The sequence below is a fragment of the Amblyraja radiata genome, chromosome 5, assembly GCF_010909765.2.
Source record: "Amblyraja radiata isolate CabotCenter1 chromosome 5, sAmbRad1.1.pri, whole genome shotgun sequence".
Lineage (NCBI taxonomy): Eukaryota > Metazoa > Chordata > Chondrichthyes > Rajiformes > Rajidae > Amblyraja > Amblyraja radiata.
In genome coordinates, this window is record NC_045960.1 from 46812572 (window position 1) to 46884660 (window position 72089).

Below are 72089 nucleotides of genomic sequence, written 5' to 3' on the forward strand. Positions count from 1 at the left end.
CGGATGACGCCCGCAAGCTGTTGTAGGGCAGGATCAGCGGCAGTGTGTTCGACCAGGGACTGCATCTGCCAAGAGGGAACAATGTGGTCCGTTTCCTTCGCCTCGTTCTCCTCCTCCCCCTGGGCGTTCGTCTCCCGGTTCCCCTATCTCTGTCCCTGCCCCCGTTCCTGTAGCTCCTGCGGTGGAAGGGGAAGGCGGGTTGCGCACCCGCTCTGGGCGTTTGGTCAAGCCGCCTGTCCGGTACGGAGTGGGCGAGTAGTCTGCTTCATAATGTTTTCCAACTGTTTCTGGTTTGCCTCTAGCGTATGAGCCGTGGTCGCTTTGTTTCCAAGAGAAAGGATGTAGATCAGTGCATGCTCCTTTAACATAGTGACCTCACCACTACTAACCACTCCCCATTGTCTCCTGTATAATTGTAGCTTCCCCGCCTCTAGCTCGCTCTCTAGTCCCAGTGATGACCACGGACAGCTAGAGCACAATGTGTGTAGTGACTAATAAAAGATACTTGGTAAGAGACTTTGTGTGTCGGAACAAGTCCTTTTACACAGACCATCTCGAGATGGCTAAAACAGGTCCTAATAAAGGCTGGAGTAGACATTAACATTTTAAAATCTCACTCCACCAGGGCTGCAGCTACATCGGTAGCTATGAAGTTGGATGTTCCTATGGACCAAATCCTCAAGACAGCAGGATGGTCAACGGAGAAAACTTTCCAACGATTTTATAACAAACCAGTAATTGAACCTGGAACATTTGCAGAAACAATTTTAAGTTCTGTAATATAATTTTACCCCATAAATAGGGGCTATAATTTGGTGTTAATAAATTTATCGTTGTTTTTCAATATCGTATTGATGTCTAATAATGTTAACACTATTCTCCCCATAATCAAGGCAGATGTGATGCATGGACTCGTTTCCACGGCATGGAATCACAGAGCTTTAAAATCTTCACGTAGTCACTCACGTGACTCCGAAGTAAAATAGTAAGATTAAACGAGAACTTACCAGTTCGAAGTTTGATCATTATTTTATGAGGAGTACGTTGAGGGAATACGTGACCTCCGCTCCCACCCTTGATCATATACTCAACTGGTATCTTCTTCTCTAATCTTACTATGTTTTGTCATTACAGTTATCTGTGATTTCACACCGCTGCTTTGAAGAATGACACGCATGCGTCCTGGCGGGGTTCTTCACGTATTCCCTCAACGTACTCCTCATAAAATAATGATCAAACTTCGAACTGGTAAGTTCTCGTTTAATCTTACTAGTTCCTCTGCCTGCTCTTTGTTATACAACAGATTCCAGCATCTGCAGTTTCTAATGCCTTCTTTTCCCTGCTTATGGAAAAGCAGGGAACATCCAGTTGTTTCATGAACATCCAGGTAACCGATATTGCACTTGCTTTTGATGACATCCTAGCATTTATAGAAACAATTACATTTTCAATTTAGATTTTAATATAGCATTGGGTGCATTATACTTGATGCACTGTGGACACCAATGTTCAGAACATTAAAAGCCAGTTATACATGAAATTAATCAGAATGAAAGCACATGGTAGTAGCTTATTTATGAAAATAAAAGCACAATTTAAAAAAAATCTTGTGAGTCCCATTTGCTTAGAAATTGGATCAGGGGAATCACAAAGAGTAATTACTAAATAGGCACCGCCTCACTTTAAGTAATTGCTAGAATATTTATCTTCCCACCTAGAAGTGATAAATCACAGGCTGATTTGGAGGTGAGGGGAAAATGAGGGGTAAGGAAAGGACTGGAGAAGGCAGAAAAACCACACTGGTCTCATCATCCCATATACCTACTCTATAAGTGGCCTCAACCCACTATTAGCTATGGGTTGTGGCATCTTACAACGAGGTGCACAGTGCATAAATGCTTGAATCTGACCTGGTACTGCTGGTGAAGTAAAGGGTCAGTGAATACAAATGAAAGTTCAGGAATCAGCGATTTCAAAAAATAATGTCCCAGCAGAGCATTTGCAGCTTAGTGTCTTGTTTTGCTGTGACTGAAAAGCAAAGGTCGAAGGTTGCAAATCTTTGGCCTGAATCCTATTGGAAAGGAGGTAATGAATGTTGTGCATGTTGCTGTTGACATCATGTGAGAGAGAGTGTGAAATGACAGCCACACCATGCTGAATCACTCCATGATGCTCCCGGTGCAATTCCTGATAGTCTGGACTTCAAGAGGAATTAGATATAAATACTTCAAACATTGCTAAGTGAATTTTTATGCAAGGTTTATGCATGAAAATCCACCAAAATATGTCCAACCTGCAGACAATAAATCTTAAAACATTAACCAATAAACTGTTCAGTTTAAAGTGTTGAAATTAAGTGAAATTTTATTTTTTAAATAAAGTGACATTGTTCACTTTAATTATTGATGGCACAATATAAGTTATTCTGAGTATAGGTTTCAAGTATAGCTTGTTGTTTCTTGTTGATTTTCAATAAGTTAGCTTTTCACTGTACCTAGGTGCACATGACAATAAACTAAACTGAACTGAACTGAAATGATTTATTTTGAATTAGTTAAGTTTTCTTCTCAGTCACAATGTGCTTTGTGTGTTTTTCCAACAGATTCCACAACTCCCTAGGGAAAGTTCCTTACTTGTGGTTGTTGGTTAGAGTAAAGGTACTGAATATTGAAACCAGCAATCCGTCAGACATTTCAGTTGTTTTTTCAGGCGCCCACTCAGAACAAAATATGTTCTTCATGTCTTTGTTAAACAATTTTAAAATATGCATCCATTTTTAATACAGTTCCACATTTTGTAGTAATCAACTGATAAACATTGCTTTGGCCATTTTGTGATAAGAAATTACTGTGTTTAATGAGAATGCTATCAATAAGTAAAAATAAAAGCATCCAGTTTTGGATGAATACTGGGAAAACATTTTGTTAACAAATAAACTTTTAAAATTTGAATAAGTAATAACTACCTAAGTTGATGAATAGAAGAGTTGCTTAAATATATTTACTTAAAGAAAGCTTATCAAAATTATCCTTTCTTATAAATACATACTGTAGTTACTGTTTGTCAAGCACATTTTCACTTGTTTGTTTTAAAAATGTTCTTATGCAATTAAAGTTAGAATAATTGAGTCTTTTTTTTCACTTTCTATTTTACTTGTTCAAGTACCATTCGTACCACCACAAAATACTCAACAATTGATGTGTATTTTAAACAGCTTATTTACAAATTTGTACTGGCAAACTCCATCAATAGTAATGATTTTTCCTTCCATTCTATCCTGGAGCTCATACTTACATTTCGGTCATTTATTCAGTTACTTGCTGAATCAATTCACATTTGATGAATCATTTGATCATAAAGATGCAATAGGTTCAGGTTTAATATTAATCTTACTTGATATATCAATCATACTTTTAAAATGGACAGAAATCAGAGTAGGACCACTGTTAAATGTTGTCATGTTGATTGACCCTTGTGCCCATGAACGTTCTCTCAATATCCTTTTAACTGATGACAGACAATGTAGGAACACCAGTAGGTCACCTAGCCCCTCAAGCTTATTCCATTATTCAATATAATCAAAACCTATTGAGATGTTTCGTTAGCACTATTTTAGGTCTCAAATTAAAACTGACAATTGAACTATCATCAATTCCCATTTGTGAAAAAGTTCCAAACTTTTTCTATTCCTTTTGACTTTGAAGTATCTAATTCCATTCTTAATGCCTAGATCTAAGGCTATGTCCGATATTTCCTCTGCAGAAATCTTGAGAAGCCCTTCAAATTCCCAGTAGTAAATATCACCTACACCTTCTCTTGGACCGCCCATATTAAAGCAATGGCCAAGAGAGCACACCAAGGCATCTACTTCCTTAGAAGGTTTAAGAAGATTGGCATGTCCCCAACAACTCTCACCAACTTCAACAGATGTGCCGTGGAAAGCATTTTATCGGGATACATCACAGCATGGTTTGAGAACAGCTCCATCCAAGATGTTGCAGAGAATTGTGGATGCAGCCCAGACCACCACACAAACCAACCTCACTTCCATTCATTCCATTTATACATCATGCTGCATTGGCAAGGCAAGCAGCATAATCAAGGATGAGTCGCACCTGGCCACTTCTCTTCTTCCCTCACCCATCGGGTGAAAGATTTTAAAGTGTGAAAACGCACATCTCCTGGTGCAGGTCAGTTTCTTCCCAGCTGTTATCAGGCAACAGATCCATCCTCCCACAACCAGAGAGCAGTGTGGAAATACTATCTACCTCATTGGAGACCCTCAGAATATCTTTGATCGGACTTTACTGGCTTTGTCTTGCACTAAACGTTATTCACATTATTCCCATCATAATTTATATGTACACAGTGGATGGCTCGATTGTAATCGTATTGTCTATCCGCTGACCGGTTAGTACGCGACAAAAGCTTTTCACTGTAACTCAGTACACATGACAATAAACTAAACTAAACTAATCTAGCCTGCGTTAAACTCACATGCCTTATATTACATCAGACAAGTGTGTACTAGGAATGTTAGCATCACTGATGGAAATGCAGGATTGTTGATTTAATACCTGTAACAAAGTACGTAATATGAGAAGGAGCACATCATTAGCAGTAACAGACACATGTACTAACACAATCTGTAACTTCATGGACCAACATATCCCACACTCTATTGTTCTAATCAACCTGGGGAACAAAAGCAGTTAAGTGTGGAATACAGAAGGACATGCCAGAGGTATGTAGCGGACAGGCGGGGTATAAGAAAATCACGAGATATATTAAGAATACAAGTTTGGCTGGGAAAATGTACCCTTGTACTCTTAAAAATCATCATGGCTGTCTTTGTGTACAACCACAAGAGGTGGGGATATATTAAATTAATACTTCACATTAGTTTTTTACTCAGGAAAAGTTGATGAAAGCTAAGGGAATGAGATAAGTCTTCTATCATATGCAAATTACCAAAGAGGAGGTATTGGTGGTTTTAAGGTGCGTTCAGGAGGATAAATCATTTGGGAAGGTGGGCCAAGGGATGGCAAATTGACTCTGACAAGTGTGAGGTGTTGCACTTTGATATATAAAAGCAGAGCAGGACTGATGCAGTAAATGGTAAAGGCCTAGAGAATGCTACATAACAGAGTGATTTGGGAGTACAGGTACATGGTGCCCTCAAAATCAAAATTAGAAATAATCAGATGGGAATGATTAGACTGATTCATGGACTGACATGGCACTTTGCTGTTGAACACATTGGAAATAATACTCAATTGGTAATGTTTAGTGTGGTTGTAAAGGTAAAAGTGGTGTGTCAGATGGACTGTGTGGTGAAGAAGGCATTTGCCACACTCGCTATCTTTGGGAATGGTATTAAGTACAAAAGCTGGGATATCATGCAAGTCGTTGATCTGACCACACTTGAGTATAATTGGGCGGCGCGACTCTTGTCAGCAGCGGCCTCTGCAGTCCGTCTGTCTTTTTATTGTTTTCTGTCTTGTTCTATGTAGTTTTTATTGTTTTTTTTGTCGGGGTATGTGTGTGGGGGTGGGGTGGGGTGGGGGAACTTTAAGGTCTTTCCCCTGCACGGGAGACCCGACCTTTTCTTTGTCGGGTCTCCGTTGTCGTTGGGGCTGCAACGTGGAGCGGCCTCCAACAGGAATGACCTGGGGCTCCAGTCGCGGAGCTGCGGATTTACTCACCATCACGGAGCTGGCCGAGTCCCGGAGAGGGTGGAGCTGTGGTGGAGCGCTGCTGTGACCCGACACCCGGAGATTCGGAGGCTCCTACCGCAGGTCTGTGGACAGTGATGCCGGGAACCCGCGGGTCCCTGGTGGGAGACCGCTTTTCGGGGCTTCCGCAACGGCGACTTCTCCCGCCCGAGTTGCGGGGTTGAAGATTACCTGGAGCGGGGCCTACATCACCGCCCCGCGCGGCTTGGAATGGCCGCGGGACTTTGTGAGCGCCCGCCGGGGCTCCAACACCAAGAGCCCGCCGGGGCTCCAACACCAAGACCCGGTGCGTGGCCTTGCATCACCCGGCGTGGCTTTAATGGCTGCGGGACATTTAACATCGCCCGCCGGGGGCTTTGACTCTGTCTTTGACTCTGACATGGGGGGGAGAGGGGAGTGCAGGGGAGAGATATGTTTAAGTTTTGCCTTCCATCACAGTGAGGAGGACTCACTGTGATGGATGTTTATGTGAATTGAATTGTGTTGGTGTGTGTCTTGGTTCTTTTTTTGTATGGCTGCAGAAACCAAATTTCGTTTGAACCTCATGTGAGGTTCAAATGACAATAAAAGGTATTGTATTGTATTGTATTGTATTGTATTGTATTGTATTGTATTGTATTGTATTGTATTGTATAGTGTGCAGTTCTGGTTAACCAGCTATGAGAAAGATGTCATTATGTTGCACAGGTTGCAGAAAGGATTCACCAGAGTGTTACCCAGGCTTGCAGGCTTGAGTTATCGGGAGAGGTTGGATAGACTGGGACATTTTATTTTGGAGCGTAGAAGGCTGAGTGATTACCTTATTGAGGTGTACAAGATCATAAGGGGCATGAAAGCTCACAATCTTTTTTCTGAGGGTGAAGGATTCTCAAACTGGAGATAATTATCTAAAATCATGTGCAGTATATCTCATGCCTCAGAATACAACTAGTTAATTTGCTTTCTTATAAATAAATCTCCATATCTATTTGGATAGAATTTTGCTTCATCTCATTGCATTCTGAAAACATTACAACAAAGTTCAGCAGATGCTCTGCAGAAGTAAAGAATTCCAAACAAATAATAATCTGGAAGCTTTCAACATTAATTGCTGCAGCTGGATTTTTTTTCCCTTTTGTCATTTTGCCATGTACACTTGGACCTGCTCAGATCACCAGATTTCTTGAATCCCCACCCATTATCCTCAGAAGGATTCCAAAGAACAAGTGGAAAACTCCCTTTATTGGCATTCCATAGGAGCAGCAGCATGAGATGATGCAAAATAACCTTTGACTGTAAGAGCTGTTACAGCAATAGACATCAATGAAATCTTCTTTTCTCTGTGTTAGGTATACTTCCCCACCATCTTCACATCATATTAACTATGGTGAATCATGGAATAAATCTGAAGAAGGGCCCCAGCCCAAAAATCCAGTCATTCCAAGGCCACGTTTCAAAGGTATTCAGGAAACAAAAAGCTCTTCTGAAGTACCGTTGTAGTTTTGCAGGTAAATACAACAGCCAGATATGTCAAAGGATTGAATACCTGGATCATTGTTTAGGTGTTGGATGTAGAGGGAAGAATATTGGTATAGACAAAAGCAGATAGAAATGTTGCTATTTTTTCCAATTTGCAAATGGGTCAATACTTATATACCAGCTAGTAATAACTTCATTATTTTTAAAAATCATATGTTGGTTACGTTCCTCTCTTCCTAATGGTCTGAAATGATGGTAGTGGTACTCCTTGAATACTTTCAGTCTTTACATTTTTTATCACTGGCTTGATGCAACTTAGTAGCTTATCAGTTCAAAGTCAAGTGTCATGGCATGTAGTTCAAAATAGGTATGCAAAGAAAGTTTATGTTACATAAAGCCAATTCTAATATTTCTGTATTTTAAACAAAATCCATTTTCTCAAACTGCTCTCATAGGTTTTGAAGATTCGGTTATTGGTCCACGTTTCCCACTGAAAACAAACATAACTACACCTTCTGCAGTTCTGTTTTTCCACTAAAAATTGTAGTTACCTACTTCAGTTCTTTGACTGTTTTTTCTGCCACTAGACAACATTATTGGCTATATTTGGCTATATTTAAGAGGGAGTTAGATGTGGCCCTTGTGGCTAAAGGGGTCAGGGGGTATAGAGAGAAGGCAGGTACAGGATACTGAGTTGGATGATCAGCCATGATCATATTGAATGGTGGTGCAGGCTCGAAGGGCCGAATGGCCTACTCCTGCACCTATTTTCTATGTTTCTATTAGATCTCCAAATTCTGAATTGGCCATTGTTCGTACTTGGAATACCTAGATTTGAGAAATGTCCACTCCAGTGTGTAGGAGTTGGAACAAAGATAGAAAGTGTTGGAGTCACCCAGCAAATCAAGTAGCATCTGTGGAAATAGATACAGTTACTGTTCTAGGTAAACAATCCTCCATCAGAACTAGGAAAGAGGGGAAGCGAGATAGTTTTATGTTGCTGAGAGGTTGGGAGAATGATGGATAGGTCAAGGGAAATATCCCAAGAGAGCAAAGTGGGTTTCCAGGAGCTAAAATGTAGCTGAAGATATGCAGTTGAATGGTTAATGAATAGAAAAAACTTCAGATGCTGTTAAAAATGAAGATGGACACAGAAAGCCAGAATAACTCAATGGGTCAGGCAGCATCTTGGGAGAAAAAGAATAGGTGACATTTTGAGTTGAGATCCTTCTTCAGACTGAGTCAGGGAAAAGGGAAACGAGAGATATAGAAGGTACATAGGACAAATGAATGAAAGATATGCAAAAAGCAACGATGATTAAGGAATGATAGAGCCCACAATGATCCAAGGGTGTAACTAGTATGACGATTAGGGTGGGGTTGGGACGGATGCAAGGTTTACTTGAAGTTACAGAAATCAATATTCATACCGTTGGGTTGTAAGCTGCCCAAGTAAAATATGAAGTGCTCTTCCTCCAATTTGCATTTGGTTAATTAGATTAATGAGGCCGATAGACCACAAGTGTATAAAAATGGGAATTAAAATTATGTTCAAAACTATTTTGTGGAACCAAAGAGACAAGGGTCCTTCTGCAGGGATCAAGAATGCATTTAACCCCCCACCTCCAGATTTCCCCTTCTGATCATGGGTTGTATTCCACCCACTCCTGAATGTTAGAACATTGTGCTCTTCCAGTTGCTGCTGTGTGCTCTCAAGGATCCCTAACCATAGCCTCCTGCAGCTGGTATGTTCCGTACCACACAATCTGCCATTTTGGCAATCCAGGCAGAGTACAGTAACGAAAGATTGTCTGCCATTAAGATTGGAAGATGCTTCAAAAATGTTTTTGGACAAACCCCCACCCTCCGTGCTACCCATTCCCCTCTTTATTTTGACATAACATTATTTCAGATTTATGACTATTGATCGAAACTGGATATGTGGCTGATGAATAGTTTACACAGATATTACAAGAAAGAAAGGGCACAAGATGATTATGTAACACAAATAATGACACTGTGATGCAAAAGGAGGTGATTGGAGAAATTAAAGTGGTGTAAAACAGGGGATGTGTGGATGCCAGATCTGCAGAGGGGGAGGAGTACATTATATACATCAACTTATGTACGGTAAATGTTTCAATTCAGGTAAATAATCAAAGAAATACAACTTAAAAAATTTCATTCACATTTTTGTTTTGTAGAAGGGTTTATAGTAACTGCAGATATTAGCAAATGCTCTTTAAATTGTTAATTAAACATACCATCACTAGGCCACAAATTAAACATATATATTTTTATTGTTGGATCAGTTTAGTAGTTCCTTGAAATGATTTAGTTATATTTATGGCATGATGGTAGATATCATCATAAGACATATTACTATTATCCACACATGTATATGTTCCAGAGAAAGAACCGATAAGAAGGAAATGTTTTAAAATTAAACTATCTTTGTGACAGATAGTATATTACAAATCCCCGGTTTCCAATATTTCACAAATTCTAAATGCACACCACACAAACCTTTTAAGATAAATGGTTACTCTTGACATAATGCTTCAGACAAATTTGGTTGTCTGAGATCCGGAACTTGATTTATGACATGGCTCTAATTCCTGAACTGTATCAAGAATGCTCACTGATCAAGCAATTACTTAAAACTGTATTGTTCCATAAATTTGATTACATCCTTTGAGAGATCGATTAAAACATCTCATCCCTCTGCTAAGTGAGGCATTTTAATGCAGCTACAAATTAAGTATCCACCGTAGGTCTGAGGTCTCACCCTGCAGCTTTTTGTCATCCCAAGTGATGTTATTTTTGTAATGCTGCCTTTAGCTTTTACGATTCAATGACATATCAAGACAAGAAATATTGCTGCCTCCTTAACCTATAAATCAAAATACTTAATGCAACCTTGACGTTAGGCAGAAAAATGATGATAGATTTCTAATGAGTGATGTGACAAAGTTCAATTTAACTCACAAGGTAAGCTGCAATCAGGGATAATGCACTCTCAATAAAATCCATGGGGACAATTCTTACACATTCAGGAAGGAAGGCAGTTGTATTTCCACACTGACGATAGACACAAAATGCTGGAATAACTCAGTGGGACAGGTAGCATCTCTGGATAGAAGGAATGGGTGACGTTTTGGGTTGAGTCTGAAGAAGGGTCTCATCCTGAAACGTTACCCATCCCATCTATCCAGAGATGCTGCGTCCTGCTGAGTTACTCCAGCATTTTGTGTCTATCGTCAGTATAAACCAGCATCTGCAGTTCCTTCCAACACTATTTGTGGAGATAAAACAGCTTCTCAATAACATTAATGTTTTCTCACTTTATTGCAAGTTCAAAAATTCATATTTCAACATGATATTGCTTGGAGTAATGTAATTATGCGTCATTGCAGTACAAAAATGCTTGCAAATTAAGAAAAAGGTAAGAATAGCCTAACCTCAAAATATTGCAAATTAGTTCAGCTACACAAGGAAATTTTAATTCCAGTACCCGATCAACCACAGTTTTGGCAGTGAATCCTGTCTATGACTCTATAACCTGGAGCCATGGAGTCAAACAACATGGAAGTAGTATCTTTAACCTGTTACGTTCATGCCGACTATCAAGTTGTCATTTACACTAATCCCTTTTGCCAGCGCTTGGACTGTAACCTTCCATGCTATGGCAATATAGTGCTCATCTAGATACTTACTAAACGTGTGAGTCTGTACATTGACCTTGAAACCCACATGGCCTCAGGATGAATGCACAAACCCTACAGAGACAGCACCAGAAGCTAGGATTGACCATGGGTTTTCTGGAATTGTGAGGCAACTGCTCTACCAGCTGACAGAGTGTGGGGTCTGGAATTGTGCACAGTACTCCTGTTGTGGCCTAATCATTGTTTGACATTTTATAAATTATATAGCTATAATATAACTTCCATGCTCTTATATTCTATGTCTCAGGTAACAAAGGCAGTCAGCCAGTATGTCTTCTTCATCAGTATGTTTACCTATATTACAATTTTCAAGGATCATTGGACTTGTCCACCAAGGTATTTCTGTTCCTTAATTTTCTGTAAGGTTCTACCATTCATTGTGTAAGCCCTATCCTTATTTGTCTTCCCAAACAGAATCACCTCACATTTATTAAAGTCAAAGTCAAATTTATTTGTCACATGCACCCAAAGGTGCAGTGAAATGAATTTGCCAGCAGCGATACACTTAGAAAAAGAACACACAATACACAATAGAATTTAACACAAACATCCACCACAACATTCTTCACTGTGGTGGAAAGCAATAAAGTTCAGCCAGTCCTCCTCCTTTGTTCATCCGTGATCGGGGCCTTGACCCCTCCGTAATCGCCGCTACAGACGGCCGATGTACAGGCCCTCTTGTCGGGATGATCTAAACTCAGACGTCGGGACGGTCGAACACACTCCGCGCCTTGGAGTGCCCGAATCGGCACTTTCCTACTGGAGACCGCGGCTTCAGGATGCTATAGGCCGTAGGCCGGCGGTCGGAGCTCTTCTCCGGCGATCCCCAGCAAGGAATCCGAGGCTCCGGATGGTAAGTTCACGCCATGCCCGTGGCTAGAAGCTCTGCAGACCACAGCCCCATGATGCCAATGTCACCAGGCCAGCGTTCGGAGCACTCCTCTCTGGCGACCCCCGGCAAGGGTTCGCCCGCCCTACGATGGAAAAAGTCCACGCTGCTCCCGCTGCTGATGCTTCAGGCCCGACTCCAGGAAAGGCCGCTCCAATTTTGGTCTTCACACTTAACAATGGTTCTGCTGCTTGCATTGGAAGAAATATAAAGAAACAAAGAAATAATACTAAAAGCTAGAGTGAAATCTAAGAGGTTATGTTGACCAATAGGAGTATCTGGAACTAGAAGAGATAGTTTTGGCATAAGTGGTCTCCCCATTTCAGATGGAGATGAGGAACAATGTCTTCTTTCAAAGGGTCAAGAATATTTTGAATTCATACCCTTGGAGAGCTGTGGAGTAGAAATCATTGGCTACATTGAAGATGGAGGCTGGCATAATTTTCAAATGCAAGTGTCACAAGGGATAAGGGAAGTGAGTATGAAAGTGGTATTGAGGACAAAATTGGATCAGTCACGCCAGCCAAACATGTAGCAATCTTATTTGTTCCCAATTCTCAACTCTTAAACTATAACACTACGTTTCAGCTCTTGGAAAACTTATCAGGTTTCAGGCTCCAACTTTTCAGGAAGTAGTTCCAGATTCCCCAGTTGAAGAGACTTTTCCTCAACTCCCCTCTCATCTATATAACTAAAAGTCTCATCTTGACCACTTCCTGTCTGCGCTGTATATGGATTTTAGAAAAAACGCTACCATATATCGCTATGATTTTTGGCCATCTTACTCACAGTTCTCCTCCGCTGAGGCAGCCCCAATCTGATCGATGAAAAATAAAATAGTTATGAGTGTTTAAATAATCTTGAGATCAGCTGATTGGTCCTCTCACCTGCCAATCACCACAATTAAGGTAACGCTCCTTCCGGGGGGGGGGGGGGGGGCCAGGACTATAAAACCCCGGATGCTTGAACGTGAGTCAGTCACTCCGGAAGATTGTGAGGGAGAGTCCACAACTGTGATTCTAAGCTATGAATCAACTGAACTGCGAGTCTTCAATGTACTTGCAATAATTGTTAGCCCTTAATGACAATGCAATGAGTTGTTTGATAATTTGGTGGCCTGCACTCTGCTTGAAATGCTATGAAATTGAATTTGGTGACCTGCACTCTGCTTGAAATGTATGAAATTGAATTTGGTGGCCTGTACTGCATAAAATGCAATGAAATTGAATTTGGTGGCCTGCACTCTGATTGAAATGCTACAAAATTGAATTTGGTGGCCTGCACTCTGCTTCAAATGCTACAAAATTGAATTTGGTGGCCTGCACTCTGCTTGAAATGCTATGAAACTGAATTTGGTGGCTTTCACTGCTTGAAATGCTACAAAACTGAATTTGGTGGCTTGTACTCTGCTTGAAATGCTACGAAGCTGAATTTGGTGGCCTGCACTCTGCTTGAAATGCTACAAAACTGAATTTGGTGGCCTGCACTCTGCTTGAAATGCTACAAAACTGAATTCGGTGGCCTGCACTCTGCTTGAAATGCTATCAAATTGAATTTGGTGGCCTGCACTCTGCTTGAAATGGAATTTAAAGGAATAGCCCTGAGTGACTGATCTGCCAGCCCACCAGCCCTGAGTGACTGAGCTGCCAGCCCACCAGCCCTGAGTGACAGCTGCCAGCCCACCAGGTCTGAGTGACTGAGCTGCCAGCCTACCAGTCCTGAGTGACTGAGCTGCCAGCCTACCAGGCCTGAGTGACTGAGCTGCCAGCCCACCAGGCCTGAGTGAATGAGCTGCCAGCCCAATAATCCATTCGGCCCACAATGTCCATACTATCCCTCTGGAAACCAGCCCCTTCAGCCCACAACAACCATACTACTGCTCCAGAAAGTCCACCCCCCCCCCCCCCCCCACTCCCCACTCACTGGCCACCAACATTGGATTGGTGGAGAGGTGGAATATTGCATTAGGGGACCAGCCCTGCCGTGTGAACATGGGACCCAATGGGTCCCACTTGGTCTAGTTCTTCTTGTAATTACCTTAAATCCATGTCCCTAGTTTCATGGCCTTTCTGTAGCAATGTTACAGAATTTTGAGATTTTAAAAATCAAGTCTGCAATGTATCCCATCAGATAAAGCATAACAAGAAGTTTAATTTGACACCAAATTCACTCTCATACCATTCTCTTCTTGACAATAAAGGCACCCAGCATAGGGGATAAACAGCCTTACAAAATGCAATGCGAGGTCATCACCAGTATCTAATAAAAAGCAAAATGAATCCCTGACTGCTCCTTTGGGAACCATTCAACTAATTTGTAGGACTTCTAACTTCCTTTTTTGGAAGAGGGAAATTACAAGCATTAATCACGATATAGGAGAGATGACAGGAATCAGTGGCAAACATAAGACGAAACATAAAACGGACAGAAATATACATACGTATTATTATATATCCATTCAACATATGCAGATGCTAATTCTGCTCACGTATCAGTAATTTATTTTAATTATTAGGGGCTACCTTGTGAAGTCAATAGAGGTCATTAAAATACTCCCAACCCTGAATAGCTGTCTGTTGAGTCATAAAATTGGCACTTATTATCAAGGTGCTTGCTTGTTCTCTTTCTAAAGGAATGTCTCCCTGGATACCAAAGGCGTTTTATGCTTTTATCTTTATCAGCATTATGCCTGTCATGAAAAGCATAAAACATTGGTCATTATCAAGTCCTCAGTTCAGCGCCCCTCCTTAGATAAAAATTGAAAAAAAGTTTGCAAAAGTTAGCATATCATACAGCTCATGAGAAGATATAAATAGATGTAATATTTCAGGTCAATGACATTTCAGCAGAACATTACTCTTTAATGGTAACTTAGCTTCTCTTTCCAAAGATGTTCGTCAAATACTGAGTATTTACTACTTTTATTTCAAATTTCTAGCATCTGCAGAATTTTGCCATTGTGTATCTCCTTCTATTGTTCTGAAATGTTCTAGTTCATCTCTGGTCAACTCTCATACTCTTTTTCTGTTATCTGTTCTTTTAGATTGCAGTAGATCTTAACGTGTCATCCTGTCTCCAAATGGCCTCCCTGGACTCTGGAACTCAAACACGATCACCTCACAGCAGGTGGAACATTTAGGTAAGACAGTCAAGAATCAAGAGTGTGTGTTTGATATATGCACTGGATATGAACCAGAACAATGAAAGATAGACACAAAAATACTGGAGTAGTTCAGCGGTACAGGCGTTGGAGAGAAGGAATGGATGACGTTTTGGGTCGAGACCCTTCTTCAGACTTGACCTGAAACGTCACCCATTCCTTCTCTCCAGAGATGCTATCTGACCTGCTGCATTTTCTATCTGTCTTCGGTGTAAACCAGCATCTGCAGTTCCACCCAGAACAATGAAAGTCTGACTTTCTGTAGCTAAACAGCACTTCAAATGCAACAACAGACAAATATAGAATAAATTAATTAGTTGCTCTCCAGTAAACCAAACCATGATAGTGCAAAAAGCAAAGTTATTAGAGCAGCTGTGGAGTGGCAAATAAGTTCTTGGGGAGCATGCTGAGCGATGGCATTAATCCTAATCATTTAATGAGATAAATTAACTCATCTCCATTACTTTACAACACAAGCAGCACTTAATGAATGTAACCTTCAATAATGGTATAGTCATATAACTGCCAATACTTGCTGGCTTAATGTGATGCATCAGTCAATCAGATAACAAAAGTATGTTGATTTAAATAATGGATAATCAGTTCTCAGATGGGATTGGAAATGTTGGCTGTTGGCAAACTTTGTGCAGCTCTCTCACTAGAATCATTTCTAATTTATCAGCTGATTTTACAAGCTTTATCCTCACAGCTCCAGGGAGACGGGTTCTTTTATGTCCAAGTCAGCCTACATTTTATAATTAGAATAATCCTCATCAACAAAACAACAAACAGAAAATGCACTGACCTATTTACTCCCGACACGCTGCCTATGAAGCTAATATAAATAGTTTTCAAAGTCATAATTTTAGTGAACAAAATAGCTGAGCTTCGCTGTACGTTGAATCTCGCGATGAGGGTAGGTTCCTCTTTTTATTATGATATAGAATTCAGTCATTTTGCAAAGAAGTTGATCTTTTGATGTAAATGCAAATTGTTAGAGATATCTCCAAGCTTTACAGATATTGATGCACCTGGCAGCTAATTCAGTTCTGACAATTAACAACAAATAACTAGGTTTAGTCAAACTATAGTGTGCAAAACACTGATTCACTGGAACTATGGTTACAAATAATTTTAATATCAATAAATCAAACTATACAAAATATTTAAAGGGTACATTTTCCTCTACATCTCAATCCCAATATTAAAAATAAATGGATTTTTAATTTTTAGATCTCTTTGCTGTATTTCCATTTTCCATCCAGCATTAACATTATTGCTTCAAATTATATACTAATATTTCATAAATAAAAAATTGATAACATAACAACACTCCTATTTATCTGTTATTATTAATAATGTCTGTAACCCTTTATAATATCTCATTGGTTTCCTGGGGTTTCAGCTGTCTGATAATTTATTTTGAAATATGACTTGTCTCATCACATAAACATCAAATATGTCTGAAGAAGGGTCTCGACCCGAAACATCACCCATTCCTTCTCTCCAGAGATGTTGCCTGTCCCGCTGAGTTAGTCCAGAATTTGTGTCTATGTTCAGTTTAAACCAGCATCAGCAGTTCCTTCCAACACAGGTATCAAATGGGATTGCGATGGGATTTTGAAATATTTTGCAAACTCCAATGCAACTGTAATGAAAGAGTGCTGCCGTAGATTATATGGATGCATTTTATATTGTATTTTTATATAGATATGGTCAAATTCTAATTCACTGCTGAACCAGTCCCTAACATGTTAACGTATAATACATCTGTTAACAAGGTCTGATGCAAAGACAACTGGTGTAACTAATTGTAGTTCCCTCCAATTCAATCACACAAGTGTGAAACAATCACTGAACCATTGTGTTAATGCCTCAAGCCCAATGTGCAGAATTAATGAATGCAGCCACAATTAAAACAAATATATTTTCTGCTCAAGCTTCAATTTTCTATGAATTACTTTTCATTCAGCAGAGATGTGCACAAGTGAATAACAGAAATAGAGCAACCAAGAAAATATATTTGCGGAAGCAATAAGCTCCCAGCTAGCAGTGTGTGCTACAACAATCCATTAATAGTCATAATACATGTTACGTTTGGTTTTCAAAGTACATGAGCTCCCTTATGCAGGACAAATCTGAAAAAAAGGAAATATCAAAAGGGCCAAAGATGCAAAATTAATTTGGAAATATTTAGGAACAAATAAATATTTAATTAGAATATAATTATATGTGATGGCAACTGAGTTTGAAATGAAAATACTTTTAAAATCTGCCATGCTGACAAAACGGCAGCCAAGCCTTGCTGGAAACAATAGATAATTGATGTTTACTTTTTGGGTCTTACCCAGTGTAACCAGTAAAGAATGGATCAACTGGGCTTACATTCAATGGAATTTAGAAGGATGAAAGGCAATCTTATAGAAACATATAACATTCTTAAAGGGATTGGACAGGCTAGATGGACAGGAAAAATATTCCCGATGTTGTGGAAGTCCAGAACCAGGGGACACAGTTTAAGAATAAGGGGTAGGCCATTTAGGACTGAGATGAGGAAATACTTTATCACCCAGAGAGTTGTGAATCTGTGGAATTCTCTGCCACAGAAGGCAGTGGAGGTCAATTCACTGGATGTATTCAAGAGAGAGTTAAATACAGCTCTTGGGGCTAACAAAATCAAGGGATATAGGGAGAAAGCAGGAACGGGGTACTGATTCGTGATGATCAGCCATGATCATATTGAATGGCGGTGCTGGCTCAAAGGGCCAAATGTCCTACTCCTGCATCTATTTTCTATGTTTCTATGTTTCTAGATAAGACTAGTCTAAGTGGGACCCAGTGGGTCCCATGTTCACAAGGGAGGGCTGGTCCCCCAATGCAATATTCCACCTCTCCACCAATTCCAATATTGGTGGCCAGTGGGGGGGGGGGGGGGCTTTCTGGAGCGCTAGTATGGGTGTTGTGGGCTGAAGGGACTGGTTTCCAGAGGGCTAGTATGGACATTGTGGGCCAAATGGATTGGGGTGGCAGCTCAGTCACTCGCCGGATGTGCTGGCAGCTCACACACGGCTGGTGGGCTGGCAGTTGACACGGCTAGTCCTTGAAATTCCTTTTCAAGCAGGGTGCAAGGCCACCAAATTCAAGTGCAGTTTCATACCACTTCAAGCAGGGTGCAAGGCCACCAAATGCAGGTGCAGTTTCCTACCACTTCAAGCAGGGTGCAAGGCCACAGAATTTGTGCAGTTTCTGACCACTTCAAGCAGGGTGCAAGGCCACCGAATTCAAGTGCAGTTTCATACCACTTCAAGCAGAGCGCAAGGCCAACAAATTCAAGTGCCGTTTCATACCACTTCAAACAGGGTGCAAGGCCACCACTCACGTGCAGTTTCCTACCACTTCAAGCAGGGTGCAAGGCCACCAAATTCAAGTGCAGTTTCATACCACTTCAAGCAGGGTGCAAGTCCACCAAACTCAAGTGCAGTTTCATACCACTTCAAGCAGCGTGCAAGGCCACAAAACTCACGTGCAGTTTCCTACCACTTCAAGCAGGGTGCAAGGCCACCAAATTCAAGTGCAGTTTCATGCCACTTCAAGCAGGGTGCAAGGCCACCAAATACGTGCAGTTTCATGCCATTTCAAGCAGGGTGGAAGGCCACCAAATTCAAGTGCAGTTTCATACCACTTCAAGCAGGGTGCAAGACAAATAAATTCAAGTGCAGTTTCATACCATTTCAAGCAGGGTGCAAGGTCACCAAATTCAAGTGCAGTTGCCGACCACTTCAAGCAGGGTGCAAGGCCACCAAATTCAAGTGCAGTTTCATACCACCAAGCAGGGTGCAAGTCCACCAAACTCAAATGTAGTTTCATGCCACTTCAAGCAGGGTGCAAGGCCACCAAATTCAAGTGCAGTTTCCGACCACTTCAAGCAGGGTGCAAGGCCACCAAATTCAAGTGCAGTTTCATACCACTTCAAGCTGGGTGCAAGTCCACCAAACTCAAGTGCAGTTTCATACCACTTCAAGCAGCGTGCAAGGCCATGAAACTCACGTGCAGTTTCCTACCACATCAAGCAGGGTGCAAGGCCACCAAACTCAAATGCAGTTCCATGCCACTTCAAGCAGGGTGCAAGGCCACCAAACTCAAATGTAGTTTCATGCCACTTCAAGCAGGGTGCAAGGCCACCAAATTCAAGTGCAGTTTCATGCCACTTCAAGCAGGGTGCAAGGCCACCTAATACAAGTGCAGTTTCATGCCATTTCAAGCAGGGTGCAAGGCCACCAAATTCAAGTACAGTTTCATACCACTTCAAGCAGGGTGCAAGACAACCAAATTCAAGTGCAGTTTCATACCATTTCAAGCAGGGTGCAAGGTCACCAAATTCAAGTGCAGTTTCCGATCACTTTAAGCAGGGTGCAAGGCCACCAAATTCAAATGCAGTTTCATACCATTTCTTGCAGGGTGCAAAGCCACCAAATTCAAATGCAGTTTCGTACCATTTCATACAGGGTGCAAGGCCAACACATTCAAATGCAGTTTCATACCATTTCAAGCAGGGTGAAACCACCATAAACCACCACAAGCACAACATAAACACCACATAAACCGTTCAGTAGACATTCAGTGACTGAGCCACACCCACACTTCTGGGTTTTATAATCCCTACCGCCCTCCCACCGGAAGGGGCGTGGTTTTCATGGCGTGATTGACAGGAGAGAGGTTCTCAACATTTTTTAAACACTAATAACACTTTTATTTTTCATAGATGGGAATAATCCTCTGCACCTGATGAGCGGAGGGGGACTGAGTAAGATGGCCAAAAATCACAGCCATAAGTGGTAGCGTTTTATCTAACATCAATATACAGTGCAAACAGGAAGTTGTCAAGTTCCGACTTTTAATGCTGAGCTTTATTTCAAACCAACTGCTACCAACAACCATTTGCTGCGCTTTATTTCAAACCAACCATCACCAACAAACATTTGCTGTGTTTATTTCAAACCAACAACCATTTGTTGTGCTTTATTTCAAACCAACCACAGCCAACCACCATTTGCTGTGCTTTATTTCAAACCAACCACCACCAACCATTTGCTGTGCTTTATTTCAAACCAACCACATTTTCATTATCTAACCACACTCAAGGTCAGTAAAACCACACTCACAGTTTAGTAGACATATGTTCAGTGTTATTCACAGCTCAGACTGAGAGACGTGACCTTCTCACTCCCCCATCTTCCAGAGACTGACTGAGGCACTCAACACTTCCGGGTTTTATAGTCCTTCAGGAAGGGGCGTGGCCTTCAGGAGAGAGAATCTCAACATTTTTAAAGCACTAATAACTCTTTTATCTTTTATTGATGGGAAAAATCCTCTTGTCCTGCACAGCAGAGGGGGACTGAGTAAGATGGCCAAAAATTACAGTCGTAAGTGACAGCGTTTTTTCTAAAACCAATATACAGAACAACAGGAAGTGGTCAAGATCAGACTTTTAGTAATATAGATATCTAGTCTCTTAAACTAAGTACAATTATTTTAGCTAGGGATTTTTGAGGTTCTACTTCAAATTAATCTAACAGGGAATACAGAGGGATTTATGTGGCATTGTCCATGCAACTCAATACAATTGAGACACAGATACAGAAATTTAAGAAGAAAACTGGCATTGACCTTTACTGCTATGGGGTTGGAGTTGAAAACTAGCGAGGCATTGTTACAATTGTGGAAGGTATTGGTAAGGCCACTCCTGCAGTACAGTGTACAGATTTGGTTCCCTTATTTAAGAAAAGATATACGAGCAGTGGAAATAGTTCTGAAGGATTAACTCAGCTAATTCATGGAATGAGAAAGTTGCCCTGTCAAAAACAGCTTTAGTTTAGTTAGTTAGTATCGAGCCATTTACAGTGTATAGATGATACATGATAAGGGAATAACGATTACTGCAAGGTAAGGACAGGAAAGTCCAATCAAGGATAGTCCGAGGGTCACCAATGAGGTAGATAGTAGTTCAGCACTGCTCTCTGGTTAATCTCTCCCATAGCCTAAGCATTTGTTGACCTTGGGAGATTAAATGGGTCACGAGTCATTGAGTCATACAGGCCCTTCAGCCCAACTCGTCAATGCTGACCAAGATGCCCCATCAACGCTCGTCCTATTTGCTCACATTTGGCTCATATCCCTCTGAAATTGTCCTACCTACGTAGCTGTCCAAATGTTTTTTTAATTGTTATTATTGTACCTACCTCAATTATATAATCTGGTAGCTCATTCAATATACCCACAGACGTACAGGATTGTGGGCTATTTGGCTTCAATAAGATTGCAAATTGTCCCTAGTGAGTAGAATCGTGCTAGCGTGCGGAGATCGCCAGTCGGCACGGACTCGGTGGGCTGAAGGACCTGTTTCCACGCTGTATCTCTAAACTAAACTGGCTCATATCATTTGGCTCATATCAGTAGAAGGTTTTCCTTCGCTCCATAGATGCTGCTGCACCCGCTGAGTTTCCCCAGCAATTTTGTGTACCTTTAGTTTAGTTTAGTTTAGTTTAGAGATACAGTGCAGAAACAGGCCCTTCGGTCCACCGAGTCTGCGCCGACCAGCGATCCCCACACATTAACACTGTCCTACACACACTAGGGACAATTTACATTTATACAAAGCCAATCAATCTACAAACCTGTATGTCTTTGGAGTGTGGAAGGAATCCGAAGATCTCGGAGAAAACCCATGCGGTCACGGGGAGAACATACAAACTCCGTACAGAAAGCACCCGTGGTCGTGATCGATCCTGGGTCTCTGGTGCTGAAAGCGCTGTTAAGTAACAACTCTACCACTGCGCCACCATGCCACCTCATCGGCCAAAGCTAAAACAGTTAGATCGATATTCAGGGGAGTTTATAAGAATAAGAAGTGATCTATAATCTTGTGATGTCCCTATGCTTGAGGAGTTTCAATTGAGTGACAGATAAAAGATAAGGTAGCAGTTATTTCAATAGTAGTTATTCCATAGGAAAGTTGTTACACTGTAATCGACCATTTTCTATTTTCTATAGCAAAGTAGATACATTGTAACCAACAATCTACTTTCCTATGAACAATTCTAAATTTTCAGCATCCTGCTGAAGAAGAAATGAATAATAATAATAATAATAATGGATGGGATTTATATAGCGCCTTTCTAATACTCAAGGCGCTTATATACACTTTAGTTTTAAATAACTGCCACCTTACCTTTCATCCATGTCAACTCAAATGAAACTCTCTCACACATAGAGACATCACAAGATATAGATCACTCTTTATTCTTCTAAACTCCCGTGAATATCGATCTAACCTTTTTAGCTGTTTGTGACTTGACAACTTTTTCATTCCATGAATTAGCCGATAAAGATCAGAAAACTGAAGGTAATCTGGAACTACCACAGAAGAGGAGCTGAGGTCTGGAGCAGACTATCTATAATCAAATTGAATAACAGGAGGCTAGATGGCATAATCCTCTCCTATTTTCTTGTGCTCTTGCATTCTTGATGGAGAGTTATTTTTCAAGAAAATAGCATCTGCCATAGGTGCATTGAGGATCACACAGTTAAATGGATTGACTGTAAACACAATAGACACCGGCGTAATACAAAAAAAAACCTTGAGTAAGTTACCACCATACAATTAACCCTGGTCAATTCGTCCTTTCCCACCCATACCACCCCCTCCCTGGTACATTCCCTTGCAACTGCAGGAAATGCTACACTTGTCACTTTATCTCCCCCCTCGACTCCATTCAAGGACCCAAACAGTCTTTCCAGGTGAGGCAGACGTTCACCCACACCTCCTCCAACCTCATCTATTGCATCCGCTGCTCGAGGTGTCAACTGCTCTACATCGGTGAGACCAAGCTCAGGCTTGGCGATTGCTTCGCTCAACACCTCCGCACAGTTCGCATTAACCAACCTAATCTCCCGGTGACTCAGCACCTCAACTCCCCCTCCCATTCTGAATCCGACCTTTCTGTCCTGGGCCTCCTCCATGGTCAGAGTGAGTCCTGCCACAAATTGGAGGAACAGCACCTCATATTTCGCAGCGGTATGAACATTGACTTCTCCAATTTCAGGTTGTCCTTGCTTTTTCCTTCCTTCCCCTCCCCTTCCCAGCTCTCCCACAGCTCACTGTCTCCACCTCTTCCTTTCTTCTTCCCGCCCCACCCCCCCACCCCCACATCAGTCTGAAGAAGGGTATCAACCCGAAATGTCACTTATTTCTTCGCTCCATCGATGCTGCCTCACCCGCTGAGTTACTCCATCATTTTTGTCTACCTTCGATTTTTCCAGCATCTGCAGTTCTTTCTTAACCATACACACTGTTTACAATGAAGAATAAGAAAGAATAATCCAAATCAATGGATTGAATGGAGTTTTGGTTAAAAAGCTACAGGATCCAAAATCTATGTCACCAGAGTAACTCACGTCAGCATTAATCTTCACTTGAAATTGGTGTTATTACTGAGTGAGCTGAGCTACATCCAGGCATTATATGCGCAAGGTAGACAAAAGTGCTGGAGAAGCTCAGCGGGTGCAGCATCTATGGAGCATGCCTGACATTTTCTCAGTGCCAAGTTTATACCCTAAATGGCAAGCACCAATTTCAGTCCTTGCTGGCATGAACAGATATCCATTACTCCACACAAACTTGAATGAATCAATTTCATTACAGCTCAAAGCACATTGCGTTACATTATCTTGCTATTTGAAGAGACAACTTGCTGACTCAGGCACTTTCTAAAGTCCGTTGTTGGTGTTTAAACTCAGAGGGAATCATTTTTGCAAAGTTTTACTGCTGAAACTCTCATTCAGTGGGTGCTGCAGTCTTCACGCTGCTGCCAACATTGCATTAGTTAGAAAGGCCACTCAGAGAACTGTGGGAAGGAACGATGTGCCCATCTGTGACTACCCTATTCCCAGAGAATGTGGAGAAAAACATTGTTCCTGGACCTATCTGATGAGTAATACAGTTGGAGGATAAGATTTTTTAACACACATATCTACAAATCTATAAAATCATAAGATTATAAGTGATAGGAGCCGAATTAGATCATTCAGCCCATCGTCTATTCCGCCATTCAATCATGGCTGATCTATCTCTCCTGCCTAACCCCATTCTCCTGCCTTCTCCCCATAACCTCTAACACCCGTACTAATGAAAAATCTATCTATCTCTGCCTTAAATATATCCACTGACTTGGCCTCCACAGCATTCTGTGGCAAAGAATTCCACAGATTCACCACCCTCTGACTAAAGATGTTGGCCGTGGTAATGCACCTGGACTTTAACTCTGTGGAAGTAATGGCATCATGACACACAACTGCCTGGCCACAGATTAATTTCAGAGTCACACAGCGCAGAAACAGGTCCTTCACCTCAACTTACCCATACCTACCAAAACGCTCCATCAACACGAGTCCCACCTGGCCACGTTTGGCCCATATCCTTTTAAACCTATCCTATTCATTTTCCTTGTCCAAATTCCTTTTAAATGTTGATATTTGAGGCAAGTGCAGCATGTTTCTTTACTTTCAACTATCATAGTGTATGTGTCAGAGATGTGAAACATGTAAGATTTCACCCTGCCTCGTCAAGGCCACAACATAATCAATGACATGTGTTCCATCTGGCAAGAGGTACAAAAAGTGTAAACACATGCCTCCAGATTCAGCGACAGTTTCTTCCCAGCTGTTAGCAGGCAACAGAACCATCCTTTCACCAACTAGATAATAACTTAGGGCAGAGGTTTTGGCATGGTTTTTTTATTTGTTTCGTAGCTTCAGCAAAATAATGACACTTAAAACTTGCACAGTTAGCAAATTTCATAGTGTTGTGTTGTACAATGCATGGGCTGGTAAACTGAAGATAATAACTGTTGCCGGAATAAATGTGGTAGAAGTTCTGGAGCCTAAGACCACAATGCAGACTCAGAATAGCAAAGGAGCAATAGAACGATGATGTGCCTACCCAACATCACCTACTTCATTTTCCAGTTGAGCAAAGGGGAGACATTTGCTGGAGAAGCAGTTTGAAAACAGTTGCTTTGCTTGTCAAAATTTAAAAATCTACCAGACCAAGTGGGACCCGTTGGGGTGGGGAGGGGGGGGGGGAGCCTTCGGTGTCACACACACACTAACCACCCCCACCACCCCCCCCCCCCCCACACACACACACACACTAACCCCCCCTTCCCCTTGATATTATCTTAATATTATTCATTCACTCATTTTACCCCATTCCCCACCCTATCCAGTCACGCATAGCCCCCAACTGCGCAGGCCTGGCTAGAGGGGGGGGGGGGGGGGGATAGGGAGGGAGATGGAGAGGGTGAGGAAGGGGGAGGGGGTAGAGATGAAGCAGGAGGGGGTAGTGATTGAGGGGTGGGGGGAGCAGAAAGGGAGGGGGTAGAGAGGGAGCAGAAGATAGAGAGGGATGGGTAGAGAGTGTGGGGTAGAGAGGGAGTGCGAGGGGAAGGGGTAAAGGGAGGAGGTGCAGTAGAGAGGGAGGGGGAGGGAGATGGGGTAGACGCAGCACCTACCCAGGTCGTAGACCAGCAACTTCCCCACAGGCGCCGGGCCTGAGCGAGACTGCAGGCGGGCGTGGACCCGAGCAAGGTAGCAGGTGATCGTCGATCCGAGGGAGGCTGCGTGCGGCTGTGGACTAGAGGGAGGCCGCGGGCGGGCGGTAGTCGAGCCGGGCTCGGCCCGCGGCAGCAGCCTCCCCATCAGGCTCGCGGAAGCTGAGCGGGCGGGACCACTTTCCATGCAGCGGTGAGCCAGCCGATCATGGCTTCCACCCAGATGACAGACGATCGGGCGGGGGAGACGGAGAGGAGGTCGTCCCCCATGACGGCCAGTGATCGCCAGGTGGGATCGGGATCACCAGCGAGGAAAAGGCATCACTATTCCCTGAGTCCCTGCGATCGACGGAGGAATCACAGGTCTCCACAGGTCTCCATAGACGGCCTCTCCCAGAGGGAATAATGTCTGCCCGGGCCACCCCATCACGCTGGCCAGCGTCCGCACGGCGATAATGACCGCCGCCGCCATGTTCTAGAACTTCAAGGAGCCCAGCGGAGCATGCAGCATGACCTGAGCAGCAGTTTAAAAATACTAAGTGACAACTTTAAAGATGTGAAAGTTAACAAGCCAAGAAGTACAGAAGACGGAACAGGGGTGATGTCACTCGCAGCGCAAGCAGAGGCAGGTAGCCAGATCCATGTGACGTCATCAGCGAGGCCATCTCGTTTATTTTTTAAGTTATTTGAGATTCGTGAACATTTTCATAAATAACTTGAGAAATAATGCATTTAATTTTCAGATAAGGCGATTTTTGACATAATAGAATAATCTCTATCAGAATATGTAAAAATGTCACCGGTAGCGTGACGTGTTTTCGAGGAGATATGAAACGCACATGAACATCACACAAATAAATACACATCCAAGATCAGAGTTTCATAAGTATAGAGATGGACATGCTTAAAAGAAGGAGGAAGGAGGAAGTGTTTAGGTATTAATGAGAAAGCTCACCAGCTTGGAATTTCATTTTATCTCTGTTGATTTCAGCCCTGCGCTTATTCAGTTACAATGCTGGAATCACTGGAACACTTGCAGCAAGACCAAACCTGATCTAAGCTGTGAGTGATGCAACATGGCGTCCAATATTGCCCAGGCTTTAACATCAATTCATATGATGTATGTTGCAATTCCATCATAGTTCAAGAGAGTCCAACTGGGAAAATGGTGCAATGATACAGTGAAATTCCTTCTTGGCACACGGTTATGAGATACTCAAACACTTTGCGTATTTTTCAGTGAAAATGTTACTATTCATAAACTGCTGAGTTGCAGAGATCGGCCTAGCCATGCATTGATGCTGATGTCCCCCAACACTGCTCTGCTACTCCATGCTGGTCACATGTGATTCCTATGCTCAGCCTCGTAGAACGGTGATCCACTCGAGGCCCAGGCTTCTACAGAGCTTCCAGCGGCCCATTCCACCAACCCTTCAATCCAGCCACATCAACCCATGAAAGCACGGTGCTTTGCCTAACATGGCCACCACTCAGCCTCCGTGCCTTGCGTCACTTCCCTTAGCCAACCTCGTAACCCTCTGAGGGTGCTTGAGGTAAGACCCCAGCCTGCTAACCAGCACCATTCTCTTCCTGTGTGCATTGCTTTTGCCATGTCTGACATCATGAAAACATTGCTGCCATGTTAAATACCTCTGACATCTTGAAAACATAAATGCTTGTAAATGGGAATCTACACCCATTTTGTATTATAAATATACATATTTTAATGCAGGTACTAGATATTAGGTATAACATCAGGAATAAATATTAAAATTAAATACAATTAAAAATCTTGATAGAAAAATGCTTCTTCTGAGTAGCTGCAAAATCCTCATATCCAATACAAACCAATTGATACTTTCCACATTGACCAATATATTCGACCAATAATCAGCTGACAGAGCCACGTACAAGATAAGTATAGAGATGGACATGCTTAAAAGAAGGAGGAAGTGTTTAGGTATTAACATCCTGCTTTGGAGATTCACCTACAGGTGTAAAAATATAGTGGAGAGCTTCAATGGTCTGGACAGTTGTTTAACAGATGACATCTGAAACCTCTTGAATACAACTGAATATAATATACATCGCAATATATTGTCCCGCTAGTGAATAACATACATCACGATATATTGACCATCGAGAGGTAGCTGGAGCATTATTCTGGACTGTTATTCTGCGTGGGAATCACTGATTGGTGCGGACTCAGTGGGCGAGAAAGAGCGAAGAGAAATATCTTATGGAACAAAAAACAAGCTTCCTTATAAACTGTGTGTAATGGGGCAGGACTGATGAAGCACGTGGTAGAAATAAGATCGGATGACTTTTTTTAATTGTATTTGTTTTTCTGATCCGGTTGTCACAGGCAAGGTGAGCAATTAATACCCATCTCTAAACTCCACTGAGAAAGTAGTGAGTCATCTATGCCTGAGTGATTTGCTAGATCTTTTGTGTGGGAGGAAACCAAAATTCTCGGCGAAACCTCACACGGTCACGGGGAGAACATACAAACTCCATAAAGACAGCACCTGTAGTCAGGATCGAACCTGGGTCTCTGGAGCTGTAAGCTCTGTAAGGCAGGAACTCTACCGTTGCACCACTGTGCCGCTCAATGGTTGGATTGAATGGATTTCCTCTGTGCGCTCCGGGTTCTGTAGTGGCCATTTGGCCTGTTCAAGTATCAAGTATCAAGTATCCTTTATGTCATTCAGACTTTTCAGTCTGAACGAAATTCCATGCCTTGCAGTCATAACATAGAATAAAATAACAACACACACAATAAACACAGTTTTAACATCTACCACAGTGAGTCCACCAGGCCCTCCTCACTGTGATGGAAGGCAAAAGTCTTAGAGTCCTTGTCTCTTCCCTCCTTGTTCTCCCTCTGCATTGAGGCGATCCAGGCTTCCGATGTTGTGACCCCGCCGGGTGATGGTAATTAAGTCCCGCGGCTGAATCTGAGCTCCGCGAACGGGCCGGTTCAAACTCCGCGGCCCCGGGCGGTCGAAGCTGCCGGGAGCTCTGGAAAAACAGGTCACCAACCTGGGATCTGTGAGCTCCCGATGATGTCGTCCACTGGGCCCGCGGCCGAGCCTGTGTCCGAAGTCGGGTCGCCGCCGCCGCCACAGCCCCGAAGTCGGCCAGCCTCGCATTGGTAAGTCCTGGCTGGCTCTGCCACCGGAGCCTCGAGGTCGGTCCCAGTTGGAGGCCGCCAGGTCCGCGATTAGGCCTCAGCGCAGACGGAGACGGGTGATTAGACAAGGAAAGGTCGCATCCCCCCCGAAGGAAGAGACTAAAACAAGTTTCTCCCACACCCCCCCCACACATACGCAACTAAAATAAACCGAAATAAACTGTAACAATGGGACAAAAAGAAAACAAAAAAAGAAAAGACCGTTATATTGTGGGTGGGATTTATGACGTGTTTTGGGGCGCGTTTGGAGCTTAGATGCTTGCGCAGAAGTTTTGTTTTTAGATTAGTTTGGAGAGACGATGGGGAAGGTCTTCTACCATGCGGGATCATGCGGGCCATGCGGGCCACATGCCAGACCATGCCAGTGTTATGCAGACACGAGTAGTTTTCTAATGTCTAAAGTAATAAGCTGGAGTTCGAAGAAGATTGTAGTAACAAGTTGGACTATCAACAATAAAGCATTTATTCATCAAAAGATTGTGTTTTGAAGCCATATCTGTAGCAATGTTACAACATTTTGAGATTTTAAAAATCAAGTCTGCAATTTATCCCATCAGATAAAGCATAAAAATAAGTTTAATTTGACACCTAATTCACTTTCATATCTCAAGTATTTAAAAAGTTATGGCCATTTTCATACTGGGAAATGAGCATCTTGTTCCCTATTGATTTTCTATGGACATAACAAAAAAGCTGTGATCGTGAACAGTCAAAAGCCCATAACTTTCTTAAAAATTAAGAGAACTGAATGAAATTTTCAGTTATCATAGATTGAAGCATTCTGAAACAAATATAAAATTATCTTACTTGGATGACCTGAAATTAAAGCATATAATTAGTTAGTTACCTAATTGTAGCTAATTTCAGACTTCAATTACTAGATCTAAACATCTATCCATTTCTTAATAAATGATTAACATTTTTAAATAGCCTAAATGTCCAAATAATATTCACAAATAATTCACAATAAAACATGATTTTTAAATCTAATTTACATTAATTTATAGACCAAATGGAAGGAATTTAGTGTTCAATTGCTGTAAATTAAAGTCCATTTAAATCAGCTTTCCAGTGGGATCCTGTGAACGCGCTGGTTTAGAACGTTCACATTGCGGTAGATTTGTGCCCTCAAATGCCGAGAAAAATATTGCGGGATATAATGGGCCCAAAATGAGCTACTCGCAATATTAAACTTTGTATAAAGGGATCTTTAGAAGCCCTTTTTAATGTAAAAATATACAGCATACTTTCTGCTATTTGCTTTATGAGACCCTGCGGTTGCTGGTGTTCGCGGGTTTAGAGGTTGATTTTTAAACTACTATAACTATTATACGTGGCCTTTAAAACTAATAATAGCTTTTGCGACGGGGTCTTCCAGCGATTTTTCGTTAATAATTAACAAGGCTGAACATCTTCGATTTGAACAGCCTAGCGAAAATCGCGTTTTAAACCCGCCCCCCTCTAAACGGCGCCAGAATCGCGCACACCCGCAGCGACAGATTTTCAGCGACGCTTCAGGTAGGCTTTGCAACATACCTAATATCTGAGAAGAAGCTCTGAAGGTCTCTGTGAGTGAGCTCGCATGCGTTTAGAAGACACCCCCTTCAACCATTCTCATCCAAATAGCGGCTAGGGTGCTAATTACCTGAAAGATATGACAATCTGCCACTACAGGTTCCTCTCACATCCCAACGACGTGCGGGTTCGGAGTTTAATTGGCCTCTGTAAATTGCCCATAATGTGTAGGAGTGGATGGAAAAGTTGGATAATTTAAAACTAGTGTGAAAGGATGAGCGTTGGTTAGTGTGGACTCGGTGGGCCAAAAGATCTGTTTCCATGCTGTATTGTTATAAAAATAAAGCATTCTTCCTATCTCCTGCACCCTCTGTCTGCATTGGGGAATGGGATATTTAGGGTTGATTATCCTTGTTGTGATTGTTGTGTGGCAGACTGAGTCAGGTGTAGAAACATATAAAATTCTTACGTGATTGGACAGGCTAGATGCTGGAAAAATGTACCCGATGTTTGGGGAGTCCAGAACCAGGGGTCACAGTTTAGGAATAAAGGGTATGCTATTTAAGACTGAGATGTGGAAAAACCTTTTCACCCAGAGAGTTGTGAATTGTGAATGTGGAATTCTCTGCCACAGAAGGCAGTGGAGGCCAATTCACTGGATGTATTCAAGAGAGAGTTAGATACAGCTCTTAGGGCTAACGGAATCAATGGATATGGGGAAAAAGCAGGAACTGGGTACTGATTTTGGATGGTCAGCCATAATCATATTGAATGGTTCGAAGGGCTGAATGGCCAACTTCTGCACCTATTTTCTAAAATAGGTCTGAAGAAGGGTCTTGACCCGAAATGTCACCCATTCCTTCTCTCCAAAGATGCTACCTGTCCCACTGAGTTACTCGAGCATCTACCTATTTTCTATGTTTCTATGTTTCTATGTAGGTCCCATTAGGAATTGCATAAATTCCATTTTTTGGGGTGTAGACCATCCAGCCTCTGTTTCTAATGTGTCCCTGGACAATTTCGCAATTTCTTTGTATGGAAATATACTAGATGTTAGCACCATACACGGTGAATATTTATTACACCAAAGGTAGAAATAATCCAATTTCCTGGCAATAAATTGACACATGGAAAAATCGTCTACTGGACCACACTTGAAAGGCTTGCATTACATTAAAAAATGTCTGTTACTATTTATTCAAATGTATGCATTGAGACACAAGAAACTGCAGAAGTTGGAATTGGGAAATAATATTTAGTTTTTTTAATTTTAGAGATACAGCGTGGAAACAGGCCCTTTGGTCCACCATGTACATACCACCAACCAATCACCTGTACACTAATTCTATGTTATCCCACTTTCACATCCTACATGCTAGGGGCAATTTTACAGAAGCCAATTAACCAACAAACCTGCACGTCTCTGGAATGTGAGAGAAAACTGGAGCAAGTCCTGATGCCAATCCAGTCGCAGTTGGAGGAACTCAAGGAATTGTTGTTGTGTTTAGTCGGGACCCTACATCAGGATGCAGGGTCTCAGTCCAAAATATCAACCGTCCCTTTCCCTCGACAGGTGCTACTTGACCCATTGAGTTCCTCCAGCAGCATGTTTGTTATTCAAATGATGCTATATAGTATGTGAACTTCTATTTACTATATGTAAACATATATATTGAACAGATGAATTGCTGTCACACTTTTCCAATTAAAACATTTATCAAACTTGCAGGGATGGTTGGAATTCCATTGTTTTGGAAAATATTGCCGTTAATGTGATTTTCCAATTTAATGCAATGAAAGTCAGAAGGTTCTACATTCCCTAGTTACTTGTAAGTTATGTGTTTGACTCACACCAGAACACGTGAACAATTGAGTAATACAAGAGTCAAGAGAGTTAAGAGTCATGTGTTTAATTATCATATGTACTGACAATGGAGCCATAAAGGTCATACTTTCTGCAGCAATGCAGGCCCACTAATGCAATAACACACAAATAATTGTACAATAATCAATAATGCAATAAATTATCAATCAGTAATACCAAGTAATATCAAGTAACCAGAGGAGAGTAAAACCAAAGTATGCAGTGCTACCAAAACATAGTCGACAGTAGATCATATCGGCGAGGTTGAGTTGTCGTTAGTGTTGTGCAGTGTTAAAGAGCCTGATGGTTGCCAGGTACCACCTGTTCTTGAACCTGGAGGTCACAGTTCTCAGGCTCCTTTACCTTCTTCCGATGGCAGTAACAAGATGAGAGCGTGGCCAGTGTGGCATGTGACTTCGATGATATTAACTGCTTTTTTGAGGCCGTGCCTGATGTAGATCCCTTTCATAACTTTCTGCTCCGACCAACTTTGAAGTGAAATTCAAATCTTGATGACAAAATCTTGCCGTGATTTCTGTTTTTATTAGGGAACAGTCAACAAAATGATTTTTCCTCAGTATGTAGTGAAATCAAATGAAGCATTAACTTTGCTTTATATTTGGTGATGAATTATCTTGAAGAACTAATCCTTTGGTTCACTAAACATTGCTACCAATGCAATAACATTTGACAGAATTGTGGATGACCATTGTTAAGATTGAACTTTGTGGCATATTGACAGCACATTTAAAAAGCTTTTCATATTCTGAAAAAGAACATTGCACTGAAATATTTCCTATCCCAGTGGATAATTAGTTTGCATCTATGATGGTCCCGTTCAGCATTGTTCTCTAATTTCTGGGGTATACAATAGATTTTTAAAGCTCATTATACAAGTCAATTGGTAATAAGTTTAACCTGAAAAATCCCTGAAAAATAACCAGCATGTTTGAAAAGGGTCTAATATCTGATCAGTATATTTTATTTAATTCACATGTTTAATCGATAATGTTTTATTATTAATGTTTAATGTTCTATGTGTCATTCCTAACTTGTATGTCATATTGTCACTTGTGGGTGGAGCATCAAGGCAAATTCCTTGTATGTGAATACTTGGCCAATAAACGTATTCATTTATTCATTTATTCATTCATTCATTCATTCATTCATTCATTCATTCATTCATTCATACAATAGCATTGGAAATCCATGTGATGTCAGACATTATCTACAGAGAAACAATGTCTTAGGTTGTGTTTCAAAGACCTGAGGAAAGCCTGTTTTTCCACATATGAAGGGCGATAATGTGCATTTTTACTCGGGGCAGTACGGTGGCGCAGCGGTAGAGTTGCTGCCTTACTGGGCCAGAGTCCTGGGTTCGATGGGTGCTTACAGCGCCAGAGTCCTGACTATGGGCGCTTGTCTGTACGGACCAGCGTGGGTTTTCCCCGTGAGCTACGGTTTCCTCCCCTACTCCAAATACGTACAGGTTTGTCGGTTAATTGGCTTGGTATAATTGTAAATTGTCCCTAATGTGTGTAGGATAGTGTTAATGTGCAGGGATCACTGGTCGGTGCAGACTCGATGGGCCAAAGTGCCTGTTTCCATGTTGTATCACTAAACAAGCCTACTCCTATTATGAAGCTTATTAACTACATTGAGAAACACACAGTGCACTGCAGTACAAAGCCGGCATATATCCTGTAAATTGACGTCTTTGGTAAAATAAATTTAGAGTCTTAGTCTTACAGCATGGAAAAAGGTACTTCAGCTTAACTCATACATGGTGACCAAGATGTCTATTCCAAGCCTGGATAAACAGAAAATGAAGGGAGATGAGTTATGTGCAGGTTGATAAGTAATCGCCTTGGCATCATATTCAGCACATACATTGTGGGCCGAAGGGTCTGTTCTTGTGCTGAGAACTTATATGTTGTATGTTCCATATTTTAACAGTACTATTATGAGTGGGCTAAAGACAGCTTTATTATCTGTTTCCTCATCTGGTCATGATATATTCAGCAGAGGGAGACCACCATGAAAATAAATTTAATTTTAAAATCCACACGGAGATTTGTACACAAATCTGAGGAATGAACTTTAATAAAAACTGTTTTAACTATTTTGTGGACTGGCAATCTTCCCCTCCGTTACCTCTGACACAAACGTTTCGGGATTCTGTGCGTAGAAGATACAATTGTGTTTTATATTAGCTAGATCTAAAAACCATATATGGAACATTAGCAATGATAAAATGTTTTATGTCACTGCTGGAAACAGTAAATAAGTTACTGTCCCTGTTTCCCTTGATGCCCTTTGTACTCTTTGTACAGTTGCAATAAAGGTGGCCACTTGCCCTGGAGTTATTCATATGACCAATTATATACTTGACTGAAGAAGGAGAATTCTGTTGGATGGGATTTCTTCTTTCAAATTGCTTGAACAAGTAGTCTTTAATTGCTGTTATTGGAACTATTCCTTTGCAAAAATATCACCAAAACTTGAACGATTGTCATTACTTAAAAGTAGCATTTACAGAGTTCAAAAATGTCCCAAGGGATCTTTGTTAGGTCATTTGCTGTAGAATTAGGTTTTTCCTCTTCAAAACTGCATTTCTTACAAAAATCACACATTCCCACCCATGAAGATCAGAGAGCATATTTGGAGCAATGTTCTTCCCCTGTTATGTAATTTTAACTTTGAACCAAAGTGAGAGTGAAAGATGGAATAACTTCTGAAAAAGCACTGGCAGAGCACATTTATCTAGACCACATGTTTTCTTCTTTTGAAAATATTAATAAACACTTGCGAAAGGGTGTTATACTTTAGTAAAAGACAAAGTGACTCAACAGGTCAACAGAAAAATCTCTGGAGAACAGGAATAGGTGACGTTTAGGGTCGGGTCCCTTTTTCAGATTGAAGGAAGATTGACCTGAAACATCACCATCCATGTGCTCTAGAGATGTTGCCTGATCCATTGAGTTGCTCCAGCACAAGGTGTTCTATGCAAGATTCCATCATCTGCAGTTCTTTCTGCCTGTGAATGATACTTTACTCAGGCTTTGAGATTATTAATGAAGAATTTAGACATTATGCAGCATGAATTCTGACCTGAAATATTAAAGGGCCTGTCCCACTTAAGCGATTTTCTTGGCGACTTGCCGGCACCTGTCATAGTCGCAGCGGAAATTTTTCAACAACCAAACAGGCGTCACCCCACGACATGTTGCCTGTATGGTCGTGAGTAGCCGCCCAAAGAGTCGTCCCTTTTTCTGGTCGCCACTGGATTTTTAACATTTTGAAAATTTTCGGCGACCTGCTGCGACTATGACAGGTGCCGGCAAGTTGCTGAAAAAATCGCGTAAGTGGGACAAGCCCTTTACTCTATTTGTCTCTTCCCAGATGCTGCCTAACTTACTAACATTCCCTAGCATTTTCTGTTTTTATTTCAGTACCTTGCACCTGCATAATCAAACGGAAAAGTAAGTATTTGAAGAACCAAAAGGACACAAAATGCTGGAGGAACTAGCAGGTCAGGCAGCATCTCTGGAGAACATGGATAGGTGATAGTTCGGGTCGAAATCCTTCTTCAGATATCAGATCAGACCTGGCGTCAATGAACTAAACATAGAAGATTTCAAAATACATATCTTAGTTCCTAATAATTGTATAGCAGAAGGCTTTGGCACCCTAACCAAATTCAGTAAATTTGTTCCAGATTGTCCCGCAGTCCTGACTCATTGCATAAACTTCAGACACAGTCCCTTATATTCTTGCATGATTGTTAAAGTAATATCAATACCATGCTGATGCAAAATCTGCAAAACGTTCATACCTTATAAAGCCTTGGGAGTAGTCTTAGATTAGTGCAACAAAAGTGATAGACTTCCAAAGATTTAATCGGAAGAGGATGACTTGGCTAACATTTGCAGTGAATTAAATGTTATGGTTTACATTAAATATTGTGTATGTGTCATGCATTCCAATTGATTACGCAAATAGTACCAAACCTTATCAGTTCCTCCTATCATCACATTGATGTTTTGTTCAACATTTTATCCAGGCACATTATATTCCTATTATCTTCCACCCCACAGTTTTTTTGAATACATCTGAATAATATATCCATAAGGTAGATAGTAAGTAAACTGAAGGGATTCATTTTCACCATTTCTACATTGAAACATATAAGATTGTTAACGGTTTGGACGCGCTAGAGGCAGGAAACATGGTCCCGATGTTGGGGGAGTCCAGAACCAGGGGCCACAGTTTAAAATTAAGGAGTAAGCCATTTAGAACGGAGACGAGGAAACACTTTTTCTCACAGAGAGTGGTGAGTCTCAGAGGGCGGTAGTGGCAGGTTCTCTGGATGCTTTCAAGAGAGAGCTAGATGGGAGTGGTTACAAAAATGGGATAACATTAGAACTAATGTGACCGGGTGATCAGTGGTCAGTGTAGGTTTAGGGTGCTATTGGGCCTGTTTCCATGCTGTCTTTTTCCATTCAATTCAATTCAAAATGATTGCTAACTTTACCTAACGTGCACAAAAATTGGCTGCACAAATTGAAAATAAAATACTGCTTCTTAGTGGAATTTCCAGTTATATACAGTATGTTCTAGTAAGACTAATCTCTTGAATGTCACAATTTAGTACATTATCAGTTCTACTTTTGGATTAGCACTTCCATGCAAGTTTAAATTATGGTAATTTAAACTTAAATGGAAGTGGCTCTGGTCTTGTAACCACATCCTTTGAACAGTTGGTCTTGTTTGAAGTGAGCACATAGTGGCTCATTGAAGTATAGATGGAGAATTGAAGGAGAAGGCTACAGTTTCCCAAAAGTGACCCTGAAGGTTTTGGAGATATAAATTGAGAGGAAAAGGTATATCCTGTATCCACATGCAATCAGGATGCCATATGGTCTCCTTTATAGAAAGCGTACCAGAGCATTTATTCTTTGCAGGTACCCAGAGTATTTCCGGATTGCATGCTGTGTAAGAAAACGTGAATGAAAGCTTCATCAGTGTGACCCACTTCTCAGCTTTAGCCGCAAGCAGCTGCAAATGGTGATAGTTCCTTTCAGCAGCCCTAGAAAACAACACATCCTGTTAACTTCCAGGCAGGTGGTCGACATTGCATTGGAGAAAGTGCTAACCACAATGCTACCTTGTTGCCACTTCTGGGACATGGTGTTGCAATCAGCCAACAACCAAGCTGTAGGTAGATGCTTCTAACAAAGACGTCAACTCCATTGCAAAAGTTGGCCAACTTCAACCATATTTGAGCCAAAATGATGGCTTTATACAAATCCTGCTCATGATGCCTCTGGGTACTTTTAGCATCACAATGCAAAACTGAAAATTGTTCCAGTGGAATTCAGTCAAATGAAGGGAAGAACGTTGGATAAGGCATCAGACAAAAAGGGTAGTCGAGGCCAGTTCATTGGCTATATTTAAGAGGGAGTTAGATGTGGCCCTTGTGGCTAAGGGGATCAGAGGGTATGGAGAGAAGGCAGGTACGGGATACTGAGTTGGATGATCAGCCATGATCATATTGAATGGCGGTGCAGGCTCGAAGGGCCGAATGGCCTACTCCTGCACCTAATTTCTATGTTTCTATGTCTAAAAAAGGCTGCTGCAGTACATATTGTGGCACTGAAATCTTGACTGACCACTTCTTCTTCGAGTCCGTTGCAATCTCAGATGTCGTTCTGCCAGTATCTGGCGCAGGTCACAGCTGGTCGGGTCGGTTCAGCCAGGTCCTGGGGGCTGCACTGGGGGGCGTCGTCACTCTCCAGTAGGTGGGACATTGTCTGTACTGCTCCACAGCTGCATGTGTCTTCTGCCTGGTAGTTCCATGCTTTCATAAGTGCTTTGCACCTCCCCTGCTCCACTCGTAATCTGTTGAGGGTCTTCCAGGTTGGCCATGGGAGGTCGTGCCCGCTGGCGAGACATTCAGTCAGAGTGATTCCTCTCTCCATCCAGTCATGGGCTCGTGTGTTGAGCTGGTTCCATTCATCTTTCCAGATGTTGGTCCTTGCTGTTTCTTTGGTTGTCTGGAGAGGTGGGACTGTCTGCAAGAAACTGGCTCTGGATTTCAGTCGGGGTGGAGGTGCTGTGTGTCCGTGCAGGGGGTGCCTGGTATCGATCTCCTGTGCTCTCCGCTCGTCTTGGGCGACGATGGATCGTCTGATATGGGGGGGGGGGGGCAATACCAGCTAGGGCGTAGAGGCACGGGACTGGCGTTGTCTTTATGCATCCCGTGATAATGCGGCAGGTGTCGTTGAGGGCTGTGTCAACCAGTTTGGTGTGGTGGGAGCGGCTCCAGCTTGAGCACGTGTATTCAGCTGTGGAGAAGCACAGGGCTAGGGCAGTTGCACGGATGGTTGGTGGATCAGCGCCCCACTTTGAGTTTACCAGTTTGCGCAGGATGTTGTTGCGAGTGTTGACCTTGGCTATGGTGTTCTGAAGGTGGGTTTTGAAAGAGAGTGTCCTGTCGAGTGTGACTTCGAGGTACACGGGGTGGAAGTGGTTGGAGAGTTTGTGGCCATCCCATGAGACGCTCAGTTGTTTTCCTGCATCTCGATTTTTAAGATGGAAGCTGCATAGTTGGGTTTTTGATGGGTTGGGTTTCAGGTGGTTGTTATTGTACTAGGTTGTCATCTCTTGGAGGGCGCTTTCCAGGACAGACTCGATCTTCTGGAAGTTCTCCTGTTGGGTGGTGATGCAGAGGTCATCAGCATAGATGAAGCGGCGGCATTGTGGGGGAAGTGGTTGGTCGTTGGTGTAGATGTTGAAGAGGAGGGGGGCCAGTATGCTGCCTTGTGGTAGGCCATTCTTTTGGGCTTTCCATTTGCTCTTCTTGTCGTTTAGTTGAACGAAGAAGCGCCTGTTGTTGAGAAGGCTTTTGATGACTTGACTGACCACTCTAACCCATAGAAATAAAGAACATTCCAAACAATTATGATTCATGATTTGGTAAGTGAGCTCGAGTCTGAGACCTGAATACAGTGGGCACAGATTTTGTTCTGAATGAGTTATTGTGGGACATTGGGAGTCAGACACTCACCTGATTGACAATGCTTCGTGTCGGGACTTTTCTTCAGAAGTAATTTAGGCAGGTAAATAACATTTTAAATACATTTGGGCAAGCACATGGATGGGGAAGGTTTAAGGAGATATGGGTCAGGCAAGAGCAAATGGGAATAGTTTGAATGAGGCATCTTGGTTCGCATGGACGAGTTGATCCAAAGGGCCTGTTTCCGTTCTGTTTGGCCCTTTGACTCCATGACTCCAGACTGAAGCCCTGAATAGAAAGAAAGGCCCTAACCATTTAAAACAACGCAGAGCAGATTGCTTGGGCAGATTATTACTTTCTTGGAGAAGGCTCACATGAGCATCAATAATATAATTTGCAGTTTCTGGCACAAGGTAGATATCAGCTTATGTGGCCCTTGCTGTGTGGACACTACTATCCATGTCAAAGTGGGTTGATGTTCTCTGTGATCATAGCTTCCAATGGCATCCATGGCAGAGTTTAAAGATCAGTAAAAATATTGGTGACTCATGATCATTCCTTTCAGTGACCGTCATTTTCCTTACCACCATAACCTTTATTACATTGCTTCTCAAGCAGCTCTATATACTTCTCAGTATATATGAAATGAATCTCCATTTCTCTGCAGTTCCTTGTCATGATTTCATTTCTGAGCACAATATATGCAACATAGCTGTACTAAGAATCTACTCAAATGAAGTAAAAGCAGAAAAATGCTAGAAATACCAAGCATGTCAGGCAGCATTTGAGGTACAGATTCCACTACCCTTGCCCCAGACTGTCAGATTTCCAATATCTGTAGTTTCTTTAATTTCATTTACAGAGGAGATTAGTTTAACTTGGTATCAAGTTCATCGCGGACATTATGGGCTGAAGGGGCTGTTCCTGGGCTGTAGATTTCTATGTTCTATGTTCTTTTCCCTTGCACTCTGTATCTTACCCTTTGCTCTGTCTATTGTACTTGAGCTTGACTTGATTGTATTAATGCATGGTGTATCTGATCTGTTTGGATAGCATGAAAAACTGTAGTTCGGTACCAGAGAGTGTAGAATGTTTTATTGTCATATGTCCTGAAATGGAGCAATGAAATTCTCAAATACTTACATGTGACAACTATAAACCTAAACCTAAACATTCCGAGGAAGGTACCAAATAGTCTTGCCAGATGACTCATTAGTATCTTAATCTTTCACATTGGTGCTTATCTTTTACATTTATAATGCTTACCAATGTCATGTGAGGGATAGTAATTGGGGACAGGCTTTCTTGTGGTTAATTTATGAGACTTTTCATAGTTGAAACCCATTGTGGTACTTCTGGATGATAAACACTTTGTTTGGAGACATAATTGGAAGCCTACTCATTCTGTCATACATTATATATTTAGTGCTTGTTGTTAGTTGAGTGCCATGTCTTGTCCACCAGAGACATGGTGCAGCCTCTACTCTATTTCACAGAAACAGCCCCTACTTCCATTCCACCCATTATCCTAGGTTTCTGGATATTTGCAGAAAGTATAGCTCCTGAAATATTATATTCGTATCACCGTATGACTTCATGACTAGATTGCACCATAGTTTTGACCAAACCATTTGGTTTAATATTTTTTTAATTTTCCTATCAATTATTTTCATTCCTGGATCATAGGCAAGCACAAATCTCCTTCCTTTTTAGCGCGTTAATCATAAGAGATACTGGACTCACCTTATGCCCTCACTCTACCCAAACAAATAGAATGAAACATCTTCTGATCCTCTCACTGATTTGAAAGCATTAATCATGGTTGAAAAAGCAACATCTTGAAAATATTAGACTTGGCTTAGCCGAAAAACCAGAGCATTTTTCGAAGACATGGACACCATTCATTGATTTATAACAAGGATAGTATGGTGCAACACGATTTTGGAGTTAAATCTAATTACGGGTTGGGTGATTGGTGGGGAAAGATGCGTATATCGCCACCTTTTGTTTTTCTTTCTGTTTTTGTCTTTTTATTTCTCTGTGCCTTCCTTATTTATTTTACTTACTCACTCTTTGGCTACACCACTTTGGTAGTCTAGGGGTTCTATCCTTACACATACCACTTTTCCTCTCTCTTGCTTTTTCTGTCTTCTTTTCTCTCATCTATAGCTAAAATCAAAATTGAAGCTGTACAATAACTGTATTATGTCATATGCTGCTGGTTATATTTTGGTACACTTGCTTCTAATAAATAAATAAAAATAATAAAAAGCAAATGAGCAGTCTGAAGAAGTTAGGCGGAGTGCACTAAAACTTCATTAGCTTGAGAAGGATGAGATGTAATCCCATAGAAACATAGTTAATAGACATGGAAAAATTAATATAGAGGTAATGTTGGCCCTGGCTGAGTAGTCAAGAACAAGGGGTCACAATAGGGATTAAAAAATAGGGGTTGGGTATTCATGACAGAGTTGAAACAAATGTCCTTCATCGGAGAGTATGAATGTAAGGGGACTGTGGATGCTCAGTCATCTTCTATTAGGAACAGAGAGATCAGCAGCTTTTTGCATTTTAAGGAAATCAAGGGATGTTAGTTTGTGCCGGAAAGTAATGCTGAGGAGAAAGATTTATTTTATTTATGTTCTTATGTAAATAAAGCTCTTAACATTTATACATATCATTTATATAATTTAAAAAAAAAGTCAAACAAGAAGACTGCAGATTTTGTACTAATTTAATGCTTTGCAATTATTTTTATTATACAGTGTTTCTTTGTGTTAAATATTTTTCCATTGTATAAGTCTGTTCTGAACTAAATCATTTCTTGAAAGTAACAATCCAATCATTTTACCTCAGAAAATAGATTCAAATGTAATTCTTCTGCAGTCCTTCTGTATAATTCTGATATTTGTTAAGTTTTCCTGGAATTTGAATAACTAACCAATCAAATTTAAATGAACTGCTAGTCACGAGTAAAGTTAAACTACAGTACGTCCTCATTTAAATCTGAATCTTTCCCCTTTGAAAGCTGGATTTGATCTGCAAAACTGCTTTGAAAATGAGACTCACATTGATGTGACAGCTTTTACAACTTCTCAGAGTTCTTTCCAGCTAATGAATTTCTCTTGATGTGTCGGTGACCTATTCGCACTGCAAAAAATATTGAATATTGTTTGTGCATTGCAAGACACCACCAACATAAATATGACATTGAGCATTAAATCTGTTCAAATGAAAGCAGCGAGGAAAGAATACCAGCTACTGTATATCATTCAAGATAACTCCCTTGTTCCTCTTCAAAACAGCAACATGAGATCTTTTACATCCACTGGACAGAACGGAGAGGATTTTAGGCTAATATTATCTGAAAGGTAGCATATCTGATAATGCAATGCTTTGCAGTTCCACCTTGAAATATTCTTACAATTTTCTACTTGCATCTCTAACGTTACAGAATAAACTACAATCCATTGCAACAAGATAGACTGCACATGGCGAGAGGCTTGCAGCAAGAGTATAAATTGTAGTTATTTTCTAAACGCAAAATAAACTCTTTAAAGCTTGTCTGCTGATGTTTATTTGATCCTCGGAGCATTGAACTCTAGAAGAAAGAAATGATGCTGAGTAACTGGCATTTTATGTGTCTCTTCGGTGTAAACCAGCATCTGCAGTTCCTTCCTACACAGGAGGAAATTAATGTTGGATTCTCCAATTTGGTCAATGCTTCAATCCCACTTTATAAGAGGGAGGAGGTGTGACCCATATAGATCTTTGGTCAGACACTCAGTTTTATTTTTTGCTCTATCTCTATACTTTGATTCTGCCCGGAGATGTATTGGAAGAGCAGCTACAATCTCTGAGATAAAGAGGTTTGTGCATTTGACTTGAGACATTTATTTGACTTCGGAGTCACGTGAGTGACTACGTGAAGAACCCGCCAGGACGCATGCGTGTCATATCGCTTCACGCATTGCGAAACGACAGGCGGGGTGGAGCGTTCCCCCGCAGCGGTAATTTTGAAACCGAGACCGACAGGTAAGTGAATTACTCTGCGGTCGTTTTTTGTTTCCCGTGCTGTTTTTTACAGGGGGAAACTGGACAAAAATAGAGTCCACAAGGGCTGCGTTTAAGCTGGCTGGGGAGGACCGCGGAGTTGCGGGCAGCCAGCAGCAGCTGAAGGCACCAGCATCACCGTGAATGGGATCAGCTGTGCCCGACATGGCACCCGCGCCAGCCAAATCAACACCACGGCCGGGCGGGAAGCCTAAACAGAACAGAGCCGTTGACTCTGACAAGTCGAAATGGCAGGCGGAGGGAGCGTTTCCCCACAGCGGCAAGTTTAAAACCGAGACCGACAGGTAAGGGAATTACTCTGCGGTCGTTTTTTGTTTCCCGTGCTGTTTTTCACAGGGGAAACTATGGACAAGAGTCCACAAGGGCTGCACTGGCTGGGAAGAACCGCGGAGTTGCGGGCAGCTAGCAGCGGCTGACGGCAACAGATCACCGTTAGTGGGATCATCTGTGCCCGACTTGGCACCAGCGCCGGCCAGATCAACACCACGGCCTAGCGGGAAGGCTATACGGAACTGAGCCGTTGGCTCTGACAAGTCGGACTGCAAGAAATGCCGCGGGGATCAGCGTTACTGGGGCCAAATGGTGCGGCTTATGGAGCAGATGCTCCAACATGACAGACTCCGGGAGATGGAGTCTAGTCACCATGGGTTATACAAAACACCCACAGCAGCACCTTATGTAGGGCTGCACAGTGCATCTCCCTCGACAGAGGGGAGTACTGGGGATCAATTCTGGGCTCACCCTGAAGAGGGGTTTGCTGAACAAACAACAAGTGTGCAGGGGGTGCAGGAAGGAGAAAGAAATGTCGCAAGAACAACAGGATGCACTGGCACTCTTCTGCAATACGCAGTATGAGATCAATAGTATCAGAAAGAATGCCATCCGACCTGCCTTAAATCCAAAGTTCGCAGGCCTGTGCAAACCTGGAGACACAAAGCCACCAATATTATTATTTGGGGGCAACCTGTCCAAACAGGTTAAGGAGCTCGATGAGGAGGCAAACATCCTGGGGCTCATAAAGGCGACAACAGGAAGGACCTCCTACACTCAAAGACAGCACCCTTACGCACCCACCAGCAGAGCAAGACAATCAGAAGCTGGTGAAAGTTCAAAGGTCGGACATACAGGACAGCGGTCTTTTTTAGGCCATGGCCCAGGCCGGCCTTCGTGGAAAATGCGCAAACCCCAAACCCAAACCCAGACACCGGCGCCTCAACCTCCTCGAAGACTACACAGGAAGAAGTAAACTTTCCACTGGTAACCATGGAGGTAGGTGGGTCTGGTCCCTTACAAATTATAGGAAGTGTGGATAATACACATATCGGTGGGAGATTACACTTCTTTTGGGAGGCATGGAGTGCATTAACAACAGATACTTATATCCTAAACAGTATCCAGGGATATACCATTGAATATGTGCACAAAAATAGTCCCCAGTTCAGCATGTACCGAACCGAACGTTCGTACTTTCACGAAAAGAAAAATTGGAAGCACATGCTGAACAGGTGAGACTCCACGCTAAGGGGGTTATTGAAAAAACCCAACACGATTCGCTGGAATTTGTGTCTAATATCTTTACCAAAAACAAAAAAGATGGTGGTTGTCGCATCATCATAGATTTGACCAAATTGAATACATTTGTGCAGTATATTCATTTCAACATGAAAACCTTTGTTACTGCCAAACAATTGATTTGTTGTTTGTGTTGGGGTTTTTTTTGTCTAGTTCAGTTAAACTTTTGGTTATTAGGTGGTGTTATGTGAAGAAATGGCAGTGAACAAAGCGAATGGTATGTTAGCTTTCATAGCAAAAGGATTTGAGTATAGGAGCAGGGAGGTTCTACTGCAGTTGTACAGGGTCTTGGTGAGACCACACCTGGAGTATTGCGTACAGTTTTGGTCTCCAAATCTGAGGAAGGATATTATTGCCATAGAGGGAGTGCAGAGAAGGTTCACCAGACTGATTCCTGGGATGTCAGGACTGTCTTATGAAGAAAGACTGGATAGACTTGGTTTATACTCTCTAGAATTTAGGAGATTGAGAGGGGATCTTATAGAAACTTACAACATTCTTAAGGGGTTGGACAGGCTAGATGCAGGAAGATTGCTCCCGATGTTGGGGAAGTCCAGGACAAGGGGTCACAGCTTAAGGATAAGGGGGAAATCCTTTAAAACCGAGATGAGAAGAACTTTTTTCACACAGAGAGTGGTGAATCTCTGGAACTCTCTGCCACAGAGGGTAATCGAGGCCAGTGCATTGGCTATATTTAAGAGGGAGTTAGATGTGGCCCTTGTGGCTAAGGGGATCAGAGGGTATGGAGAGAAAGCAGGTACGGGATACTGAGTTGGATGATCAGCCATGATCATATTGAATGGCGGTGCAGGCTCGAAGGGCCGAATGGCCTACTCCTGCACCTAATTTCTATGTTTCTATGTTTCTATGTTTCTATGTGTGGGGGGGGGGGGCTGAAACAGGGCTTTCTGTCTCTCCCTTCGGGCGAATGCGACTTTTTTGTCGTATCCCCCTTCTCTTCCCCCGCCTGAGCTGAGGCCCAATGGCGGAGCTGGCGGCCTCCAACCTGCGACCGACCTCGAGGCACCGGAAGTAGAGCCAGCCAGGACTTACCAACGCGAGGCTGGCCATCTTCGAGCTGCGGCAACGTTCGGGCAGCGGCACGACTCGGCGCTCTGGTGAGGGCGGACGGCGCGGGACTGAGACACTCCTGTGTGGGCGACCCGGCTACCGGCTGGAAGGTGCTCCCGTGTGGGCGGCCTGGGTCCCGGCTGGAAGGCGCTCTCGTGTGGGCGGCCCGGCTCTCGGCTGGAATGCGCTGCCGTGTGGGCGGCGTGGTGCGGAGTTGAGACGCTCTCGTGTGGGCGGCCCGGTACGGGCCTGAGAAGCTCTCGTGTGGGCGGCCCGGTGCGGGGCTGAGAAGCTCTCGTGTGGGCGGCCCGGTGCGGGGCGGAGACGGTGCTCCGGTGGCTGAGGCGGCTTTATGGCGGCGGCGACCTGAATCCAGTGGACGACATCGTCGGGAGCTCTCGGGTCACAGGCTGGTGCCTGTTTTCCAGAGCTCTCGTGGCAACAGCTGCGTGCGCTGGACTGGAGGGCGGCAGCTTTGACCACCCCCGGGCCGCGGAGCTTGAACCGCGGGACTGACTTACTATCGCCCGGTGGGGTATCGCCTCAGCGCAGAGGGAGAAGAGGAGGGAAGAGACAGTAACTATAAGACTTTTGCCTCCATCACAGTGAGGAGGTGCTTGGTGAACTCACTGTGGAGGATGTTAATTTGTGTTTATTGTGTGTTGTTATTATTACATGTATGGCTGCAGGCAACAACATTTCATTCAGACCGGAAGGTCTGAATGACAAATAAAGGATTCAATTCAATTCAATTCAATTTCCACAGGCTACTTCATGTCTAGCATCAACCTAAAAGATGCTTACTATTCAGTGCCTATACGGACTGATCACAGACGTTATTTAAAATTCAACTGGATGGGGCAGTGTTGGCAGTATAGAGCTCTACCCAATGGTTAACATCAGCCCCCAGGCTGTTTACCAAAATTTTGAAACCAGCGCTAGCGTTTCTTCGGAAACAAAAACATATGGTCATGGCCTACCTGGATGATATATTAATTGTGGGCAAAACTTTGGAATTAGCTAAACTAGCTGTATCAGCCACCAAACAATTGTTTGAGAAACTGGGGTTTATCATCCATCCAGTTAAATCTAAACTAACACCTTCCACCATAATGGATTATTTGGGGTTCACAATTGACTCAGTTCACATGTCGGTGACTTTACCAAAGGACAAGGCTACAGTCTTAACTGAGGCCTGCAACAACCTCATTGACATCAGTGAACCATCTATTAGATTGGTAGCAAGGGTAATTGGCAAAATAGTGGCTGCTTTTCCAGCCACACAATTTGGACCTTTGTATTACCAAAATTTAGAAAGGGCAAAAATACAAGCACTCAAAATTAATGCTGGTCATTTCGACAGACCAATGAAGCTACCAATCAAAGCAATTATGGAATTAAAATGGTGGAGGGATAACATTCGGCATTGTTCCAGCCCTAACATTGTCAGCAACCCCTCAGTGGTGCTACAAACTGATGCCAGTGCACTTGGTTGGGGTGCTACCAACTCCATCTCTAGCTGTGGAGATAGATGGAATGCACAGGAAGCATCATTACTTCAGACACTTGGCATAAACTACCTGGAAATGTTGGGTGCGTTCTATGGCTTAAAATCATACTGTTCTGGAATGCATCACCAGCATGTTAGACTACAGATTGACAATACGAATCAAATCGACATCATGTGACAATCTGGCTAATACAATTTGGCAATGGTGTATTCAGAAAAATATTTGGATATCAGCTACTTACCTACCAGGTAACCTCAATTCAGTGGCAGACACCAGGTCACGCAAATTCAATGAAAACATAGAATGGATGTTGGATCAAAAAGTATTTGCTGATATTGTAGCACGGTACAGAACACCAGATATCGATCTATTTGCATCTAGACTCAATCACCAGTTACCAAACTATGTTTCTTGGGAACCAGACCCTGGGGCATCAGCGATAGATGCCTTTTCGCTGCATTGGGGGAAATTGTTTTTCTATGCATTCCCTCCTTTCTGCCTCATCAGTCGGTATTACGCAAAATACAACAAGACTCGGCGTCTGGTATTTTGGTAGTGCCCGATTGGCCTACTCAACCATGGTTCCCTGTGATTCTCGACATGGTCTTAGAACCATGTATCACCATCCTGAAACGACCAGACTTGTTGGCTCATCCCGTAATGGGGGATAGCCATCCATGTCATAATATGACATACTTATTAATTTGTAGAGTCTAAAGAAACCTCTACTGGAACTGGGACTGGCGGACCAAACATTGAACATTATCTCAGCGGCCCACAGGCAGTCCACCAAAAAACAATATCTGGTATACATCAGGAAATGGGAGATATATTGTTTCAAAAACAACATCACTTACAGCACGATGAACATAACGTCTGTTCTGGAATTCCTGGCAGGCCTCCATTATGATGAGGGGCTCATTTATAGTGCCATTAACTGCGCCAGAAGTGCCCTTTCAGCATATCTGTGGCGAGGATCAGAGTATCATTCTGTTGGGACTCACCCCCTGGTAACCAAACTTATGAGGGGAATTTTTAATACCAATCCCCCAAGAACCAGGTACTCTCATATATGGGATGTGAGTATTGTCCTAACGTTGCTAAGGAACTGGTCTCCAGCAACAGCTCTGTCCCTGCAAAAACTGACGCATAAAACAGTAATGCTGATGGCTTTGGTCTCAGCACAAAGGGTACAGTCTTTACATAAGTTAAGGCTGGTCAATATGACTTCTTCAACAAGAAATATAATTTTTCATATTCACGAATTAGTCAAACAGAACAGACCGGGATCATCAGGCCTCAAAATAGAATTTAGGGCTTACCCTATAGATGATCGTCTCTGTATAATAAGACATTTATTGTTATACATAGAGAACACCAAAAATATCAGAGGCAATGAGATGGCACTACTAATCAGCCACAAACAACCCCACAAAAAGGTGTCGGTTCAAACTATATCCAGATGGCTGAAACAGGTTTTAACAACAGCTGGGGTGGATACTAACATATTCAAATCTCATTCCACCAGGGCTGCAGCTACATCGGCAGCTATGGAATTCGACGTACCGATGGACCAAATCCTGGAGACAGCAGGATGGTCTAGGGAAAAAACATTCCAACAATTATACTATAAACCAGTGGTTAAACCTGGAACTTTTGCAGAAACAATTTTAAGTTCTGTATTATGATTTCACCCCATGAAATAGGGGCTATAATTTGTTGTTAATACATTTATCATGGGTTTTCAATGTCGGATTCATGTTTAAATATGTTAACACAATTCCTCCCTTAGTCAATTAAGGCAGATGTGATGCATGGACTCGTTTCCACGGCATGAAATCACAGAGCTTTGAAATCTTCACGTAGTCACTCACGTGACTCCGAAGTAAAATAGTAAGATTAAACGAGAACTTACCAGTTCGAAGTTTGATCGTCATTTTATGAGGAGTAACGTTGAGGGATTACGTGCCCTCCACTCCCACCCTTGATCATAAAGTTCAACTGGTATCCTCTTCTCTAATCTTACTATGTTCAGTCATTACTGTTATCTGTGATTTCACACCACTGCTTTGAAGAATGACACGAATGCGTCCTGGCGGGTTCTTCACGTAATCCCTCAACGTTACTCCTCATAAAATGACGATCAAACTTCAAACTGGAAAGTTCTCGTTTAATCTTACTATTTTATCTTAGTTCTAATACTATCTGGACTGTCTATCCAGAAGCCATAACCACTAGTTCAAAAAAATACTAGGAACATTCACCAGGTCAGGCAGAATTTAAACTCTTGAAACAAGGTTTCAGTTATGAAGACCAGTAAGAATATCTTCCATTTCAAGTTCAAGTTCAAGTTCAAGTTCAAGTGAGTTTATTGTCATGTGTCCCTGTATAGGAAAATGAAATTCTTGCTTTGCTTAAGCACACAGAAAAATAGTAGGCATTTACTACAAAACAGATAAATGTGTCCATATACCATGATATAAATATATACACACATGAATAAATAAACTGGTAAAGTGCAAATAACAGAAAGTGGTTATTAATAATCAGAGTTTTGTCCGAGCCAGGTTTAATAGCCTGATGGCTGTGGGGAAGTAGCTATTCCTGAACCTGGTTGTTGCAGTCTTCAGGCTCCTGTACCTTCTACCTGAAGGTAGCAGGGAGATGAGTGTGTGGCAAGGATTGTGTGGGTCTTTGATGATACTGCCAGCCTTTTTGAGTCAGCGACTGCTATAAATCCCCTCGATGGAAGGAAGGTCAGAGCCGATGATGGACTGGGCAGTGTTTACTACGTTTTGTAATCTTTTCCTCTCCAGGGCGCTCAAATTGCCGAACCAAGCCACGATGCAACCAGTCAGCATGCTCTTGACTGTGCACCTGTAGAAGTTAGAGAGAGTCTTCCTTGACAATCCGACTCTCCGTAATCTTCTCAGGAAGTAGAGGCATTTCCTCTGTTTCCTTTCCATGTGCAGGCAGATGAGATTAGTTTATCTTGGCATCACGTTTGGCACATAAATAGTGGGCCATATAGCCTGTTCCTATGCTGTACTGTTCGATGTTCTATGTTCTCCTAAGATGCTGCCTGACCTGTTGAATGTTTGCAACAATTTCTGTTTTTATTTCAGATTTCCAGCGACTGCGGTTCCCTTGACTTTCACCTTGAATTCATATTACTCCAGTATCAAACTGATGTGCTTTTTATTAGGTTTTCCTGTAGTTTGAATAACTAAGCACACAAATTCCAAACTGAACCTCTAACCACATGCAAAGTTACACTGCAGGAGCTGCAGATGCTGGTCCCCACCCAAAACATCATCTATCCATTGTCTCCAGGTGGTTGCCTGACCCGCTGAGTTGCTCCAGCATTTTGTGTTTATCTTCATGCTTTTGATCTTTTATTTGAGAATAGATGTACAAAACGTAAATTGTAGGTCATGATGAACAGCATGTGTAAATACATTAAGAAATAGAAGAAATGATACCATGCAAATACTGCCATTTTTGTTAATTGTGAAAAAGATCTGAGCTTCTGTGCTTGCCAAAGAACTAAATACCCCTTCATTAGAGCGGCCTTTCTATGAAACAAATATCAATACCATTTGTTTCTTACTTGTAATTTGGAAAGATTACGAACAAAGATGAGACGGAACAAAGGTATATCGTCATTATATTGACAACGGTAAGGCAATAGGAGCAATTGCTTTCGAGATCAGAGATCTGCAGGAAGAATGGATTGGGAATGTATGAGAATGCAGCTCCGGAAAAACAAAATCAATCCCACAGAGACTAGGATTACAGGGCAGAGAAACTGCAAATTGCAGTGTGAATTCCTCATAAAAATAATAGATTGGTAAACAAAGAGGATTTATACTGAAGGAATTAGGACATCAGAGAAGGCAGTCTCTGGTCAAGAACACTGCAAAAACAAGCACTGGCAAGGTCCTCTAGGGGTTGAATAATGTCATTATTGGATGGCGAGCTTCCCTGATAACCCAATGCCACTGTTAAGCGTTATCCTTCTGCACTTTAGAGGATCTTAATAAACCTCAGCTGACGTGAAAGTGAAATCTATACCCATCAGGTCTAAACCCACAAGAATTCACATACTAACATTATAGAACATAATCCGAATGCAAATAAAATCAGCTCGTTAGCTGAGGAAATTTCTTACATTTAACAGCCATCTAAGGGTTAATTATTACCTCGTGTTTTCACAATTTTCTTGGCTCGAAACACAAGTGACATCCCCTGCTTAGCTTCACACCATCGACATTTTTTAAATGATTCCTCTATAATCATCACTATATGCACTCCCTTCAACTGCTGTGATCATTCCTAATCAGAATAGTTAATCAGAATAGTTATACTTGACTGACATTACTATATTTCAACTTGGGTGCTTTCGACATTTGGAGTACTTTCATTTAGTAGAGTTGTTGTTCAGGAGATAAAGTATGGATGCAGATTTGGTTAGTATTTCATTTGTAGAAAGATTAGTGAGGTTGTATGTGGATTATGCCTTCGCCCCACAAGCGTACAGAGCAGGCAGCTGGTGACGTTAATCAATGTGCGATGCTAACTAGGTGTCTTTCCTGCTAAATTAGGCCAAGACCATCCAGTTAATACACTGAATACTGTGTGAGCTCTGAGCAAGGACCTTGATCCCAACCTCAGATTAGTCCAGGAAGCTGTGGCAGTAACAAGCAAAGACAGGAATACCAACTGGACAATTATACCACTGTCTTGGTGTTCCCCTTAAGTCATAGAGTCATAGTCACACAGTATGGAAACAGGCCCTTCTGCCCAACTTACCCATGCTGATCACAATGCCCAATCTACACTAGTCCCACTAGCATGGGTTTGGCCAATATCCCCTAATCCATTCTTATCCATGTACCTGTCCAAATGACTTTTAAATGTTATTGAACCTGGCTCAACTACCATATAACCACAACCCTCGGTGTGAAAAGTTACCCCTCAGCTTTTTATTATTATTTTTTCCCTCACACCTTTGCCCTCTGTCCCCTGGTTCTTGATTCCCCTACTCTGGGTAAACAACTCTGTTTATTTACCCAATCTATTCCTCTTGTGATTTTGTATGCATCTTTTACATTACTCCTCACCCTCCTGTATTCATTCATAGAAACATAGAAACATAGAAAATAGGTGCAGGAGGAGGCCATTCGGCCCTTTGAGTGAGCACAGCCATTCATTGTGATCATGGCTGATCGTCCCATATCAATAACCCGTGCCTGCCTTCTCCCCATATCCCTTGACTCCACTAGCCCCTAGAGCTCTATCTATCTCTTAAATCCATCCAGTGATTTGGCCTCCACTGCCCTCTGTGGCAGGGAATTGCATAAATTCACAACTCTCTGGGTGAAATTCACAACTCTCTCACCTCAGTCTTAAATGACCTCCCCTTTATTCTAAGACTGTGGCCCCTGTTTCTGGACTCGCCCAACATTTGGAACATATTTCCTGCATCTAGCTTGTCCAGTCCTTTTATAATTTTATATGTTTCTATAAGATCCACCCTCATCCTTCTAAACGCAAGTGAATACAAGCCTAGTCTTTTCAATCTTTCCTCATATGACAGTCCCGCCACCCCTGGGATCAATCTCGTGAACCTACGCTGCACTGCCTCAATCACAAGGATGTCCTTCCACAAATTAGGAGACCAAAACTGTACACAATACTCCAGATGTAGTCTCACCAGAGCCCTATACAACTGCAGAAGAACCTCTTTACCCCTATACTGAAATCCTCTTGTTATGAAGGCCAACATTCCATTAGCTTTCTTCACTGCCTGCTGTACCTGCACGCCAACTTTCAGTGACCGATGTACAAGGACACCCAGGTCTCGCTGTACCTCCCCCTTACTTAACCTAACCCCATTGAGATAATAATCTGCCCCCTTGTTTTTGCCGCCAAAGTGGATGACCTCACATATTTCTATATTATACTGCATCTGCCACGCATCTGCCCACTCACTCAACCTGTCCAGGTCTCCCTGCAACCTCATAACATCCTCTTCACAGTTCACACTGCCACCCAGCTTTGTGTCATCCGCAAACTTGCTAGTGTTGCTCCTAATTCCCTCTTCCAAATCATTAATATATATGGTAAACAGTTGCGGCCCCAACACCGAGTCTTGCGGCACTCCACTCGCCACTGCCTGACATTCTGAAAAGGATCCGTTCACTCCTACTCTTTGCTTCCTGTATGCAAACCAATTTTCTATCCATTGCATCACCCTACCCCCAATACCATGTGCTCTAATTTTAGTCACCAGTCTCCCATGCGGGATCTTATCAAAGGCTTTCTGAAAGTCTAGATACACTACATCCACTGGCACCCCTTCATCCATTTTACTTGTCACATCCTCAAAAAGTTCCAGATGATTAGTCAAGCATGATTTCCCTTTCATAAATCCATGTTGACTTGGACTAATCCTTTTACTGCTATACAAATGCCCCATTATTACCTCTTTAATAATTGACTCCAGCATCTTTCCCATTAAGGAAGTCAGGCTAACTGGTCTGTAATTCCCCGTTTTCTCTCTTTCGCTCCTTTCTTGAAAAGTAGGATAACATTGGCTATCCTCCAATCCACAGGAACTGATCCTGAATCTATTGAACATTGGAAAATGATCACCAACGCGTCCACTATTGCTCGAGCCACCTCCCTGAGGACCCTGGGATGCAGACCATCAGGCCCAGGGGACTTATTATCCTTCAGTCCCATTAGCCTACCCAATACTATTTCTCGCCTAATGAAAATTTATTTCAGTTCCTCTACCCCCTTAGATCCTCTGTCCTCCAGTTCATCTGGGAGATTGTTTGTATCTTCCTTAGTGAAGACAGATCCGAAGTACCTATTCAACTCTTCTGCCATTTCCTTGTTGCCCATAATAATTTCATCCGTGTCTGCCTTCAAGGGACCCACATTTGACTTTGCTACTCTTTTTCCCTTAACATATCTTTTTTTTTTTTTGAATAGAACAGTTATAAATCATTAAGAGAGTGATTAAATAATAATTTGATTATATATAAGAAAGAAAAGAGAAACGAAAAAAAAAAAAAAAAAAAAAAAAATTGAAAAACCACAATATGTATTGTTAATAACACTACTACAAGTGATAGTATCAATAAAGACATATATGTTAATTCCAATATAAAAATGAATTATTCTCACCAAATCCCGCAGGGTGCACGCCGAGCTGTGTTGCCAAGAACAGCTACTTCTCTAAATACTGTATATATGGAGACCATATCTGTTCAAAAGAATTATACTTGTCCAATAGGACAAATCTAATTCTTTCCAGATGTAACGTCTCCATCATCTCTGTTGCCCACATTTTGGTTGTGGGGGATAATGTTCCCTTCCAAAATTTCAATATGATTTTTTTCCCAATTATCAAACAGTAATCAAAGAAATTTCTTTGATTTACTGTAAGTGATAGATGTAAATCCGGAATTCCAAATATTATTAGCTTTGGGTTAGGGTCCAATTTAACTTTGATGACTTCAGAAATAACTTAAAAAATTTCTGTCCAGTAATAATTCAATTTAGGACATGTAACGAAACTATGTATTAAATTTGCCTCTGCTTTCTTGCACTTATCACAAATAGCGGAGAGATTCGGAAAAATACTATTTAATTTAGTTTTCGAATAATGTAACCTATATAATACTTTAAATTGTATCAATATATGTCTGGCGTTTAATGAACACCGGTGTATTCGTTGTAGACTTTCTTCCCAGTTTTCTTTTGTTATAGCCAATCCCATTTCATTTTCCCATGCTTGACGATATATTTCCGTTATTGGATTCTCCTTATCCAAAATGATGTTATATATATAGGCTATTAATTTTTCTGTATTTGGATATAAATTAAACAGTTCGTCTAACAATCCTGCTTCTTTATTTTTATAATCTTGTGTATTGGATTTAATATAATCTCTAATTTGTAAATACCTAAACAAATGTTGTGGAGACAATCCATAAATATCTTGTAACTCCTGGAATAAAAGAAATTTTCCTTTTCTATAAAGGTGTTCTATCCTTGTAATTCCTAAATCTTAACATATCTAAAGAAGCTTTTACTGTCCTTCTTTATATTCCTGGCCAGCTTCCCTTCGTACTTCATCTTTTCAGCCCGTATTGCCCGTTTTGTTTCCTTCTGTTGTCCTATGAAAGTTTCCCAATCCTCTGGCTTCCGGCTACTCTTTGCTGCGTTATACATCTTTTCTTATAGTTTTATTCTATCCCTAACTTCTCTTGTCAGCCACGGTTGCCTCCTACTCCCCTTAGAATCTTTCTTCCTTTTTGGAATGAAATGATCCTGTGTCTTCCGGATTATGCCCAGAAATACTTGCCATTGCTGTTCCACCGTCATTCCTGCTAGGATCCCTTTCCAGTCTACCTTGGCCAGCTCCCCTCTCATGTCTTCATAGTCCCCTTTGTTCAACTGCATCACTGACACTTCTGATTTAACGTTCTCCTTCTCAAATTGCAGATTAAAACTAATCATATTATGATCACTACCTCCAAGCAGTTCCTTTACCTCAAGTTCTCTTATCATATCTGGTTCATTGGACAACACTAAATCCAGAATTGCCTTTTCTCTGGTCGGCTCCATTACAAGCTGCTCTAAGAATCGATCTCGGAGGCATTCTACAAACTCTCTTTCTTGGGGTCCTGAACCAACCTGATTTTCCCAGTCTACCTGCATATTGAAATCCCCCATCACCACAGTGGCATTACCTTTGTTACATGCCAGTTTTAACTCCAGCTGCAACTTACACCCTACATCTGGGCTACTATTTGGGTGTCTGTAGATAGCACCAATTAGTGTCTTCTTGCCTTTACAATTCCTCAAATCAATCCACAGTGACTCTACCTCGTCAGTCCCTATGTCTTCCCTCGCAAGGGACTGAATTCCATACCTCACCAGCAGTGCTACCCCCCCTCCTCTGCCCACCTGCCTGTCCTTTCTATAGGATGTATAACCCTGAATATTAAGTTCCCAGACCCGATCCTCCTGCAGCCACATCTCAGTAATCCCCACAATGTCATATCTACCAACCTCTAACTGAGCCTCAAGCTCATCTACTTTACTTCTTATACTTCGCGCATTCATATACAATACTTTTAATTCCTTACGCATCTCATCTTTCACATCGATCCCTATTACACTTGGCCATACTCTCCTATCCCTTTGTCCAAAGGTTCAAAGGTTGAATTTATTGTCACATACACCTAGGTGTAGTGAAATTCTTTTTGCCAATGCAGCACATAAAAAAGAATACAAACATAGCAATAATAAATAGCTTCAACATAAAAACATAAAAACATCCCCCCACAATGGTTACCATTATGGGGGAAGGCACAAAGTCCAGTCCCATCCCCAATGTCCACCCATAGTCGGGCCTATTGAGGCCTCCACAGTTGCCTTCACGGAGGCCCGATGTTCCAGGCCGTCCTCGCCGGGTGATGGTGTTCCGGCGTCGGGAGAGTCCTCTCAGCGGCTTGGGAACCCTGGAACGGCCGCCTCCCTACTCGAGACCGTGGCTTCCGGAGCCGACAAGGCCGCGCCGAATGGAGCTCAACTGGCGATCTCGTCGCGAGATCCCAGGCTCCCGATGGAAAGTTTCAGCGCCGCCGCCCGCAGCTCCGCGAAGTTTTTAACGCCGGTCCCAGCTCACCGGAGTTCCAGCGCGGCGACCCAGGCAAGGCACCGCCCGCCCCGCAATGGCGCTCCAGCGCTGCACCGCCGTCCTCACACCCGCAGCTCTGCCGCTGCCGCCGATGCCAGTGCCGCCGCCGCCGCCGCCGATGCCGAGGCTCAGGTCGGTCCCCTCGCTCCTCGGACCCGCAGCCGCCGCCGATGCCACCGATGCCCCGGGCGATCCCCTCAGGAAACGCCGCTCCAGGCCCGCTGGTAGGCCGCGAGGACGGGTCGAAAGTGCAGCCTGGAGAAAAGCTGCATCTCCGACCAGGTAGGGACCCTGAAAATTAGTTTCCCCCTTCCCCCCCCCCTCCCCCACACATAAAAAAGCTAGAACTCCTCAAAAACAAAACACTAAACTAACTAAAAATAAGAAAAAAAGATGAAAAAACAGACAGCTGCAGGCTAGGCAGCCATACCCCCTACAGGTCGGCGCCAATGTGAGCTTCCTTTCCCGTTAATTCTGGGGTCATTAACCATCCCTTTACTCTCTTTCCCTTTAACTCCATCCTCGACTATCCCATTTGACACCCCACCCCCATTATTCAGTTTAAAACCACCTGTGTAGCAGTGGCAAACCTGCCTGCCAGAATGCTGGTCCCCCACATGTTAAGATGCAATCCGTCCCTTTTGTACAGTTCCCCCTTACTCCAAAACAGGTCCCAGTGATCTAAGAATCTAAATCCCTGCCCCCTGCACCAGTTCCTCAGCCACACATTCAGGTCCCATATCGCCCTGTTCTTGCTCTCGCCAGCACGAGGAACTGGAAGCAAACTGGAGATAATAACCCTGGAGGTCCTGCTTTTCAGCATTTTTCCGAGCTCTCTAAAGTCACGCTGCATAATATTCTTCCCCTTCTTTCCGACATCATTTGTGTCGACATGCACTACCACTTCCGGCTGTTCACCTTCGCCCTTGAGGATTTCCTGCACTCTGGGAAGCACTCCTGCATTCCCTTCATGCACATATACCATTCTGGAAGCGAGCCTTTCAGGAATCATAGTCAGGAATAAATGTTTTGGCAATTGGACATATAGTAGGTAGAACTGAGTTGTTAAAGGCACTGGAGAGGGTGAAAGGATAGTTACCAGCATGTAGCCTGGGATGGAATATTTCAGTCATGAGGAGAGAAATTGGCTGGGTTTGTATTCCTTGGACCAGAGGGTGTTGAGAGGGGATTTGAAAGATGTATGCAGATTTATCAGGGGCATAGTTAGGGCCGATGAGAATGTTATGAATATATCTTAAACCAGAGGGCACAGGTTTAAGGTGAGGAGTATAAAGGTAAAAGGGGAACTAAGGGATTTTTTTTTTTCATTCAGAGGGTAGCTATAATCTAGAAAGAACTGCCTGGGAAGAGATGGATATTTATGCCTACAATATTCTGTTGTGCTGCAGCAAGCAAGAATTTCACTGTCCTATCTGGGACACATGACAATCAACTCTCTTGACTTGACTTGACTTGGCAAATACTCTCACAACACTTAAAACATTTCTGGTAGAGTACTGGTTTGAGGATTACCTTGGCAATTCAAGTGTTGCTAAATGGGATTAATAGTTCAAGTTCAAGTTTGCGTTTATTGTCACTTAACCAACTAAGGTACAGTGAAATTTGAGTTTCAGATATAAAAATATAGATGGGAACTTGATATTCAGCATGGAAATGGTGCGCTACAGGCCTTGTTGCTGTTTTGTTTGAACTTGTGTTTGATGAATGATTTTTTCCATAAGCTAACAGAGATAGTTGATGAAGAGAATGTAAGAAATGTCATCTATTTGCATTTTCACAATGTTTTAGACAAAGCCCTACAAAAGGCTGGTTAACACATTTCAAACATGTAGCGTAGTGATATATGGATAATGGATAATGAAACTAGGTTTAGAGAAATGTAAGTTTAAACCAGCATCTGCGTTCCTTTCTACACAAAGCATAGAGATATGCGCAAAATGAAGGCATCTGGAACACACTCAGGACCCTTGGACCGAAGTTTCCGTACTGTGTGACTTTATGGCTCTGTCACTCTCTGAATAAATAATTATTCGTCATGGAAGTAGACATAAGACAGAGGATCATCTCGGGGGTTATTGAATGGCAGAGCGGGCTCAGACTGCCATTTGACATATTCCTATATCTACTTCATTTATTCCTATGCTGCTGTTTGGCAAACACTCCTCAGATTGGTAGCAAATTAGAGCTCCACTTTTATGTAGCATGCATGCTGTTTCCACATGGCTGTCTTAAATCAAATCCTTTGTACTTTCTCTGAAATAAACTTCAAAATATATTTTGTTTGTGCTAAATGGTCAGTAACCAACTTATGGTGGCTTCTTCTTCTTATTATCGAGTCCACACACAAGATTAGAAGTTGTTCAGCCAGAGCTGAACACACTTCTCGGCATCTGCCCAATGGTGTCTGTCTTGCGCTTCTTGTGCTTCTTGTGCGTGGTGGTGGAAAGATTGGTTGAAACAGGGCCGCGACGTGAACGCCCTTTCCTTGGCCCCTTATGGTGGCTGTTAGCAATGTTGGTGGTTCTGACCGCTGCAGATGACTGCGACAAAGCAGATCGAGCGGCTGTTAATAACTGTTGGTGGGCTATCAGAAACATTGCTGCACCTAGCTCTCTGACCCCTAGTACGCCTTGATTTTCACAACTGCAAAAAGCAGCACCTCAGTATGTATACTAAAGTAGAACTGTTGGAAGTTTCACAATGTGGGGCCACTGTCACCCAGTGAAGAATGCCCAAACTAAATTTAATCTCATTACTCTTGGTTGGATTCTGACCAAGATTTCAAAGATTAAAATAAATATTGATTCATTTCTTTCTTTGAAGTCATTGTTTTTATAAATGTAAGGAAACCCTTTCTATAATTGTCCAAATGTTTTAACGTTCTAAATGACACAATTACCCTTGCATATAACCACAACACCAACTGGAATTGGGTTTGTTGTTTTCTGCATCATGTCAGGCCAGATAATCACAGCTGTCTGTAAGTCCCTTAGGATATAATAATATGCATATTATTAAACAATTCATACTTTATAGATATAAACAGATGTTACTGTTTAAACAGCTTAATTCATTGAAAGATTTATTTCAAAAGTTAATAGTTCACTGTGCCAGAAGGGTGGTATTTCACAAAAGCAAATAGAAATGGGATTATTCTTACCATGGAATATTATATTTTCATCTTTGAATTCTTGTTCGCCAAGGGAAAAGCCCTTTAATCTCTGGCTCAGTTTTCTTTTTATTTGAAATAAGTGATCCCACTCTCAGCAGCCTCTTTTAGTTTAGTTTAGTTTAGTTTAGTTTTGTTTAGTTTAGAGATACAGCATGGAAACTGGCCCTTTGGCCCACCGAGTTCATGCTGACCATCGATCACACATTCACACGAGCTCTATTATTCCGCTTTCTCGTCTACATTAACACACCAGGGGCAATTTACAGTCAATTAACCTACAAACCTGCATGTCGTTGGGATGTGGGAGACCAAAGCACCTGGAGGAAACCCATGTGGTCACAGGGTGAACGTGCAAACTCCACACCGACAGAACCTGAGGTCAGGATTGAACAGAGTCTCCAGCATCATGAGGCAGCTGTTCTACCAGATGCACCACTTTTCTTTTGTAAATAAGTAATTTTCTAAGTTCTATTATCTAACAATAATACGTTATTTGTGTAGCATACTCAGACTTTATTTGCAATTAAGGGACCTTCTACAAATTCTCCTACTGCCTAATGTCTATTTATCCATTCTCCTTTCTAATTTAAATTCTAGCTATCCTAACAAAATAATGTCTTATTTATCTTATCTAGCCCATTTTACTGAATAGATAGAATAAAGCTCCAGATTCATCAAAGATGATTCTAGTGTTTTAATGTGCTCCATCTTAAAGAATTAACAACAGATTTGTCTTCAGCCCTGTAGTTGACAGCAGATGGCCTGGTCCCCATTATCCTTGCAGTCTCTACTTTCCACTGGAAACCCTCCAATAATGAATAAAAGTTATAGTTTTGTTATATATGCCAGCTGGTTTCACTTTCCCCTTCTCTGGATGAAATAAATAATGTCACTACTTTTATTTTCCTTTCTCTTGAAGACAATAATGTCTAATATTCCATAGACTTCATAATTAATGCATGTGGTTTTGCCAATTCAGCTATTCTGGAAAAAAAATTAACCAGGCCACTTTGGTGTCAAGTATCTTTTTGCATTCTTCATATGAGGCTTTATGATAGTTCTAAAAGCTTTTAATCTTTGAAATTAATTTCAATGCAAAACATCTCCAAATTTTTTCATTTAATAGAAAGCAGCATATTTTATTTTATTTAATTAATGAACAGTGTCTCAGAAATATGTAGCTTTGTGAAATATGGAGGTTTGGTAATAGGATTTAGTTTGGTACTGTGTAATGGCTAATATTCTAAGAGCAATCTTTAACATACGAGTCTGATATACAGTTCGACCATCTCCAACTGAAGATTTGGACTGAAATTTTACATCTAAATTATTGTTTGAATCCTCCTGAGCTTCGAATCTCAGTCTTGGAATGCCTTATCGACTAAGAAGATGGAGTATTTTGAGGAATGGAAGAAGCTGCATAAAAATGTAATTTCTTGTCTCAGTCCTGTTGGGCTGACATCGTAACTGTTACATCTACAAGTAAGCCCATTGACAATCCCATGTATCTCAATAAAACACTAAACTGCAGAGAACGTGTGCATTCTTTGCTATTGTCACTTATCAGCATTCTTATTGCAGGGAGAACAAGGAACTGCAGATGATGGAATCTTGAGTAAAACACAAAGGGCTTCTGTAATTCATTTGGGGTAGGCAACATCTGTGGACAAAACAGTGTTAGATAAGGAGAGAACAGTAGTGAAATGTAAAGCTGGGGTGAGGGTGGCACATTGGCACAGCAGTAGAGTTGTGACCTTACAGCGCCAGAGACCCGGGTTCAATCCTGACTATGGGTACTGTCCCCGTGATCTGCGTGGGTTTTCTCCGGATGCTCCTGTTTCCTATCACATTCCAAAGACATACAGGTTTGTAGGTTACTAGGCTTTGGTTAAATTGTAAATTGTCCCTTGTGTGTGTAGTGTAGCATAAACGTGTGGGAATTGTTGGTCGGCGCGGACTCATTGGGCCGAAGTATCTGTTTCCATGCTGTATCTCTACTCTAAACTAAACAAAGATGGAAGGGTCCTGGGGTAATTGTACCCATCTCGACACTTCCTCTGGCAACTCATTCCATAAACCCACTATCCTCTTTGTGATAAACATGCTCCTCACGCCCCTTTTAAATCTTTTCCATCTTACCTTAAACTCATCCCCTTTAGTTTTGGATACCCCTGTCCTGGGACAAGATTGCGACCACATTATTATTTAAACCTGAATAAGGTAATCCCCCCAGCTTCTTTTACTCCTGGGGAAATAACTCAGTCTATCCAATCTCTCTTTATAACTCAAGCTCTTCAGTTTTGGCACCAGTCTTATGAATCTTTTTTGCCCCCTCTATAGCTTAATTATAATGGCAAACAAAACTGCACATAATATTCCAAGTGTGATCTCACCAACATTTGTGTAGCTGTAACATGATATCCCAACTCTTGTACTCAATGTCTCAGCTGACGAAGGCAAGCATGCTTGTTTCACCATCTGTCTGACATTGCCTCTACTTTTAAGAAAATATTCATTTGTACCACAAGCTCTGTATATTTTCTAATACTCCCCAGGGCTCTGTTGTTCACAGTGTATATTTTGCCATAGTTTAATTTCCCAAAATGCATCAATTTGGACTTGTCTGAGTTAAATTCCATCTGCCATTTACTTGCTTCTTTTCCCAGTTGATCAAGATTCTGTTGTAACCTCAGGCAACCATCTTCACTGTTCACTACACAACCAATTTGATGTCATCCACAAACCTACTAATTATGCCACCTCCATTCTCATCCAAATCATTGATATATGTGATGAGCAGCAAACAGTATAGCACAGAGAACAGGCCCCCGACCTGAAAAACAATACTATCACACTACTTCTGCCAAGCCAATGTTGTATCCAATTGGTTACATCACCCTGTATCCCACGTGATCTAATCATCCAGACCAGTCAACCATGCGGGATCTTGTCATAGAGCTTGCCAGTCCACATGGACATTTTCACTTCTTCAGATGCTATTAAAATCCCCAAATTTTATCAATCTTGATGCAAGAACGTGCAGGAAAGAACTGCAGATGTTGGTTTACACTGAAGATAGACACAAAATGCTGGAGTGACTCCACGGGTCAGGCAGCATCTCTGGAGAAAAAGAAAAGGAATAGGAATAGGAAAATAATTGCCTTTTTTGTTGCAAGCATGACAGCTGAAAATAGGAATTTTACCTTCATCACAAAGACTGCCTTGTTCCACGTAAGGTCAAATTAGTTTAGTTTATTTTTTTAAAGTTTAGTTTATTTGTCATGTGTACTGAGGTACAGTGAAAAGCTTTTTTTTGTTGCAAGCTATCCAGCCAGTGAAAAAAACTACACATTATTACAATCAAGCCATCTACAGTGTACAGCTACAGGGTAAAGAGAATAATGTTTAGTGCAAGATTAAGCTCAGTAAAGTTGGGTTAAAGATAGTCTGAGGCTCTCCAATGAAGTAGGTAGTAGCTCAGGACCGTGCTCAAGTTCATGATCAGCTGGTTCATAATAGGGAACAAACTGTCCCTGAATGTGGAGATATGGGATTTGACACCTGTATCTTTTGCCTGATGAGAGAAGAGGGAGTGTCTGAGGTGACGCTCATCCTTGATTTTGCTGGTGGCCTTGCCGAGGAAGTATGAAGTGTAGATGGAGTTAATAGAAGGGAGGTTGATTTGTGTGATGTTCTGGGTTGCATCCACACATCTCTGCAATAAAAAAAACACTAGAAGATCCTTTGTTTTGCACTTGGGGAAAAATGGGGGAGTGATTCAGCCGGTGAACCCATAGAGAGTGCAGCCCTGGTGGTTCAGAGCGTGCACCACATCCAAGGCAGTAACCGTCTTGCTCTTGACATGCTCGGTGTAGGTGACCGCATCCCTGATCACATTCTCCAGAAAAACATAACTAAGCACGTTTATAAGTTCAAATAATCATAAGTTCTAGGACCAAAACTGGGCCATTTGGTTCATCAAGTCTACTCTGCCACTTAATTATGGCAGATCTATCTTTCCCTCTCAACACCATTCTCCCACCATCTCCCCATAACCTCTGACACCTTTACTAATCAAGAATGTGTTAATCTCTGCATTGAAAATATCCATTGACTTGGCCTTTACAGCTGCCTGTGGCAATGAATTCCACAGAATCACCACCCTCTTACGAAATAAACTCCTTATCATCTCCTATCTAAAGTTACATCCTTTTATTCTGAGATTATGCCTTCTGGTCCAGGACTTCCATTAGTGGAAACATCCTCTCCACATGCACTTTACCTAGGCCTTTCACTATTGGGTAAGTTTCAATGAGGTCCCCTCATCCTTCTAAACTCCAGCGAGTACAGGCTCAGTGCCTTCAAATGCTCATCGTATGTTAACCCAATCATTCCTGGGATCATTCTCGTGAACCTCCTCTGAACCCTCTCCAATACCAGCACATCCTTCCTCAGATATGGGGCCCAAAACTGTTCATAATGCTCCTAATGTGGTCTGATCAGTGTCTTAAAAGGCCTCAGCATTATATCCCTGTTTTTGCATTGTAGCCTTCTAGAAATAAATGTGCATTTGCACATTGTCAGCAAGATTCACTTTGGAGCACAAATTGTGCTTATTTTTTTTATTTCCCCAGTCCAACTGGGTGCTGCACCAACTGTGCTCAGCCAGTTCAGTGTGTTGTGCCAGGGTCTTTTTGTTTGGTAGTGCTCCATGCAGTATCATGTAACATCTTTGCTTTTCTGAACTTGGAAGTGACTGCCTTCATCCCAACTGGGCTTTTTTTTTTAATAACATGTCAATTGGGATTCCATTTGCCAATTATTCATAATTAATTAATGACTGGTAAATAATTAGAATCAAGTTTTGGTATTTAGTCTCACAGAAAATCCATATATTTAGCCATCCCATAAGAACTATGTTTTTGCATAACCCCTCCAGTTAAAAAGCTGTTGAAGAAGTGTTGGCATACATCAACCACATTTCAAATAATCAAGGTTTATAAAGAAAAACTGAGATTCTGTCCTCACTTCCCTTGACTCTTGGGATGCTTACTCTTCAGATGTTTTTTTAATCATATTTAAACCTAGTCAGATTCAAAGACAAATTTAGTAATAAAATAATATATTAGCCTACAAATTGGATTAATTGATGCCAAATTTCATGGAAAAAATGGTGCATAATAGTGATTTCAGCCAGGGTAGTTCTTGTCAGTGTTCCTAAACTAAACAGGTTATTTTTGGATGATATCATGCTGAACGGGAAGCTGGCCCAGGTGCTTCTCTGTCCAAGCCTCCTCTCATTTCTCCCTTTCTGTCCTCCCTCTCCCCACACTCCTCCCTCTCCCTCATCATCTCCTCCTCATACCCCCTCCCCAGCCCTCTCTTCCCTCAAATGAGTAATAGCAGCAGCAGCAGCAGCAGCAGCCCGCACTACTCCTAAGGCTGGGAAACTGAATGTAAAAATGTCCTTGCTTTCCATGAGCAAAGAATACTAGGCAAACTATAGGCTGTATTCAAGATCATAGATCTCAGTGATGATAAATAATGTAATTTAAGCGATTACTTTTTAAATAGTCCAGATCCAGGGGAAAATGGGTTCATGAAATCTCTTCTGACGAATAATCTTGGACCTACAATGTTTCATTTGGGTCTTTGAGCAGAAACATAAACTGATTCTCTTTCCTCAGCACTTTTTCTAGGGTTTTTCAGATTTTCAGCTTCTTTTTTTTTTCTCTTATATTTCTCTTATAATTCTCTTACCACTGCTATTTCTCTTCCAGGAATGCCAATTCTTTTCCAGTTCTCCTCTGCCCTCCTGTGAGACTTGATGTTGCATCCTTCATGCCGAATTCACCTTCAGCAGTTTGCCTTTCTCTACTAGTCTTCATGAGGTATTGTCAAGACTCACTTGCATAGGAACACCCCATCCTTCAGCAAATGTTTCTATCGCCTATTCATCCCACAAGGATATCTATTCAAGTTCCATCCTTCATAATTCAGATGCAACCAGGATGTTTACACCAGTGTTTCTTAAACTGGTGAATGGTTCACCCAAGGGTGAATGAACATTATTTTGGGGTGAATGAAACTAGAGGGGTGTATGAAGGGTGAATTACTTAATTTATTCTGATATTTTTTATCTTTTTTTCTATTGCAGTCAGGCTGTAAGTGGGTGTTGAGTGGTGATGGAGAGGCGTGGGTGGGAAAGGGCCCAGTCTTTGCAGACTGGAGTCAGGCTTGCAGAAAGTTATATTAGTTGGATACTAATATATTAAATCACATATTTCATGGTTTTGTTGAGCTAGTTTTCCAAGAAAAAAACTGCCGTAATCAAAGCCCAAAAGGGTAGGATGGGGCTGAAGCCCAGTAGTGTTTAGACGTTGGAATGGTTTTTTATAATTCTTAAGGTGGCTGTCCCACTTGGGCGACCTAATCCGCGTCTTCAAGAGTGTCTTCAACCTTCAAGCTCGAGGGCACTCGCCTGGAAAGCCTCGAGCTGGATCGACCGTCTGCGTTGAAACCGCGAGCTGGATCGACCGACCGCACACACACACGCACACACACATCGCAAAGGCGGGGGCAAGGGAAAGCGTGGGAGCACTACCTGCAATTCACACCCGCGATGAAGAGGAAGGTAATATGGCTGCACAGTAACGGTAAGTCCTTTAGAGAGCGCGGTGGGGGGGAGGGAGGGAGGGGGGGGGAGAAGGGTAGAGAAGGGGAGAGAGGGGGAGAGGAGAGAGGAGAGAGAAGGGGAAAGAAGGGGAGAGAAGGGGAGAGAAGGGGAGAGAAGAGGGGATGGGGGGAGAAGAGGGGGGGGGGGGGAGCAGGGGTGAGAACGTGTGGGCTAAGGGTGGGGGAGAAGGAGGGGAGACACTTTTAAGAAGTATAATAAAGGTTAGCGGGCATTTTACCTCATGGTAGGTTTTCCTTGGTCCTGAAAACTCCAATGAGCCAATCAAAATGCCTGGTCAGTGAAGGAGATTGCCTATGGCTGCCCTCGACTGCCTGTAACTACATAGCGACCCCACTCCACTGCACTACGAGTTCAAAAGAACCATGCCGACCAAATTTTATTCGTAGAAAATTTTTGAACATGCTGAAAAATTTTGCACGACCTAGCTGAGGCCACGAGTATTTGGGAACTTCCCTCGAGCATGAAGGAGAGTTCCAGCGACCTCATAGGACCTCCTAGGACCACGTGTCGACCATGCTGCAAGTTTGAAGGTCTGAGACACTCTTCTAAACTCGCAGATTAGGTCGTCCAAGTGGGACAGCCCCTTTCCAGAATGATTTTTCAACTCCAGTGGTAATTAAACTTTTTTTTTCACTCACTCACTCCTAGTTTTCTTTACACATTTTTAGGATGTTTAAAAAGTTGAATAAAATAAACACTTAAGAAATTAGTCAGTTTATGCTTTTTGCTCATGTGACAAAATAAATTATATATAAAATTAGACACAGGGAGAATGAGATGAAAATTACCAAGAACATAAGAACATTTAGTCGAGGATGACTGAAATTTTGTGATGGGGACTCAGGGGTGAATGACACTGAAATAGTTTAATAGCGCTGGTTGTCTCATCGCATCCTGAGATCCACATTCTACACCATGTGTTTGACACATTCATGCTTTTGACCTCTCTCTGCAATTGCAACAACTCACTTTTTCTCAAAGTTGTCAAGGTTGTCAGTTCTATATTCTTCACTTCATTTGGTCATGCAATGGATAACCTTTTTTCCTTCAAATTAGATGTCAAGGATTGCATAAAATCTACAGTTCTTGGATTCCAATATCCTTACTGAGTTTACTACCCCTTGACTTTGTTCTGACCACATGTCTACCCCAAGTTCCACCCCTGGCTGTGTATTCGCTATCCCTTCTGATCTCCCTCTCCCTGATCACGAAGTATTGGTCCTCAGCAGAGACCTTAGCTTGAATACCCAATGTCCCCAACTTAATAAATTTGCAACATTATTTGACATAAAAGTATTCTGCTGCCTCCACCATTGCTTCCACTTTTTTTTCATGAGGAGTCCTCAACCCAGACTGCTGACAACTTTCTCCCCTCTCCTAAATCCCCAAACTACTTGGAGCCCCCAAAGTTACCTCTGGTCCATTACCTTCTCTTGACCGATTCATTGCTAATGCCTACATGAAATTGACTATCATGATTTTTTCACTCCCTTCCCTCACTCTAACCTGTCCCTTTCTGAAGTTTCAAAGCTCTACTCACTGAGAACCAATCCTAATGTCAAACTTTAGACCAAGAATCTCAGCCTTGAAACATTCTCTCACTTTCACTTTCACAATCTGTGTTGTCCAGCATTTTCTGTTTTATGTGCTTGTGGTTCTGTGAGTAAATAATGACTGTTATTTTCAGACCAGTAAAATTACAAGTAAAGTTGAGGACATGCATCTTACGCTGTTGTTAACAACATTGGGAAAGGTTTCCCCCAAAAAACTTATGATATTTTCCAACTGAGTAGATATTCTCGTGAGATGAACCTACACTACACCATGTGTGCAGTATTTCTTTACTTCTGGTTAGGCCAGCTTTCAATTATATGGTTCTTAGGTTTTGAAGTTTCTAGACCAGATTATATATGTATTAATTTGTAGGTGCATTTGATCACAAGCATCTCTTTATGACAAGCTTTTAAACTTTTTAAATGTAAAAAGATCCAAAAGTTATAATTTACCAATTTCTATTGCAAATGTCTGCAAATTAAAATCATCGGTAACATACTTCCTTGCCAGGATGTGGAAATGATGGTATGATTGGGGGTGTTCTTCAAAGAAGCTGGCTTCCTTTTCAAAGAAATCTGGGACATATGTGGACTGCAGTCCTTGGATGTTTGGCTTTGGTTTCTCATATGTTACTTGTTTATTGTTCCCATTCTGGCAACGCAATAAGATTCCATGGAGCAGAATAACTTCCATTGTACAATCACCAAGGATTCAATTCAAAGGCTGAGTTTTGATTTGAACATTTTGGAGGAAAATTTGCAGTGAACTTTGGCAGCACAGCAAAATGCTTGGCTGTTTAGCCATCGGCGATTTTGCACTACCACTAAACTTCAATTTAGAATTTTTAGGGTAGATTGTGGTCTTGAGATAAGTATGTCTGAAACTGACGTGTCTGCTGTGTTATTAATACTTCTGGGCTGTTTACAAATATATCCAAACTGGCCTATATGATCCTGACTAATATATTCTGTCCTTTGAACTCTATAATTGTGCATCGAGAGTTATCTGCAGCCATCAGTGCAAAATATCGTCATTACTCGTTTTTAATTAATCTCATGCCATGAACTTATACAGAAGAAGCATACATCATAGTAATCCTTCTCAAACCTGGGAGGTGTGTGTTATTTTATGGATCTCTGGTGCAAATATGAAATAAATAATTTGTAAAAGAGCTTGTATTGTAACAGGAGTGAATGATAATAGTAAGATTAAACGAGAACTTACCAGTTTGAAGTTTGATCTGTATTTTATGAGGAGGAACGTTGAGGGAATACGTGAAGAACCCGCTTCCAACGCATGCGTGTCATTCTTCAAAGCAGCGGTGTGAGGTCACAGAAACTATAATGACCTAACATAGTAAGATTATCAAAGAGATACCAGTTTTGATATGATCATCGGAGGGTGGGAGCGGAGGGCACGTATTCCCTCAACGTTCCTCCTCATAAAATACAGATCAAACTTCAAACTGGTAAGTTCTCGTTTAATCTTACTATTTTACTTCGGAGTCACGTGAGTGACTACGTGAAGATTTCAAAGCTCTGTGACCTCATGCCGTGGAACGAGTCCATGCTTCACAACTGCCTTGGGTATCGGGAGAGAGTATCATTAGCAATTTTAGACACACTTATACAAAGACTTGTGTGATATAACGAGAAAATACATTTATTAATTGAAATCATAGCCCTGTAACCCTTCGGGCAAATTATAATATTGAACGTAAAATGCTTTCCGAAAATGATGATGGCTCCAAAACTGGTTTATTATAAAACCTTTGGAAAGTCCTTTCGGATGACCATCCTGCTATTCTGAGGATTTGGTCCGTGGGTACCTCAGAACTTTTGCTGCGGATGTTGCTGCAGCCCTGGTGGAATGAGATTTAAAACCATTAGTGTTTATTCCTGCCATATTTAGGACACATTTGAGCCACCTTGAGATAGTTTGGGTCGTGACCCTTTTGTGCGGTTTCTTGTAAGAAATTAACAAAGCCATTTCCTGACCTCGAATGCTCTTAGTATATTCCATGTATAATTGGATATGTCTTGCTATACACAGACGTTCGTCATATGGATATGCCATAAATTCAATCACTTGACCCGATGAACCTGGTCTGTTTGTTTTATTAACTCATGTATGACAAACACCAGTTTCTCTCGTGAGATGATCAAGGAGTCCAGGCTCAGTTTGCTTAATGACTGGACTCGTTGTGCAGTAACTAACGCCATGAGCATAACCATCTTCATGGTCAGTTTCTGCAGTGATAATGCTGTTTATGGGCCACCAGCTCCTCAGCATGTTTAAAACGACACCCACATCCCAGATTTTGGAGTACCTGGTTTTAGGGGGATTTGCATTGAATATGCCCCTCATAAGTTTTGTTACCAGGGGGTGCGTTCCCACCGTGTGCCGCTCCGTTCCTTGTGATAGGTAATTGGAGAGTGCACTTCTTGCACTATTGATGGCACTGTAGCCCAATCGTTTATCATAATGGAGGTTTGTTAAGAATTCCCATACGGCCGGAATATTCTTGGCCCTTTGGTCTAGGTTGTTGTCAAAGCAGTATATGCCCCATTTCTTGATGTGTCCGAGGTACTGCTTCCGTGTTGACAGTCTTTGTGCGGATGTGATGAGATTCATCGTCCTGTCTGACAGCCCCATGCCGTGTAGTGGGTCTTTCAGACTCTACAAATCAACAAATCCAAGTCTTATGGCATGGGTGACTGCCCCCCCCTCCAGTTACTGGATGAATTAATAAATTCGGGCTATGTCCAATAATGGAACATGGTTCTAACACCATCCCCTGTATGACCGAATACCACGGTTGAGTAGGCCAATCGGGTACTATGAGAATCCCAGATGCCAAATATTGTTGAATTTTCCTTTGTACCCGATTGATGATGCAGAATGGGGGAAAAGCATAAAAAACGCCATTTCCCCCAATGCAGTGAGAAAGCATCTGTAGCTTCTGCCCCAGGGTCTGGTTCCCAGGACACATACCTTGGTAATTGGTGATTCAACCTGGACGCAAAAAATATCAATATCTGGTCTACCATATTTTGCTGTAATTTCAGCAAATACATTTTTATTTAACATCCATTCCGTGTTTTCATTAAATTTGCGTGACCTGGTGTCTGCCATTGAATTTAGCTTACCTGGTAGGTATGTTGCCGATATCCAAATGTTTCTTTGGATACACCATTTTGTAATACCATAGACGAGTTGTCAATAATGATGGGGTTGGAGCAATACCTAATGCTATGTTCCCACCACTGTAGTTCAATTATAGCTTCCGTAGGCAGCTCCATAGGTCTATCAAAATGACCTTTGTTAAATTTGAATGCTCTAATTTTTGCTCTTTGCAAATTTTGATAATGTAATGGCCCAAAATGTGTGGCCGGGAATGTAGCCACAATCTTCCCAATTATCCGGCCTACCCGTCTAATGGAGGGTCTGTTGGTGTTAAGAAGCTCGCTGCAATCCTCCTGTAGGGCTGCGGCTTTATTTATTGGTAAAGTTACTAACATATTGACCGTGT